The following is a 72,089-nucleotide window of genomic DNA, read 5'->3' as shown; positions in this document are numbered from 1 at the left end:
GCTTGTTGGGTCTTGAACACACAACCTCACAATCCATCTTGCTCTTACAAGGGGGAGGAGGTACCACTTGAGCTAGAGGTCATTAACACTTCATCCTGGTCTTTACAAGGGGAGAAGATGCTGTTTGAGTTAAAGCTTGTTGGCTACTTCTGGAGATAAATATTTCACAAAAGAAAAGAAGCATATATTACCAAGGCGCTCCACAGGATACTCTGAGTGCTCCGCAATCGGTTGAATGATTCTATTAGGTAATATGCCTACCAGGCTAAACAACAATTACATGAAAGTAAGTATTATAGACAGCTTAAAAAATTGAATTATTACTAGTACAAACAGGAGGAGTGAGACATTTCAAAACAACTTCTCACCTTATGAGTCCATTCTCGGATCCAGTAATGATTCTATCTTCGTCAAGCTAACACAATGAGTTTAAAATGTTTTAATGAAGCAAAATCATTGATAATTTGAAAGCAAACTGATGCTACTATAGTTATGATGCCCACTCACCTTCAACAATGCATCAACTGAGTTTGGAGAAAGATCAACAAAGCGATCACTGGAAACCAGAGTCACCCAGCAAAAAAGTTAATAATTAACACACATACATGATAGAGAATTTCCTGTTTCTAATAGACTGTAATCGTTTGATTTGTCAAACATGTTATATACCTGCAATCCTTGAAACACCCCCAAGAGTACAGTAACAAAGTTCCAGTTTGTGATCCGCAAACGACTTTCTGACCATTCTGACCACCATTAAAATGCCAAAGATAAGTATAAAGTCAACCGTATCAAAATATGCACTAAGCATATAAATTAGCTTAGCCAAGCTTTGAATAATTTCTTTCTTTTGAATCATCTCACTAAAATCATCTTAATCATCATATAATTTTCCTTTCTAAGTCATCTAGTTCCTAAACAAACATTACTTTTGTGTTAATGTTATGCCACTTAATAACTTCTTATTGGATTAATATTTTAAAAACTCCATTGTTGAATTACAAGTTCTCGTTCTTCATAACACACCAAATTCCATATGAACCAGATTTCACTTACAAGTTGAGCCATAAACTCATGTTTTGTGTATAATGTTGAAATACAAAGAAGTTGAAATTAAATTGATCTCTGATTAAATTGAAAATTTGCAAGCATAGAGAGTACAAGAAGAAAATGAAAACCACCAGTGGATTTGTCAAATATACATCCAATAAAAAATTATTGAGTGGTGTAACAATTCTAAAAGTTACACCTGGTAACTTGAACCAAACATTACCTGCCTTTCCTTTCTTCCCTTTAGAAATGACTTGTGGAGGGCATTCCAAGGGAAACATATGACAAGCCTTTTTAAATCATTTAGATGACCCTCTTTTCAGTACAAATTTACTACCCACTTTTATTCAATCATTCCCTTCAAGTTATTTGCAGTTATTGATTAAACCTATGTACATTGTCAAAACCTAGGAAACCGAACACAACAAACTAGTAGTCATATAAGTATTGAACAAATATCAGGTACGGATACTATAGGATAGCTATAACTCTTTTTTATTTTTCTTTCCCCCTCCGTCACTTACTTTCTCTCTATGAAACTAATCGATTCTTAATTAGTTTAATTATTGAGAAATATTTTATGATTTCTAGCATTTATTTTAATCTTTTAAACTAAAGATTAGAACAATATGTTTTTAAAAAAAATTTATTTATATACTCTACATTTTCAAGAATTGAAATATTTCCATGTCAACATATATAGTAGACAAGTAAGATAACAAAGACTTAGACTAGTGTTTCAACATTTAACACGTGCACGGTATGATGCAGCAGTAAATCACCATAACTATTGTCTAAAAATAATATCATGTTACCGAAGGATCAAAAATCTTATATGCGAAACATGTTGAGTTGTTGACTATCTCTATATGTTGCCAGCAAGAACTACATCCTTGACAGAGTTGAGGCAAATTGAAGAAGCAGCAGAATCCAGTACTTAAAAGTTAGAATAAATGCTACCTTCATGAGAACAACGGAAAGTAATTCATCTTCAGAAAACTCAGACTGAGCCTGGACCTGTAAAATAAGCATGGGAGAAGCTAATCAAATTGAAAATTATCCAGGTCAGTTTAAGAATAACAAATTAAACAATTTGCAGTAGATATAGCAAGTATTTTATTTATTAAAAAAGGGGGGGGGGGGGGAAAGCTTACTTTATTTCTTCGAAGATTGCAAACAGACAGAGTTCCATCTCCACTTCACATTGCAAAAAAGAGGATACTTTAGATCTTTACATGAAGTACTCAAGAAAAGAGGGAGGAAAGGAGAAACTTATCAATTGAGACAAAAAAAGAACATATTTTTGTGTTCACTTAAGCAACAAACTAAGGAAACATGATACGAGCTTTCTCAAAACTGAGAATAATTCTGTTCGTGCACAAGTGAGGCACAAGCAGAAGCAATGGCATGATTAGTTGACTTTTGTTGTTAGAGAAGAGTACCTAGTTCCCAAGAGTTTCATGGAATCAGATGCATAAAACATATCTGAAACATATTCTTGATGAGCAGCAAAAGTATTGCAGCAAGTACGCTGTCTGGTATCCCAGACCTTGATACAGCCTTCATCATCACCCGTGGCAATGGTTGCCTCACTCAAGTTTATCAATCTGTTGATTGCAGCACTGCTCCACATACATTCAAAGCATGAAATTAACATATTATTAACAGGAAAAAAGAAAAGAAAAAGAACACGCGATGAGAACGAGGCAGGCACACCCACCTGTGAGCGTCTTCAAGACGAGCAATTGCTGATCCAGTCTCCACATCTGTGGAGAGAATTGACTTGTCCGGAGAACAAGTCACAATTGCTAACAATAAATGCAAAACCAACCATTTCATTACCCCATTATTAGGCATATTATATTAAAAGAAAAATCATTATTCATTTCCCCTCCCCCCTCCCCGCCCCCCCAAAACCAACCATTTCATTACCCCATTATTAGGCATATTATATTAAAAGAAAAATCATTATTCATTTCCCCTCCCCCCTCCCCGCCCCCCCAAAAAAAAAAAAAAAAAAAAAAAAAACGAAAAAGAAAAGGCAATACTACCTTGCCCATCATTGATAAATCTAACAGCTCTGCAAGACTCTGTATGTGCACGAACTTTCAATAACCTTTGTGGTTTGACATTAGCGCTGTAACGGTATAGGTGAAGATTGCCATCTATAAGTCCTGCAGTGATGAGGTCCCTCGAAGGATGGAAATCTATGTCAAAAGCATTTTTTCCCAAATCTATCTCCATTTCCTCCCTTTTTTCCACAAACCCTTCCAAATTTGATGACAAATGCAAAGAGTTACGCCGATCTAGCCTCCAGCCTAACCACAAGAAAGTTTAACTTTTAAAACTTACCCCCAAAATAAACCATACCCGATCATCAAACCAGAATAGTAATTAGTAACCCCCCTAGAAGCTTTAAATACCGAGTTGATTCAGCTCATTTCAGCCAATTTCATTCAATATAATGATTTTTGCTGATACAAAACAAAACCCTTTTTTTTCTTTTCTTTTAACAACTTAGTAATTTTGGCTGCCTCAAGTATTGCAAGCTTTGTTAGTGACATTTAGTTTAATTTTTTTACCAAGAAAAAAAAAACTTTAAAGATATCAATAACAAAACTTGCAATACTTAATTGTAATGATAGCTCCATCCATGTCTATACATCAATACAGAAATATTGCATTCCAATAAACAAACTAAAACAACCACTAAAATAAAATTCATAATTTTGATTCAATACCCATTTAGTAAAAGCATATTTTCAATGCAAGTCCAATTACTTTCAATAAGATTCATGTATATACATCAATACAGAAATATTTCATTCCAATAAACAAACTGAAACAACCACTAAAGTAAAAATTCATAATTTTGATTCAATACCCATTTAGTAAATGCATATTTTCATTGCAAATCATCAGCCAAATACAAAGAAAAATCAATATTTTTTTTTCTTCAAGTTGTTAAAAATAGGCAATCAGCACCATAAAATGAATTGAAAAAAAGAAGAGAGAGAGACCGAATATAGAGAGAAGCAATGAGAAGCTAAAAGAGCCATTAAAACAGAGAAAGGGAAACAAGTACTTACAGTGAGAACAGAGAAAAAAGAATGAGAAATTTGGAGCAGAAACGAAGGTGAGAGCCGCTCCGCTTGCATTAAGTGTAAACTGCAAAACAATATATTATATATAAATGGCATTTTCGTAATTGCACATCGTAGGTCAGGTTGGCATGGTCTCATTGGGCCTGCTTCTATGTATTTTTGGATGGACTTTCGGTGCCACTAAAATGTGTTTATTTTAAGGCCCGCCCAATTAGAGAAGAATATAAAAAGGGAAAGTTTGCAGCAAATAGGACAGAGCCAGCCATCGGAAACGATGGCAAAGGTGCAGCAGGACTTGCCTTTCCGTCGATTAAAACACATGATCAACTTTTATCTGTGAATTCCAATGCCTGAAACTCACATAAAATCTGATCCAATTCTCCGAAACCACCATCTATAAAAATAAAAAGCACTATTATCAACCCATCAACCACCCACAACGCAATATTCATTCTACCCATATTCGCAAATCTAGAGAAACCAAACCCACATTTAAAAAAAAAAACCCAGCCTCTGCCGTCGAACCAAACAGTCCAACTTATCTAGTTCTGCTCCACCGCAAGCTCATCAGAGGACCTCCGTTTCGTGCGCCACTGCCGGACCTCGCTAGCCTCGACGGCGTCAACGCTCTAGCCACAACACTCACCGCCACATCAGTCCCAACTGCCACACTTTCTTTGGTGTGGAGAGTGCTGACGGGAGAAAGAGGAAAAGAAGGGAAAAAGAGACAAAAAAAAAATCGAGAGAATGACATGGCATATTTTTAGCCTTTAGATTGTTTATCTGCCACGTGTCCTTCATCTATATTAAAAGGGGAGAGAATGGGAGAATTTTAAATGGGAGGGGAGCCTCTTCCATATAAAATATTAATAATAAAAAACTAGCAGCTTCACACGTGATTTGCACATTAATGAGGTTTTTTTTTTTTTTTTTTTTGATCTAGTGTCATAATTTTTCTTTTGAAAAAAAAAAATTGGATAAATGTGTTATGAAGACATGGATTAGTAGGAAGTAGGCATTTTAAATGGAGTTTAAAATATATTTTTACCGGGTTATCCTTAAGTTTTTTTCCTATTAAACCTAAAGTTTAGGGGTATTTCTGAACCACATAAAAGTTCAATCCAAAAAGAAGAATTTTCTTATAAATAATATAGATATAATTAGTGTGGCAATGTTGTATTACGGGCCTTGTACTAGGAATTTAGGACGAAGGAACAATTATAAAAGGGAGGTGTGTATTTTATATTAAGTGTGTTTGTATTTTTTGAACAAATATTATTGGTTATAAAATCATTAATCATATATTTTATTTATTTTTAAAATTATAAATTATTTATGACATTATCAGTTCGACCTCAATCGGACCATAAAACTGACAATCATTTTTTTTTTTTTCGGTTCTTTGACCGTACTGATTTTTAAAACCATGATACTTCCTCAATAGATTATAAAATATTTTAAACATTTTATCATGTTTGTTTCATTGTAAAATTAGGTCAAACTTAAAAATGTTTTTTGTTGACTGTAAAACTTTTTATAAAATGTTGTAAAACGTTTTACCTTTAAGAAATGCTTGAAAATTCTAAATGTTTTTCATTTTCGTTGATGGTTTGTGCTTAAAAAGTTTTAAATGTTACACCCAAACACCTAAAAAAAATTTATTGAAAATTTTTTATTGTGAAACAAGAGTATGGAAGCTTAAAACAACCCCCACCCCACCCAAAAAAAAAAAAAAAAAAAAAAAAAACCATCGTTCATCCAACCACATGATTGGGTTGTGCACAAAATTCTTCACACCTAATGGGTTGAGCTTACGAACGTTACATTGCTTAATGGTGTTGGCTAATGGATCACATTTTTTCTACTCCATGGATTAGGCTCATGGCCGATATTTTAACTACATTGTGAAATAGGCTCATGACTTTTTTTTTCTCATACACCATGGATAGGGCTCAAAGCCATATTTTCTCCTTAAAATTCAAGGCTCATGGCCTGCAACATTTCTCTCATCTCTCACGAAATGGGCTTCCCCATTAATAGCCCATATTTTCATAATGGGTTTTTGGTGGAAAATTAGTCAATTACAAGGTAATTAAATTATTGGGCATAAATTAAAGTCACAAGGCCCATACATTAGACGAAGCTTCACCTATGCGATCATCAAAATGTGGTCGTTTCTAAACAAAAGTTAGGGTTTTCTCATGTAAATGCTCATGAATTTAGAGAGAAACACAATCATAATGATGCTAACAAGTTATGAACCTTTTTTAGTGTTTAGGATTCTTTCAGGTATGTGTTTTCTTCGACTCTGAGGCAAAGAGTTTTGGTTTAAGATTTAACTACCATTAAATTTTAAGAATCTTGAGAATACTACAATACGGAAGGTTCAAGTTGAAAGATACATTCTTTTATGCATAATAAAGTACCAACCAAATTGAACATGGATATTATAACCTAGTGGAGGGGTTGTTGTATATATAGGTATATAAATGTTTTTTTTTTTTTTTTTTTGAGAGAATAGGTATATAAATGTGTATGTTGTAATTTAATAGTAGAAACTATAGAGTAAATTTTAAGAAATTAAATTAAAAACCTGAGCTTAAAATTCTTGCATGAGTGAGTGATGTATAAATAAGGTACATGTGAACTTTCAGACTTAAATAAAATATCTGATGGTGAGCTGAGAATTGAACCAACTCCAAACTCGTCCATAAGAGTCGTTTAGGTCAAGGAGATAAAAATGAACATCCTTTATAGGACGGTCATCCATGAGGCAAGCCCCTGAATGACCCCCGGCACTTGGAAAATTTCATAGAGATTTGTCTACAAGAGCCAGTAAATTGAACCACATGTTATTATTTCAAGGCTTGAGTAAGATCTTAGTTCATCACTATAACTTCCTACTTAACTTCCAACGACATTTATAGAAAAAGATAAAATATTCTAACTCCTATAGCGGTTGTGGAAGTTAACCCTGAACCCTCTGACCTCCTCAAATATAGGGGGAGTTACAAAACAAATAACCGCTTCAAGAGCACACTATATAAAACATTTATTCACATCAAATGAAGGTAAGTTTTGAGACAACTCCCAAAAAGTTGGAATTCTAGAATTTAAGAGAGAAAACTAACTTAAGCATCAGAGGGTTCTTGACCGGTTAGCCCCGGTCTCCTTTGATCGTTTGTTTTTCTTTTCAAGCCTTTCAATCACTTATTAGATCATTGAAGTTCCGAGCATTCAGTTTACTGATTTTCTGTGCATCATCAATATCAATTATGAAGAGTGTGCTCAAGTGAGATCTTTTTGCTTGAGTGAGAAGGCTAGTTTGCTTAAGCAAGGTCATTCTTGTTTGGGTGGGACAATTGCAGCAAGTGTATTTCCCATAGAATTTTGCAGAAAACAAAGGGAAAAAGTGTTCTTTAAGTCCCAGGCGGCCAGTGACAATCAGGACACTATTTTAGCTTGTACTAATTTATGTGACCTTTCAAAGATGTCTTTCAATGACAACTCTTCATAGTTTATAGATAGATTTTCATTTTTTTTTCTTCATATTTTTGCACACATTTTAGAGAAAATTCACATGATCTTCAAATCTTCTATTGTAAAATCCCGACTTAGTTATTTGAGACAATTTGCCTGCAACCCATTTATAAACTCATAAATATTGTCTTAAAAATAACAATTTATTTGTGCATCTAAACCTCTTTATTCTTGTATTCTTCCATTGATTTTTCCATGTTCCCCAAAACCCACGGGCCACGGCCTAGATCAACCACTCAAGCCAAGATCGGCCATTCAACCTTTTTTTTTTTAAAAAAAAAATTTGGGAAAAAAACTAAAATTTTAGCAAAAATGTAAGACGGCTATCCTTACATAAAGAGTAGTAATAGTTGCATGTAGTATGGGTACATGCACAATGTCTGCAACAGAAATTGTCGTCACATGAATACTCAATAAACTATGAGCCTATCCCTTTTTTTTCTCCTCTCCTCCACTCCAACCCCCGACAACCTCTAATTATGAGAGATTAACTATACTCATAGATACCCTCTTCCTGATATTTCCTTTTGATTAAATCAAACTAACTAATCATTTTCCTGAATGATTTAGCTCATCATTTTTAGTTTGTTATTGGTTTCTTCTCCTGAACTTGTAGTCTTGTACAAGTACATGTATTGACCAAGATCTTTTATAGTAGACTTAGACAGCTTGCAAAAAATACATATATGAATATAAATTGTTTAGATACTGGTACACACCAAAAAAACAAGTTCGGACAGTCATCGTTACTTTCCTAGTTTCCTGTCATCTGTCTTTGCTGCATCTGCATTTAGAAACTGTTCTGTCCAAATCATTCAAGATTTTCAGGATTATGTTGAAAACACTTTTTTTTTTTTTTTTCAATATGTAACTATTATTATATTATGCACACACCTACCAATACCATACTGCATACACAAGTAAATACACACACCCCAAAACAGATTTTGAGCAAATTAAATGAACATTATATTGTAATCATTTATATTTTTTTAATGAACATTGTAGCAGCATCAAAAAAAATTTCTTTATCTCTCTCTCTCTCTTTTTTTGGTTTTTTTTTTTTTTTTTACCCTTTTGCTTAAGAAAATAAAATTTTCATGGACATTTTGTGCATGATTTTGTATAAATAAAAAGGTCGTACTCAGTATACAAAACTTTCACTTCTAAAATATTTGAGAGAGGTTATAATAGGTAAGCTTACTCTTTTTTTTATTTATTTAATAGGCTGATTTCTAGAATTGAACCCATAAACTATTGCTTTTGATATAAGATACTTGCCATCCCCCAAATAACAATGATACTGAATTTTATAGTCATGGCAAAGGATTTTCATTATCTGATTTTTTTTTCTTGGGAATTACAGCAAAAGGTGTGAACAAAATAAATAATAGTGCTTCCAACCCCAGGATTAAAAATTTAAAGACAGATCAGTATCACATAACCCGATTTTATTTTATTTTTAATAAAAATCCCCTCTATTATATTCTAGAAGCCTTATTGATATATTGTTCTTATTTTATTATATTAGTTGTAGATTTGTGGGGCTCAATGTTATTTAATATTTATTAGCCTTTTAATATTAGGCAAACAACGTGAAAATTTGCACTATATATGCTTGAAATAGCCATGGTCTAGTAACAAGAAAATTGAACCAGCTTGATTTGCCTTCAATTTATCTTTCGTGTAAAATAAATGAACATCGATGCCTTCTATTTCAATGATCAGTATATGTTTGATAACCTTAGTATGAAAATGAAATAATTTTTTTTTGTAATTGAAAATGAAATAATTAGACAGATCAAAGACTAAGGCTTGTAAATTTTTTTTCTTGATCCCCCTTGTAAGAGTGGGTTTTTTTTTTTTTTTTTTTTTGGTTGTTGTTGTTGTTGATAAGTTGTAAGAGTGGGTTTCGATTAGCAAGAAAATGCTGTAGTTTTTATGTTACTTGACTGGTTGGGTGCAAATTTAAGCCACAGTTTTTCTTTTTTTTCTTTTTTTTTTTTGAGACTTTTAGAGGCTGCCTATTCTATTCCTATATACCTCCTCACCATGTAACACAAAAAGAAACAACAAGTCCACAACAATAAAAAAATAAAACCCTTTAAATGAGTATAATGAATTGTGTCAATTGTCGGATGACCTGTTCACCTAATGCGTCTCGGACTCTATTCGGAATAAGGCTATTCCAAAGGATTTTTATTTATTTTTTTATTTTTTTTAGAAAAGGATAATTTGAATTCTAATCTCAATTCTCAATATAGAAGATGTAGGAATCTTTAATTCACGAGAAGGGAAAAGTTAGTAAGTATTTTAAAGACATTGATTTAGGAAATATTTAGACACTTTTTATAGGAAAATAAAAAATTAATTAATTATTTTGACAATTTTTATATTTTTTTTATAAAAGTAGTATCAAAATTTTCTTAAATTGATCTATTAAAAAATGCTTTAAGAGCACCCGCGGGACTCATCTACAAATTAGATTGTAAATAATATAACAGTATCCCGATACCTGAAAAGAGAAAAAAAAAAAATGCTTTCAATAATGTTAGCTATAATTAATGCTATTCTTAATGCTCAAAACTATGATAATTGAAAAAAGCATGATTTTGCATCCTTAGACTGTTTGGTTGGGAATATTTAGTCTCCTAACATTTTTCTTTGACTAGGCCTAACAACAATAAAAGCACAGAAACAAAACAAACAATCCATGAGACAATAGAGAATAATTCTCAACCACCACACATTCTTGGTGCAATCATCACCCCACAAGTAATTATACTTGTGGAGTGATCTTTACAAATATAATTACTTGTAGAGTGTGAGAGATAAGGGCCGAGATTTAAGTTTTTAGGAGAGAGTTTCACACACATATATACTTAGATTAAGTTAGAGTAGAATTTCTATAATGTATTAAAAAAAATTATTTAAAAAAAAAAAGAAAGATAAAAGAGTAGTACCCAAACCCAAATTAGTATTTAGTAAGTCTAGCATGTGGACCACAAAGAATGTATTTTGAGAGGACGAGCATATAAACGTGTGAACTATTTACCTCTTAAATCTTAATAATTATCGACCATCATCATTAATATAATTATTGGTTTATTAGTTATTACCCAACTTTATCTATTCTTCTAAAAAAAACTAACTTTATCTATTTATTTTTATAATGGGATTTCTTTTTTCTTTTTTTCTTTTTTAAGAAAGTTATAATGGGATTCCTAAGTCTATTACAATGTTATTTTTAATGGGTCAAGCTATGGTCTTTCATTTTACTCCCCAAAAAAAAAAACATCGGTACTACTATAGGTCCACGTTTTCCAAAACCCTAATGTCTTTAAATTATAAATATTTAAATTTTGTAATTTCCCGTTTATATATAGTTAATTAAGATTTCGCTTTTCTCTTTTTAAAAAATAGTAAAGATTTCTATTGTTAAATAAGAAACTCTGTATTATATTATGTCTAAAAAAATCTCATTGATATATTGGCCTAATAATAAAGAGTAGTTATTAAAAAAATAACATATTCAAATTCTATTGTATTTGCCATGAAGATAAAAATTTCAACTTATTTTTCCTTTACCAAGAGTCTTATAGTTTAATTGACACCCTTTTATGTTTCTCTTTATAAATATTGTATTATCAAACAAATAATTTTTTCCCTTTAAAAATATTTTATTTTTATATATCTGTAATCTATATGATATATAATATCCGAAATATTTGATTATTAGTTGACTTTCTAATATTTTGTCATGTCAGTGTGGACTCTTCTTTTTTAATACAAAATCTAATCAAATCGTAGTCGTTCCTTTTACTACCTAACAACACAGAGGCACACATGATATATGCATACTCGACAAAAATGGCAAAATACCTCTTTCACCCAAAAGTTCCAACAAAATGTCTATGTTCTAAAACTATCTAGGAATATTCCCCTGTTTTGAAACTCAGTTGTCTAAAAATCAAATTTCAATGTAAAACTCGATTTGTAGAAAATCGAGTTATTGGCAATCAAACTTAAAAATAAATAAATAAATTTATGGAACTCGAGTTCCATTCAAGGAACTTCCATTTGAAATTTTTCAAGGAACTCGAGTTCCTTACTGAAATTCGATTTTTAAAAAATCGAGTTTCAAAATAGGGACATTTTACTATATAGTTTCAGAACAGGGGCATTTTGCTGGAACTTTTGGGTGAAAGGAGTATTTTGCCGTTTTGGCTTGCGTACCAACCTACTACTTGATATATATACAGTATTACACCAAAATCCTCTGCCGTATTTTTTATTTTTTTGGTTTTCACACTCTTAGTCAACCAAAACTCTCTTTGGGGATTACATTGTTTCTATAAACTCTTCGTCCTCAAGGTACTTGAATTTCTCTTCTTTTAAAAAAAAAAAAAAAATTCATAATCTCAATGTGTATTTGTTTCCTGTATTCTTTCCTGTAGTCATAATAGTCTATCTTGGTGCATGTTTCTTTAAATTTTAGCCCGAGTGTTTGTGTAAGTTCTTTACTTCTTTTGTTAGTTTCCTCTTAAATTTATATGGATTTACATTAGCTCAACTACTAAAGTTTCTTGTTTTTGGCTTGCATTAGTTTTGCATATGGCTTGCCAAGAACTGTGTTTGGCCTAGAGGCAGGTTTTAGGCATGGAATTGAGACATATAGACTAAATTCAATTCAATTTTCAGGGAACAGTACTGAAAGATTGAAACTTTGAAATTTAGATCATAAATTCAATTCAATTTTCAGGGAACAGTACTGAATTTTCAAGGGGAAAGCGGATGAGAATTTTAGATCAAGAGTCTGAATCTCAAAGATGCAATAGTTTGGGAGGGGAGGTAACTGTAGCTGGATTTGGAATTGAGTTGTAAAAATTTATTATGCCTCAACCTTATTATGCTTTAAGTTCAAATTTATTATTTTTTTAATATAAAACTGTAAACCTTAAAACAGTAAATGTGTATGATGGTTTAGCTTTTCATGTTTTAATTGAACAAAACTAAGAAACAATAAAATTATGTTTTTTAACTAAATTCAAATACATATGTTTGATTTCCTCAAAAAAAAAAAAAAAAAAAAGTGTTTGAATTTAATCGAGGAACCTAATATACTGCATTTAAGGTCTCATTCATACCTAAAGTTTGACTTGATTTAATTTGCATTGTGTTTAATTCCTTTTTTTTTTCAATAAAATTTAAAAAAAAAATGACAAAGAGAGGAAGAAGAAATATATCATTTTATATTAAAGAAGTCTCACTTAGAAGATTAAATCTCATTCAAAATAGTTTTTCAGTGCATAACACAAGTTAGCGACTCCTTAATATAAATCCATAAGTAATTTGACTTTTCATTGACCTTTTATTATTTTACCATATAAGTTTTTAAAACTTCAGTATTTTACATTATAATATGTCATGATTGTTTTATATATGTATTAATTGATTATAAATTATGCATTTAAACATGTCATTATGATCTTACCATGTCATATTTCTTTTAAATGGTAGAATATATAATTCCACATATTAACAAAATTATAATAAATTCTTATTAATACTTACCATAAATAAATAAATAATTATACCTAGTCAAAAGAATAAAAATAAAAAATTATATTTTGTTAAGTCTTCTCATGCATTGTACGTCATATTCAGGCTAGAACTTCTGAAACCAATCACTAGTAGTTTAGAACTTAAACAGAGTTTTATATTATCCCAAGAAGCATAGATCTCTTAAAAATCCAAGAAAGAATAATAGAGTATACTACCATCAAAGCTAGACAAGAATTAGAACAAGTATATGGATTAATAAATGTGAAAGGTCTGTGATACGAGCGTAGATTATGGTATAGTAAAATAGATTTGACCCGAGAGTTTAGGGGTGTAAAATTCCTATAATATCCTATACTATTAGAGCAGAATAATATCTTCTTTAAATAAAACAATTAGCAATAAATTTCAAAGGTGCTTTATAATACAAAGAAATTTAAGAAAAATGGTGAATTTCGGTTAAAATTTTTGGATTTCAAAATTTTGAATGACTGTTTCAAGTGGGCATTTTTCCTTCACAAAACACTAGAAAGAGCGGAAAGAGCGGAACAAAAGTGAGAAATTTGTAACCTTCATTTAATAAACCGTGTTACATTCACATTGTAATAAATATAAACAGTTATTTTAATTAATTTTGGCTTCACCATTCCATTTTAATGGCATAGTAATTTTTTTTTTTTTTTTTTTACTGAATTAGGTTTTCAATTTCCTTATAGTACTTGTAAAGATATATGTAACTCAACTGTTGACAAAAATTTTCTCCCAAAAAAAAAAAAAATTTTGGTATAGTATTTGTCAATATGTCACTCAACAAAAATTGGAGCTAACGATTTGTGTATATTATAGGTGTGTCTATTTTTTTTTTTTCCACCCAATTTGGGTGTTCTCAAGAACTCTTAGAACACTCAATTAATCTCTAAATAAGTGTAAATCTGATTTTACACACACCAAATAATTACAATAAAGGTGTACGTACTACTACGGAGCTAATGGTACCATCTCTTGTTATAATGAGAGTAAGTTCAAAGTTTTTGGCTTTGAACTTTGGCACGGTCTTCTGTTAAAAATGAGAGTAGGTCCAAGTTTTAAATTTGGGAAATATAGTTCGAGTCTTTAGAGTCTATCCAGGGCCCTCCATATGGGACATTTTTTTTTGGAACATATTGGTTGGACAAAATATTTGTAACATAAAAAAATAAATGATCATGCATGCAAGAAGACAACAATGATGAACCCCATAATTAGACAACAAGCAAGAGTCTTGGGGCAAAGGTATGAAAGAATTTGAATTGAGAAGAAAGTGCATGGACTATGGAGCAGATATTTCTGTTTAAGCCTAACAAAGTGAAAAAAGAAAAAGAAAAAATTGAGACTGGTGACCATGTGAGCAGTAATCTAGGCATGAAAAGATCAAAATGGCATTAACTTCTCATTTATTGTGTTCACCTACACATTGCTCATTTTCAGAAGCTGCAGTTTTATGGCATTTAATGCAGCCTCTCTCTTTCACTCTTTCTTTTCTCTTTCTCTCTACACAGTCTTGCCTGCAACAGCGATAGCCTTCCAACCATCCATCTTGATTTCTTTTCATGCAATTCATTCACCTCTTCTCCCATATGTAAAAAGATGTGCTATGCAGTGCAGTGAAATGGAAAGAGATGTAGTACTAGGCTTTTGTCATAAAAAGCTTTTTGTGGATGAACCTGAGAGAATCAAGCTAAGTCCTCCATGATTCCTAATGTGATCTATAGTGTTTTTTGTCCAAAGTTGCTGAAATCCCTCATGCATCTATGTTTACTGGTAAGTGTTTAGCGTTTCTCTCTGCAGAAACAGAAAAAAATTTAAATTTTACTCACATTGGCCTGGGAGAAGAACAGAAAAAGTAGTTGGGTTTCTCTTTATGTTGTTGCTTTCCCGGTTGTTATTGCTAAATTATTGTCTTAGTTGGGAGTTCTGACCTGGGTAGTTGTTAGTTTTTTTCACATTCACTTCAACTCTACTGTTTTATTTGTGGAAGTTCAATATATATAGTTTGTTTCGTCTTTCCTTAGCCATGGGGGCAAGGGAGTATAATGGTTTTCAGTTCCTTATATGGCTTCAGAAGGACAAAATTTTTCTTCTAGATAGTGGTTCTCTGCTGGATTTTGTTTTTGCACAGACACAGGCATGAGACTTTCTATTAAGTGGGTATTTTGTAGTCATTGAAAGTTGGGGAAGGCTTTTTGTAATGGGGTGTTTGGTAGGAGGTTCCCTCAATAGGGTCATGAATATGAACACTTGGAGAGCTGGATTGCTCGTGGAACTTATGGTTTTATCGGATTTATTGTGGTTAGTTTCAGGTTTAGGCTCCATGTCTTCCATTGCCGTTTCTTATGGTGAGAAAGGTCCTGTTTTCTGTGGTCTAAAATCAGATGGATCACATCTTGTAACCTGTTATGGTGCAAACTCTGCTATAATCTATGGAACTCCAGCTCATTTTCCATTTATGGGTCTAACAGCTGGTGATGGCTTTGTCTGTGGGCTCCTAGCCGATTCAAACCAACCTTATTGTTGGGGTAGCAGTGGTTATATCCAAATGGGTGTTCCCCAGCCCATGATTAAAGGATCTGAGTACTTGGAAATCAGTGCTGGCGATTACCATTTATGCGGCTTGAGGAAACCCTTAACCGGAAGGCGCAGAAACACTTCTTTGGTTGATTGCTGGGGCTATAACATGACTGAAAACTATGTGTTTGATGGACAGCTTGAGTCGATTTCAGCTGGTTCTGAATTCAGTTGTGGTTTGTTTTCTCAGAATAGAACTGCTTTCTGTTGGGGCGATGACACTAGTAGCCAGGTGGTGAGCTTAATTCCTAAAAACATGAGGTTTCAGAAGATTGCAGCTGGTGGATATCATGTTTGTGGGATTTTAGAGGGGGTAAATTCTAGAGCTTTTTGTTGGGGAAGGAGCTTGAACATTGAGGAAGAAATCTCTGTGGCCTATGCAGGTCAAGGAAATGTAGACTCGGCTCCAAATGTTCCAATGCTTTCTGTTGTGGGGGGAAAGTTTCATGCTTGTGGAATTAAGAGCTATGATCGTGGAGTTATTTGTTGGGGTTTCATCATCAAACCAAGCACCCCCTCTCCTAGTAGCACTAAGGTTTATGAAATTGCTGCTGGGGATTACTTCACTTGTGGAATTCTTGCTGGGAAATCTCTGGCACCCTTTTGTTGGGGTCTTGGATTTCCTAATTCTCTTCCAATAGCTGTCTCCCCAGGATTCTGCAAGCCTACTCCATGTGCTCCCGGTTTCTACGAAGTTAGCCCTGAGAATGCCCCTTGCAAGTCTCCTAATTCTCGCGTTTGCATGCCATGCAGCAATGGCTGCTCTTCTGAAATGTATCAAAGTTCTGAATGCACTTTGAAATCTGATAGGCAGTGTGCTTATAATTGTTCAAGTTGTTTCTCAGCTGAATGCTTCTCAAATTGTACTTCATATGCCAATGGCATTAATGGAAAGAAGAATGAAAGGTTTTTGTCACTGCAATGGCCAGTCATTGTTGCAGAGATTGCTTTTGCTGTTTTCTTGGTGAGTATTGTGTCTTTAACTGCAGTTTTATATGTACGCTACAAGTTACGGAATTGTCAGTGCTCAGGGAAAGGATCAAAGACCAAGAAGAATAATGGTGGTGGTTCTGCATTCCAAAAAGATACCAGCAAGATAGGTCCTGACTTGGAAGAGCTGAAGATAAGGAGAGCTCAGATGTTCACTTATAAGGAACTTGAGAGAGCCACTGATGGGTTTAAAGAAGAAACCCTTGTGGGGAAGGGAAGTTTTTCCTGTGTTTTCAAAGGGGTTTTGAAAGATGGGACAGTAGTTGCAGTTAAAAGGGCTATTACATCTCCGAACAAGCAAAAGAATTCAAATGAGTTTCATACAGAACTCGATCTACTTTCAAGGTTGAACCATGCCCATTTGCTGAATTTACTTGGATATTGTGAAGAAAGTGGTGAAAGGCTTCTTGTTTATGAGTTCATGGCTCATGGGTCCTTGCATCAACATCTTCATGGGAAAAACAAAGCCCTGAAGGAGCAACTGGATTGGATTCGAAGGGTCACGATTGCTGTCCAAGCAGCACGGGGGATTGAATACTTGCACGGTTATGCTTGCCCACCTGTAATTCACCGAGACATTAAGTCTTCAAACATCCTCATCGATGAAGAACACAATGCCCGAGTAGCTGATTTTGGTTTGTCATTATTGGGACCTGCTGATAGTAGCTCCCCACTGGCTGAGCTACCAGCAGGAACTCTTGGGTATCTTGATCCTGAGTACTACAGGCTTCACTACCTTACAACCAAATCCGATGTCTATAGCTTTGGTGTTCTGCTATTGGAGATTCTTAGTGGCAGGAAAGCCATTGATATGCAATATGAAGAAGGGAATATAGTTGAGTGGGCAGTTCCTTTGATTAAATCCAGTGACTTAAATGCAATTCTGGATCCCGCTTTGAAGCCTCCTTCTGATCTTGATGCCCTGAAAAGAATTGCAAATGTGGCTTGTAAATGTGTGAGAATGAGAGGGAAGGAGAGGCCATCAATGGATAAAGTGACAACAGCTTTGGAGCGAGCGCTTGCACAGCTAATGGGTAGTCCAAGCAATGAGCAACCAATTTTGCCTACTGAGGTAGTATTGGGAAGTAGTAGATTGCACAAGAAGTCCTCTCAAAGATCTTCGAATCGGTCAGTCTCAGAAACTGAGGTGCCGGAAGCTGAGGATCAAAGGTTTGAGTTTAGAGCACCTTCATGGATAACTTTTCCTAGTGTTACTTCTTCCCAGAGGAGGAAGTCATCAGTCTCAGATGCAGACGTTGATGGGAAAAACTCAGAAGCGAAAAATCAGGGAAATGCAGGAAGTGGTGTTGGTGATGGGTTGAGGAGTTTGGAGGAAGAGATTGGTCCTGCTTCTCCTCAAGAGAGCTTGTTCTTGCAGCACAATTTCTAAAATGCCTTAAAAGCTTCTCAAGCAGAAGTCAGGTTTTAAATTTTTTGATTGGTCTTGCTGGGTTTGGATTAGTTTCTTGGAGGCTGAAATGTAAAAAGAAGAATGGGAGGTTGTAATTTTCTTGATTTCTAGTGCTACAGTTACAAACTACTATTGACCACCACCATGTTGTTTTGTGACTTTCATCCTAGTTTCTTATGTATTCAATCTTACAGTTTGGTAGTTTTACAATCTCCAGGACATTAGATTTAGCATCTTAGTAGATTCCATTCTTTTATGGTCATTGTACTGGTTGTAACTCTTCTTATTTCATTTTTAGCTAATTGGTTGTAAAGCTAAATTGCCTGTTTTGTGTGTTCAATTCTAACTAACTGGAGTTTTTCTGAATGTTGGTTAGCTGTCTTTTGTGCAATGAACAAGTTTTATGCATCTCAATTGTGTGGAAAAGGTCTGCACTCTGCAGTATTGGTAGTAATTCCTTACAGAAAATTGGCATAAAATTTTTAAGGTGGAATTGAAAACATTAGAATTACTTTGGCTTTTTTATTATTATACAAAATTTTCAAACAACCCCATTTTCAAAATGTCTTGTGATATAGAGTTTTAACCGAAAAACACTTCAGTATATTTGAAGGTTTGATAAATTATAATAGGTAGTGCTTTAAAATTGTGGATTTAAAGGAGTTTTAAAACTCTTAAACAACTTTGTGGCCAAATTGTTCTTAGTTGCCAATTAAATGATCAGATCCAATATTAAATAGGGCTGTACTTTTGATCAAAGAGAAGCCCAGGGTTGGAAGCAGCAAAGAGAAAAAAATATATAATTCCAAAAATGCCCTCACGCAGGATCGAACTACGGACCTTCAGTTTACAAGACTGACGCTCTACCACTGAGCTATAAGGGCCGTTGGAAGGATATGGACAAATTTAATTTAATAACGAAAAGAGCTCGCACGAGGTCAAATTTTTCCCTAGATGCTATCTTGTTTTAACCAATAACAAAAATTAAAATTAAAAAGGTATATTACTTGGATTCTTATTCCAGAGTAGAGTGGTGGAGGTGGCTATGGTGTTTGCTCTTTATTATTTTACTGTGTTGTTTATATTAATTTATTGTATTGAAAGGTAAAATAAAACTACTGAAGTTAGGCATTTTGTAAAGTGAGATGGTAAAATAGCTTTTGGTGGAGCTAAATTACTAAATTTATGGCTCCTCCAATGTGGATGCGCTGATAAATAAAAGGTACTTGCTAAAAGTTTTGTACTTTAATGGTACTAATATGCAACTCATGCTTACATATAGGAATGATGAATTGTAGTGGTGCTATTGACATTAGCTTGAGTTATAAAACATATAAGATATTAGTTCAATCACAACATTTGGAGGTATTAAATAGTTTTTTTTTTTTTTTTTTTTGCTATTTTCATAATATTGGTTATGCCAACTTTCTCATTACACTGCTATTATGTATATAATTTTAAAAATCATTATTGGATACTAAATAGACAATATCAAGTCACAATCACTATCCATGAAGTTTTACTAAATACAATACAAAATAAATGTATAAATTGGTCCAATAGTATCTCCTAAATTGAATGAGGATAGGTGCATGAGATCGTTCAACTCAATTAGAATTTGTTACATTCAAGATCCTAGCATACAGAATATCTGAATAGAAACTGTATAAAAAATATGTTCATTAGTTCAAAGAAAAAATAATAGCAAAAATCTAAATAATTTAATTTTTATGGAAAGCTAACGAAAGCAAAATTCAATTTTGAATCTAATTAAATTTTCTCTAAGCATTGAGTATATATATATGATTAAGTCTTTAATGGTTTATTTTTATTGAACTCCTCATTTTCTACATTGAATTGACTCACTTGGCACAAAAATTAAAAAACTTACATTAGATGAGACACGTAGCGCAAAATTAAACTCTATAGTATTAATGGTCTATAAACCAAACAAGATATACAAAATTCATCTGTTGCCTCTTTCCCTTCTTCTTTAAATTCAAACACATACAAAAAAATTTCCCCCTTCCATTTACATTTTCAATTCTAATATCTTTACATAAGTATTGTCTATAATATAAATTTCCCTTCTAAGTATTGTCAAATAGAGTGTTAGGGAATTCTACACTTAAGAGTTCTCTTCTTTCTGTCTTTCTTTCTTGTTTTTAAAAATTTATTTATTTTATCATATACATCTTAGAGGTCTCTAGATCCTAACTTAAACTATATTTTAATGATTTGAATCACTTAGATTGTCAGGAATAGTATGTGTATATTTATAAAAGTTTAACAATTACAGAGGTGTCCATCAATTTAGTTTACTAGGGATCAAGTTTGATTAAATAATCTTTGATATGTTCAATTGTGGATGCTTCTTCACTTATAGCTTACATTAAGGTTGACACCCAAAGAGGCCCAATTAGGTGTAAATGACAAAAAAGTGGGCCCAAACCAAGGACCATGGGTCCAAGGGGCAAAGGATTCAACCCAAAAAAGACCTTTTCATAGGAAGACTTCGCCTTGGTATTTCGAGAAGACTAGCCCAAGCAGGGTTTGTACTAAGAACCCAAGCCAAGGAGAAAAGCAAGCTCAGAAACATAGACAGACATGTGTAGGCTAGCAAGTTACTCACAGGTTGCTATCAGACGAAGGAACAATGAAATCCTTGAGTAAAAGTTAGAGGAAGCTTCTTGAAAAAACAACCATCTCCTCCATATTAAATGCACTGCACCAACTAGTCATGCTGCATTAATGGCTAAATGACCCTCTTGAACAGTGTTCCAACAGCTTGTTGTAACATCTAAGCCTCAAAAGGAAAGGAAGGGGAGGATGAGATAAGTATTCCAACAAGGGAATCATCCGCCTTACATGTGGACGGCTAAGATGAATGCTATCAGGGTTTTTGCCCTAAAATCCAATTTATTGGCATGACATAAATAATTACATTGTCTAATTATATGAGACTATTTATTAATGAACTAATGGGACATTATTAGGGCTGTCCACGGGTCAATCCTGGTCGGGTTTATGCCCAACCCGGAACCGACCCAATCACTTCGGGTCTCCTAAACATGGACCCGCCGCCAACCCGCCGACGGCAACGGTTCGGATGGTCGGACGTCAAAGTTTTCCAGTCGGTTTTCGGTCGGGCTCGGATTGTGAGAATCGCGCCTGATTTTTGCCAAAATCTGCATATTTTTGCTGGATCTGACCGGATTTCGAAGAGAGCTTGGCTGATCTCAACGAGCTTAGGCCGAACTCGAAGAGATCTTGGCAGATCTCAACGAGATCAGGCCCGATCTTAAAGAGATCTGGCCCGATCTCGAAGAAATCCGGCGAGATCTCGAAGAGATCAGGCCAGATCTCGATGAGAGCTCGTTGGATCTCGACAGATTGGACAAAATCATACCGGCGAACTACTTCAATCGACGGAGAAAGCTTTTCCGGTGTGTTTTCCGGTCGGGTCGGTTGAAATCGGTTTTCCATGCTTTAACCTGTCAACCGACCCGCCGGACTCGGATTTTAGGATTGGGGATCCGCCGCCGACCGTCACCGAAGTCGGCTCGGCCAGTTCTCGGGCCGGATCGACCGGGTGGGGCGGGTACCGGGTCTGGTTGGACACCCCTAGACATTATCTTAGTCCATGAGATGCATAATATGTGATTTATGTGAAAAGTCACAAAAAATATAAATCACAAGTTCTTTGTAAACTTAGAATTTTAGTTCGTAGTCGATGATGAAGTTGGGCGTTTCATCTATGATGATTATAACATATCAACTACGATGATTTGTCTTAATCATGGAAGTTGAGACTTCTAGTTGATATGTTTATATGTTTTAAGAGTTAAGACATATTGAACTGGACCGCTGTGAGATTTATTATTCTCCTAACGACTATCAAATGAATAATAAATCTCACGACTTCTATTTACATTAACTCTAAATCCTGAGAGAATAATGGACGTGATCATGAGATGTAGATTGCTTTGATATATCAGGAATGAGATCTATAAGTTATGGTCAAAATCTCAGTATGTTGGGCAGTCGCATTTAATGTTGATGGAACATATATTCACAAGATAGAATTCATAGTCTCTTAACGGAAATATAAAATATTCTCTTGAGATAAGTTTAATGGGTTTGGTTATTCAGAGTGTTGGGCCCAACCACTTTAATAAGGAGTTACTAAAGTATATATATTTATGAAATTAGATTTCATAAATATATATTGAATAACATAAAGAATTAAACTAGATACTCAAGAATTAAGATGTAGTAATCTTCAAAGTGACAATCTGTTTCATGACTTTGTATTACTACGAATATTTTAATAAATGGGTTGCATGTATAATAAAGTCTTAGGATATAATTTATCAATAGGCTTAGAATGCAATTATATTCATATAGTGGTATTGAATATAATTAATGGTAACTGTAGACTTGTCAAGAGTTGACAGAAAGGCCTAAGGCCCATTGGAACTAGAGTCTTATTTGTTCATTTTTGGTCTCACTCCAAGCCACATACTAGAGCCCAATTGGAATGGCCCAAAAGGCTGGCCCAATTAGATAATCAGTTATATATAAGGAGAGAAACATACAGAATTTTATTAAGGGGTTTTTCATAAAAGTCTTTTCATAAGAGTTCTCATAAAAAATGAAATAGTGTATGTGAGTGTTGGACACTCTTTATTCTCTCATTGGAAATTGATTGAGAGACAACACATCTTGGGCATTAAGTGAAATTGGAGTGAAGATTAAAAGTATTCCCAAGTACTTCTGATCTTCGGTTTTGAATTTCACCGCACCAAGGTACGCTTTCTTGTTCTTAAATTCCGAAATTTACATAGTACATGTTATCAATATCGAATAAAGTAGATCTATTAATTTTCCGCTGCGTATGTTTTGTATGTGATATAAACATGTATTTTTCCAACAGTTGCAACCATCTTATAAATAAATAAATAAAAGAACTCTTATGTGTGGGGAATCAAAGAAAGAGAGATTAAGTTAAGAAAGAAATTATTGTAAACACCCTTCTAATATCATCATCTGTACTATTACCATCATCGTATATAAGTTTTCATCGGATTGACCGAGGAGAGTTTATAAACGAACAACAATTATTTTTTCATAACTTCTGGCCATTAAGTCTTTTTATTCTGAGTTTCTTTATATCGTCTAAGAATTAGCTTTTAAGCCCATCTATACAAATTAGTTGCTTCAGTTAAGAACCCAACCCGATAGAGGTTTTCGGTGTTTACCCCGTACACTTGCTATTACCATGCTACTTTATCATAATTGAGATTAAATATTATTTTGTCTCCCAAATATATTTATTGTTTTTGATCTTCTTTATCTTTATCCTTACATAACCTAACTGAGTGGTTCCACATCTTAACCATGATCTAATGGATTTTTTTTGCCATTTAACATCATTTTACTAACAATTTCGTTAGTTAACACATTTTACAAACTATTTTGCAAAGTAGCATCTCGAGTTCCTTTAGGAAACTTGAGTTTTTAAAACTCAAGTTCTCAAATGATGCAGATAAATAATCCACATGAAACTCGGGTCTCTTAGACTTGAGTTCCATAGAGCAAAACCAAGAAGACGAAGAAGCAAACCTTTGTTCAAGTTGGAGAAGAAGAAGACAACCTCTGTTCTGGAGAAGTGGAAGACGCTGGAGAAGAAGAAGAACTATTTTCTGGAGAAGTAGAAAATGCTAGAGAAAGAAGAAGATCTTGGGGTTCTCTGAATCCAATTTGGAGAAGAAGAAGACGTTGGAGAAGAAGAAGGCGCTAGAGGAAAAGATCTGATCAGATATGAGAAATGGGATTTTTGGGACGAGTATTTATGAATCCATGGGGTTGTGTTTTGATTTGGGTCTAGAGAAAGAAGAAAGAAGGAAGAACAAGATAGTAGGAACTCAAGTCTTAGACACTTGAGTTCCACGTGGATTTTTATGTCCATCTTAGTTTTGCCACCACTTAGAAATTGAGACTTAAAAACAAGGAACTCAAGTCTCTAAAACTCGAGATGCTACTTTGCAAAATAGTTTGCAAAACATGTTAACTAACGAAATTGTTAGTAAAATGGTTTTATGGCAAAAAATAAAAAAATTAAAAAAAATAAAATCCATGATCTAACATCCTAATATATTGTTGCTTGATATAAAAGCTGTGATTATATTGTATTGGTGTGGACAAGTGTGAGAGCGTTTTATTATTTGATGTTCACTTTTCTTACATGTTTTATAGGGTTTTCTTCTTCTATGAAAGTGTTATGCATTGTATATAAGTCACACTGCAAGATAGCTCAAGCTGAGATATGCAAGCCGTTGTATCAAGAACGTAGAAGTCAAACATGGAGTGGAATATTGTGCATCAAACCAAATCATTGTCACCATCAATTTATAAAATTGGAGGGGGCAGTCTGTGGAAAATGTCATCATATTTCTCGATCATGTTATTGCACCTTCCCCAATAAATTTGATTAGTTGTGACCTATAAATTCATACTAGTTAGTAACTTTTGCAATAGATAAGAAGGTTCAATAATATATGATGTATTATCCATTTGATTATATATATAATTTGATAGTTTTTTATATCAAATTATCAAATTATACATAATAAAGTTTAATAAAATATGAAGTGTTCTCCATATTATTAATAGGTATTTATTATACTTATGTTTGTATATGAATCTATCTATTTTACCGTTTAAAGATAATATGACGAGACAATATTATAATGGATGAGGTAAAATATAAGAGATTTTATTGGGAATCTTTATAGAATTTAGACTCTAATTAAAAAATATATATTAGAATAAGGAAATGTTATGTCCACAACATTTTCACAACAAATTTTAAGTGGTAGGTTATTATTGATTGTTGCAATTGAGCAAAAAAGTAATTTAAGTTATGAATTCAAATTAAAACCAATAATAACTTATCACTTATGATTTATTGTGAAAGCGATGTGAAAAATGAAGTGAATGTAGCACAACTCTTAGAATAATGATGTGAAAAAATGTCAACTTTCAAAAGCTATGACAACCTAAGATAAAGCAAAAAAAAAAAGACCAAAGTTTTGTGTGTGTGTGTGTGTATGTATATATATATATATAAAACTTTGATATTATCGGTGATGCTCAATTAAGGGGGATATACATGTTGTGTATAATGAATAGAATATGTAAATGCTTAATAAGAAATAATTCAATCTCTAAAATAAAAGAGAGAGTATATTAAGTTGATTTCCAAGAAATTCAACACACATATATATATATATATATGAAATTAAATTCTATAAAGATGTGGTATAAAATCAATGTTGATTCATAGTTGGAATCCCATTAAATTATTTTTTTTCCCAAAAAATCCAACATACCATTTGAGGTTTTCATATTTGATTGGAAAAGTAATGTTCCTCCTTTTGGCTAGTGATACAGATTCAACAATTTTTGCTCAAAATACCATACAAATATTGTGTTTTCAAACTATCGAATTCTCCAAATACTCTCAAATCTCAATCTTTGCTAGGGAAGATAATCCAAATATATCTCATAGATTTTTCCAAATTTCAATCGCTAATACTTCAATTGTTGGAACTATCAATATTGCCTGCTATAACATATTCGATCTTCAAATAAAAAAATAAATAAAAGGTAAATTACAAATTACACTCCTAAAGTTTGAAGGTATTTAGATTTTGCATTTTGAAATTTCAAAATTTGGATTTTACCCCATGAAATTTGAGAGTGTTTGAATTTTACACCTTAACGTTTCATAATTTGAATTTTATCCCCCTAAAGTTTGAGAGTGTTTGGATTTAATACCTCAAAATTCTGAAACTTAAGGGTGTAAAATCCAAATACCACTAAACTTTAAGAGGTAAAATCCAAACACCCTTAAAATTTATGAGGTAAAATTCAAATTCTAAAACGTTAAGATGTAAAATCCAAACACTTCAAATTTCAAGAGGTAAAATCCAAATTTTGAAACTTTAAAGTGTAAAATTCAAACACTCCTAAACTTTAGGAGTGTAATTTACAATTTACCCAAAAAAAAAAAAAAGATTATCATCATTGGTGATTTATATTTTCAACAAAAACATCGAATTCAATTTTCCAAATTGGTTTTTGAAATGGCTGGGTTACTTTGGAGCTACCGTTGAAATCCTCCCTCCAAATTTTAAACAAGCCTTCCAAACTTCTGAACAAAATATTATAGGCTAAAAAATATCTCAAATTTTCAAAATTACCTTTTCTTTTTCCAATTTGGTATATCCTGGATTTGTTACTGGGATTGTACTTTTATAAAAAATGTTCCACATCATCCTTCATCCCTTTCAAGGCAATTTTGTATCAAATGACGGGAACAAGCCAAAACAGATAATTGTGTTAGAAAACAATAATTTCATGGTTCCAACAAAATCCCAAATTAATAAAGCAAGAGGATTTTACCTCACAATCAAAATTCCTCGAAAATGTCAATTACATGTAAGAAACAATCAAATTACCACATCACCATTTAAAACAAGGCAAGTTACACAATCCACTCCCACTGGTCATGATATTAAAAATATCACGAAGCAAAGTAATTTCACAAATCAGCACCTAAGAACATGAGGTGATCAAAAGAGAATTGATTTTGATTGTGTGATGATGAACAAGGTTTTTACTGAAACATTGAAATACTAAAAAGACAAACAAAGATGGCGACTGTAAAAATTTAAAATCACAGAATCCTAGAAACAGTTGAAAAACAAAAAATCCACTAGGAAGTAGGAACTATCAGGGAAAAAAAATCCCCAGTTTTATAAGAATTGTAATCGTACATGAGCCTGTATCGTTGCTCTATAACCATGTCAAAATCTTGTATCAGCAAAGTAAGATAAGAAAAAGCTGCAGATGGCGCAAAAGGTTAAACTATGTGGTATCATTCTGAAGATTGCAACCAATATAAGGTACATTACAGAATGAAGATCTGATTTCAGGCAAAATAAGGGAGACATTTCTATTGATTGGTGTGAATATTAGTTATATACATATCTACTTGCACAAAACTGAGAAAGAAGAAATAAAATAAAATAAAAGGGGGGAAAGAAATTGATAGCCCTAACTCATCAGTTGCTAATTCTATTCCACTAGTTCATGTTTCAAATATTTACAGATTTACACCATTAAAATGTGGAATTAACTATGAAGCAAAAGAAATCTCAAGAGTCTTCAGGAAAAAGAAAAGTAAAATGTAAACATGCAAAACTTCTCGAATGCCCTTTCAGGAATATGACTGATGATTCCTGTTGAAAGTCTGGCTCTCGTGAAATGAAAGGGGCTACCAGAGAAAGGACCATAACCTGTGACCATTATTGTAACAATAGGGTAATTGATTATACACCTCAATAAGACAACTGCCAATATCAGTTCAGAAGTATATTATTATAATTATAATGCTTCTCCAAGGTATTAGACAAGAACAAAGCCAAGCATCATGATTTTATGAACCTGAGGGGTTTCTAAATTGTGTTGTCATCGAGGAAGATATGCCTAGTTCCAAATTGAGGGGTTTCTAAATTGTGTTGTCATCGCCTCCAGTAAAAACCTGACTAGGTTTTCTCTCTGAATTTTCTTCTCCTTCTTGAGCTCAAGATGACGGACCTAAAGATGGAAAAATAAGCAGTTAATACATCATCAGAGGATACAATTATGTGTGTATGTTTACTAACAAGAAGCCACTTAATGTGAAAAAAATGCGAAATATATTAATGACCAAGAAAACTAAAAATTAACTCGAATCAAGCACCAAGGTCATGAGCTGAACTCCATTTGCTATATTTTAGCATCAAACCACAAAATACATGCATTAGCCGGGAGGCTAGCTGTAAAAAAATTTACAACTCAACTACAGTAACGTCCTAAATTTAGGACTCACTGTAGCAAGATGGGAAAAATAAAATAACGCTTTTTATAGTCTCTCTCTTCCTTTTTCGTATTTTTCTTCTCTCTCTCTCTCTCAACCAAGCCAACACACACAGATCTCTTCTCTCTCTTTTAGTCTCTCTCTGGTAGCCAGCGGCAACTTTGAGGAGGAGGGCGACGACTTGGTAGCGGCGAAGACAGTGGCCTGGGTTTGCCGTCAGACTCGCCTCTCTCTCCTCTATCACTCAGATAATCACCTCTCTATCTTGTGGGTATTTGCTGTATTTGTTGGGTGTTTGGTGGTGGGTGTTTTGGTTCTGGGTATTGGTGGCGGTGGGTATTTGCAATTTGGTGATGGTGGTGGATAATTGGCAGTGGTGGTGGTGGATGTTTGATGGTGGTGGACTGATGGGTTTATGCAAAATATTTCTTTTGGTTCTTTTGAGTTTTTTATTTCAGATTTTGGTTCTTTTGGTTTTGGGTATGTGGCTGTGTTGTGCTATGTGTTTGTAGTTGTGATGTGCAATGGTTGCTGGGTTTCACGAAGAGAATAGAGAGAGAGAGATAGATGGAGAGGAAGAGAGAAAAAAAGTCATAGAGAAAGAGAGAGAAAAAAGAAAAAATAAATAAATAGTGTTGGTTTTGATATGAAGTATAAGAATTGGAATGTTGGGTTAGTTGTAAAATGGTATTGTAAAATAAATAAAGTAACTTTTTAGAATGTAAAAATGCAAATTTTTTAGAATTCCAGATGCTAATGCTCTAATAGGAAGGTTCAATTACTGGAGTAGGCCTTAAGGAGAACTATGAACATTTGGGGAGAGAAGGGTCTATATAGAAACTCCCAGATTCAATGTCAACGTGTCTTCATTGTTTCCCCTAAAAAATAGTTGATGTTGCCCTGAAGTTTAGGCTCTACTTATCTTACCAACAGAATCAAGTGAAGAACTCTGATAATTATTATTACTGAGTTTCAGATTTCAATGAAAAGGATATAGTAGCGGTTTAAAACTGATTAAATTCTGGAAGTGTACGGTGCTGCTACTAAGTACTAACAGTTGTGCCAAGGACCAAGAGGATCAAATTCATGATGTGGCTGTGTCCTTACAGATGTAGGAGTTGAAGTTGGTGTTAAGGGAGAAAGGTGTCACTCATTCTGGAGACTTTTGGACAAGTTAGCTCCATGCAAGATTTTAATCTTTGTTGGAACAAAGTTCTCTTGTTTCTTATGAAGTTGCAAGGTATAAACACTTCTCATTAAGTATACATAACCCAAATGATATACAATGATAATCACAAAGTAATGAATCCAGAAAAAATGGCCCTAGTGAGAAACAAGTCATTTTTTGGTTGAACCCCACGCAGCCATCCTTAAGAATGGTCCCACCTCTTAGCTATGTTTTTGTTAAGATCTATCACCACCTGACATTTGAACCTGTGCAGATGCAGCAAAGAGGATCAAGCTATGGCTTATAGAACCAGTACACGAAGTGACAAATTTTTTTCAGTCAGACAACAAAAGCTGCTGTTCCTTGTTCAGGCTTTTTTCTTTTAGATTTTTTTTTCTCCTCCTCCTCCTCTCCCCTCTAAATATGCAGTATTCGTCAAAAAATATAATTCTTATGTATATTTTCCTAGCAATTGTGATGTAGAAAAATTTAAGCCCAAAAGGAAAACAAAAATGCCCATTAGTCCATTTGTCTTTTATTTCTATGTCATGTTTTATTTATTATTAAGTCTTGAGTATTTTAAAAGGTCATGTGACTAGAATGTGACTTTTATTGAAGTTGGATGATTAGGATTAATTGTTATATGCAAGATGAAGGGTTAGGAGCTTAGGATTCTAGGGTCACTAAAATCTAAATAAATAGCCTCTTTTGAATTGTTTTAGGCAGTCTTTTCTTATTTATTTCATAAAATTTTAAATTTGAATATTTCTTGAGCTCTTTGAGCCTTGAAATTGATTTAATTGTTCTGATTTAATTCTATTATCTTTTTCTTTGCTTTAATCTTGTTTCTTGCTAGAATTTCTTCTCAATCCTTTCTTCTATACCAGACCTAAATTTTACTCATTACATCAAGTGGCATCACATCAAAAGATCCTAAATATAAGCTGCGAAATTCAGATCTAAGAAAAAGCTTGCATTTTTAAAGTATGGTAGGTTGTGGCAGAAGTTGTCAGGTAGAGGAAATCAAGACCCATAGATAGAGATGGTTGAGTTGAGGCTTATGATTGAAGATTTGTTGTAAGTTGTACAAGCTCTTCAGCAGTAGGAACTAGCGGGAGCCCATACAGAGATTCTGGAAGGCAACCGCAACAAATTGGACATACCAGAAAGTGGTCTCAATGATGAGAACGATGACATAGAAGATCAAAAGTCATTTCATAATACTGGACCAGTAGAACATGCACCACAAGGTGTATTGGAGGGTCGGTTGGGGTGTGCAGTTGAATTGAAGGATGAAACCTTTGAAAGAGTTTGTGTTGAAGACTGGAATTCTCCACCAAATGGTGATGACCATCTTTTTGTACTTTTTGACTAATATCTTTTCATGCATATTATAGTGTCTTGAATATATTTTTTCTTACCTATCAACAAAAAAGAGAGTCATAAGCACGATGAGCCCATAATCCACACCGTTGATGAGGCTTTCTCTGTTCAAACAAAAGTCGTTGATTTTATAAAAGGCAATCATTCAGCGATATAATTAGCTTGTTCAGCAGTAGAAGGTTCTCTTTTGATGAATGCAAATTTCAAGGACCAAAGGACTCTACCAATATAATGAGTTCATATTCAGCCCTATATTTTCCCCAATATATCGAGCTCATATTCATAAATTGTAACACCATTCCAATTGAGCCTGCAGTCACCCCAAATTTACCCCTTAACTTGCAGCCCCTAGAACCCACAGAAAAAGGAGAATAACAGGAGCCATGAGATGTTGACGTTAACACCAAAGGACGCTACCTTTTCGTATGGCCACTTGAATGAGGAGGTTTGCAGTTCATGCCACTCAAGATAGAGAAGGATCAAGCGATCTAGGTATTTCTAGGAAGTTGAAAATTTTGATGTTCACATATGTAATTTAAGTTACAATATTCATTAACTAAATTGACATGCTGCCCTGTTTTATATATATATATATATATATATTCCTTTCAGGAAATAGTATAAGCAAAATAGTAGATTCAGAAATGAAATTTCAGACAGTAGAAATAATACCTTTACAGAACCCGTTTGAGACACATCTGTGTCTGTTAGGATGACTATACATTTTATATCATGCTCATTTGCATATTCATACTGCTCTGTAAGGCTTGGATCAGGTGTGGGGACAAATTCAGCCTAATATACATGATCAACCAGTGAGCAGAAAGCAACTTAGTACAATAGCCTACTTTGCTTAGAAGTTTAATCTCAAACCTTGATGTTCTCTTCCCATAATTCAGCGACAAGTTCCATACGCTCTACCAACAGACCACCTCCTCCCCTTGAACAAACAAGAATACTGGTGCTAGCTTCACTTCTGCTAATGTAAGTATAGACAAGTGTGGAAACAACTTAGATTGAAAAATGATGACCAAAAACTTTAGGGTTAGTGGAAAATTAACAGACTAAAAGAAAGAGATGAAGAGGACATTGTACCTAATTGGTTTAAAATCTACAGAAGAATGCTGAATTATTGTCTCTAATGCGATGCTAGTCCCAACAGCACCTGGCGGACTTGTTTTCTGGGGAAAAAAAAAGAGAAGAAAAGAGAAAAGCAAAGGTAAAAGGCTGATATAGTATTAAGCCTAAAATAATTCAATGATGGATACTATATAATAGGTAGATCTACAATGGGTGTCCAAAAGCACATTACACACACAGTTTTATTTGTTTCTTTGCATTATTTTTTGTGAAGCCATGTGCTTATGCATACATACAAGAGTCATGGAATAAAAAAAATTACAATAAAGGGACCAACAGTAGAACAGAGGAAGTAAATGGAAAAAATATAAAGTAGGCAAAAGAAATTAATGGTAATAACTTACATATTCATGACCCCACATTTGGTGAAGCAGATAGTCATAGCGACCACCGACAGCAAGCAATGCACCTTCTATAAGTGATCCAGGATTGTTCTCCTTTATTAAATATACCTAGGCAAGAAAATTGCAACATGGTTAAATTCCTATTAACAAAAACAGATTCAAATATTTATCAACACTTGGTAGGAAATTTTGAGAGATCAATCCTTGGTGTGATGGCAAATGCCTTCCACCCAAAGCAAATGGTCATGCACTAAGCACCTCTCTCAAACCCTGCAAAAGTGGGAGTCTTGTGCACCAAGTACTACCTCTTTTTAGTAGAATATTTTAGAAGGGTAAGAAAGTGTAAACATTTCATTCATAAACATGGAACCCAACATATTTGAGTAAATGTTTAAATGTGTAGGTTAACTGGTTATGACACAAAACAACAATATCGGAGAATCAACTTGGTTTTTATGCCAGGGTGTTTTACCATGGAAGCTATTTTCTAACTTATATAACTAATGGTAAAATATGGAGGCCTATAAAGATCTTCATATGCCTTTTATTGACCTAGAGAAAGCACATGATAGGATCCATAGAGAGTGGGTTTTGGAAAAGAAAGGAGTTCTTTTGAAGTATATTAAGTTGATTAAGAATATGTATGATTGAGTGGTAACTAGTGTGAGAACAAGTGGAGGCATCACAAGTGGGTTCCTTATCACTATAGGAATGCATCAAGGATCAACATTCCATAACTCTTTGCACTAGTGATGGATGAGCTCACTTAATTGATTTAAGAGGAAGTCCCTAGGTGTATGATTTTTGCAGATCATATAGTTCTTGTGGCCGAATCTAGACATGGAGTTAATGTCAAATCAGAAATTTGGCAAGATGCTTTAGAATCTAAGGGCTTTCAAATTATTATTTTTTTTTTTGAAAACCAAGGCTTTCTATAAAGTAGGACTAAAACAGATTAAATGAAATGTATGTTTAGTAAAAGTAGAAACAAAGATGGCAAGAGCGGAATGCTAGATGTTTAGAGGATTGTGAATGGTCTATTCTTGACATTAAATATTTCTTTTTTTGTACTCTCCATGATTAGAGTGTAGTTTTGCCTTTTTATACTTGTTTTTCTCTCTCCGATCTTATTGATCATTGTAATCTGGGCTTGATTTGTGCCACTCTAGTTCACTTCCAGTGTAATTGGTTGGTTTTTTCTAATTTAAATTTCTTACATTACTCATCAAAAAGTAGAAACAAAGATGAAGGGGAAACAAGACTTGGTGGTCAAGAGATACCAAAGAGCGAGAGCATTTGATATCTTGGATCAATAATTCATAAAGATTTTGTTGTTATTGTGAGCTAAAGGATACAATGCAAAAGATGATAGAGAAAGTTGTATATTTTTATGTTATTTCTATTTTAGTTAGGAAATGTTCAAATGATTTAGCCTTGTAGTAGTTGATTGGGCTTTTTTAAATAAGATTTAATATCTAAGATGCTTATAGAGTAGACAAAAGGAATCTTCTCTTATTGTTAAGTTACACAACATCCAATGGGTTTAAGTTATGGCAGGAGGAAGTGCCATTTAAGTTATTGCTCATTGTAGATAAAAATCCATTTATAAAAAAATAAAGGGAATATCTAAAGTGGTACCAATTATCAAGGTGTAAAACTTATGAGCCATATAGTGAAATTTGGAAAATGGTGGTTAAGATGCGGTCAAGAAAGGAGATGATGGTGCCTGAAATTCAATTGAATTGTAAGGATTAAGTAAAGTTCTTATTTATACTCTTTAGTTATAGATGAGTTCACACAAATGTCTAGGATGATGTCTATTGGTACACGTTATTACTAGATGATATTGTATTGATTGATGCTATTAATTATAACGGGTAATTACACTTTACCACCTAAACTATGACCCAAATTACATTTTGCATCCTAAAATTTCAAAAAGCACGGTTAGCACCCTAAACTATGACCCATGTTACACTTTGCACCTCACCGTTAATTTTGCCATTATCTTGGATGGAAAACCAAAATTTAGGGTGTAAAGTGTAATTGAAAGTATAGTTTAAGGTGGTAACCAATAATTTCTCCTTTGTTTTTAAGGGATTGAGAAGAGGAGCAATTGGGTCTTTTCACGTGATGTTATCCAAGATAACGGTAGAATTGATGGCGGTGTGTGCAAAGTGTAACATGGGTTATAGTTTATAGGGTGCTAATTGTGCATTCTAAAAGTTGAGTACAAAGTGTAATTTCCCCTAATTATATGTTAGAATTGTAATGCACATTACAAGCTAGGAGGTTTATGTTGATGACAACTAAGACCGAGTAATATAGAATGTTCATTTAGTCAAACCAGCAATAGAAATTAAAAGATCACATTAGATGATCAAGAGATACCAAAGAGTGATTATTTTTTGGCTTGATTATAAATAAAGATAAAGAGACTGAGAAGGATGTTTCTTATAGAATTAGGGTAAGGTGGGTGAAGAAGAGAGAATTACTATGTGAATACCAACAAAGCCAAAGGAAAACATTCATAGAACTGCACAAAAGACCAATTATGCTTTATGGTTCAACATGTTGGATAAACAATAATCCATAAATTGAGTGTAAGAGATGAAGATGTAAAAATGTATGTGGCAACGATAGGAAAGACATGATAAGGAGTAAAGCTATTTGTAAGAAGGTGGGACAGACATTAATTGAAGATAAAATGAGAGAGAATTTTTTAAGATAGTCTGGTATGTGTGATACAGTCATGGAATATTGACTTATTACTATTTTACAAATTCATATATTCAAGATTTATTTTGACAATTGAAGTCCAATTGAAGTGAATGTTATGTGTTTTTAAAGGTCTATTACATGTTCCCTAGGGTAAAAATATTTTTTTTTATTTGGGTTTTTATTTATTAGGTATGGCTAATTGGGCAAAATTGTAATTTCTGCAATTCCTGCGAATTACAGGTATTTTGATAGTTTAGTCAATATAATTTTCTAGGAAATCCAAAGTATTATAGGTTTTATTTTTTTGAGTACAAATTAGTCTTTTATTAGGTTTTTAGTTTATTCAAACTAGGAGTCCAAATACTACTAGTACAGGAAAAAGTCCTTACATATTTATTCTTATGATACTCAAGGAGAGATGGAGTAAATTGATATAATATTGACTGTTTTTTAGTATTGAGACATGTTGGTTTTTGTGTGTTCTTTCCTCCCTTTCTCTTCTCTCTTTACTTTGAGTCTTTCTTATGGCTTTGTTCAAGGGTACTATTCATACAACCCAAAACACCATAAAATTATTTCTTTTTCTTCTTCCTATCAAGCCCTTTTTCCTACCAACTCCATATCAAGCCCATATCAAGCCCTTTTCTTTAACCTATCAAAACCCTAAATCCCACATACTTTCTCCTACCAAATAGCCATCAAATAACTCATCAAACCATCTTTTAATTCCTAGCACAACCCCATAACCATTTCTTCAACAATTCTAAACCATAATCCACAAATTCTCTAAACCCTAAACACACCATAAGCACACGCAGACAAATACGCACAATTTTTCCTACGTCAATGTGCAACTAAGGCCTATGTATGTATCAGTGCGGAAGAGTGATCATTTCAATATGAATAAGCACTAAGAGCAAAAAAGAGGACAAAAATAATGTAGGTAGAAGTTACATTGAAATAAATTATTTTAAGAGAGATAATTGGTTACAAGGTTCCGGATAGGGCCAAGTGGTGTAAAAGGATATATAGTCAAGCCCACTAAAGGTTTAGCTGAGTTTAGTTGGGTATAATCAGGTTGACTGGTCTCGAGCTTGGAGACTCACATCTAGTGATTCCCTATCCTTGTTCATTGCTTCTCTCTCTGTTTGAAATTAAGTTCTTTTTTGTTCTTTCTTTTTCCTTGTAATTTTTTGGACTGCTAAGGTAGCTTTTTATATATACATCTTTCTTATAAAAAAAAATTAAAAAAAAAAAAAAAAAAAAAAAAACAGGTTGAGAAATATATTTTGATGTTAAGAAGGATAAATGGAATTTGTCAAGATTAAAGAAAATGGATGAATTAAGAGAAAGAACAAGGATAACTTGGATGGTCGCACATAGGGTTCTGCAAAGCTAAGATTCAGAGACCATAGAACAAAAACCAGCACATGGCTGATCCCAACTAATTTTTACAAGTGATGTAGACTGGGCAATATCATTTGGAATGGTGAAATTTCACATTCTCACTAGGCTAGCAATTACTGAGTTAAGGGTGGCATTTAATTACTGATATGCTTACTCCTAAAGGAAAATAATAAAAATAATAAAAACCAGAGAAATGATACCTGAAAGAACAAATCTCTATGGTAACTCTCAGTTGGTGGCATCAATGCATCAATATAAACATGTTTTGCAACCCTCCAAACTCTCAAGTAGGTAAAGAGATCTGACAACTCATCAAGTGCCTTGCGTGTAAGTTTATCTGCATTAGTATTGTAGCTGATAAGCATATATTCTATCATATGATTTATATGAAAATTAACAATAGCATTCTACCAGCTGGCAAGGCTCCCCTCAATCTAGCAAGTGCCTGATCTGCAGCTCCACAGAACCTTAAATTAACAGTTTGCAACCTGTTTACAACAGCTTCTGCTAGAGTGAGTTCCTGTAAGAGAATGAAATTTAAGAAGAATAAATAAGATGCACCTTAACCATATTATATTGGCTATATAAATGTTCATGACATTCCCTTCACAAGATTATTATTATTATTATTTTTTATAAGTAATGGACATTTTATTCAAATCATGAAAAGGATTCACCCAAGTATACAACTGGGGACCAAAACAATCAAATACACAAATTACAAGCATCCATCAAATCATAAACCGAAGTAATACGACTTCCTAAGATTGACATCCAATCCAATAGTGTTTTAAAGAAGAATAGTTTTAAGTCACCTACTGTCCTTTTAGAGTCTTCAAAATACTAGTTATTTCTCTCTTGCCAAATTAATTAAAATCAGAATATAGTCACGATTCATGAAGATCTTTTAGGGAAAGAAAACAATGCAAAGAAGAATTTTGGTGGTTCGGAAATACTAAGATTATTTGGAAAAGAATTAATAGGCTCTGTGGCATATGTTAGGACAGCAGATAAAAATGAACAAGGAATTTAAAAAAAACTAAACCGTATTTTGGGAAAAAAAAAGAAAAGAATTGACAATTATATGTTGTAGAGAGCAGATACTATTAAGTGTGGAGTAGTTATGTACAGCACATTTGGACTGATGGGTCTACATAAGCAACCTTAGCAAGCCCAATGGTTGATAGCATGAAAGTTCTAGCTACAACATAGAAAGTCTAGCACATATATCCACTTGACTTCAATGTTCATAAATTTAAGGGATAGCCATACTCCAGTGGTCAACTGCATGACATCAAACTCAAGAAAACATAACCATATACCAAACAATTTTAACCTCAGTTAATATTCATATTACTAAATCATTTACTCACGATTCCCTAGTTTCCAAAGCGATAAACAATTTCATCAAAAGAAAAAAGAAGAGCATTATTAAATACAAAGATAAAAGATTACAGAGAACAGATCAGGCAACCTACAAATGCTACATTTTTCTAAAATGCATGACATATAATAAAAATCACTACAAAATAAAATGTGGACTACACATCTTGGTAAATAACTCCAAGAAAATAATTGATGCAGGAAACCATATGTATAGCTTTTTTTTTTTTCCTAAATCATTTTCCAAAAACCTGCAAAAGCTGACGCCTTATGACCACCCATTTTGATTTCCGTTCAGAGGATTGAGGACGCAGAGAACCCATCATAGAAAGAAGCTTCATTCAGAAACAGAATCAATTGTCAGGTCATACTTCTCATACTCAATGAAGCTAAGTTACAAGTATGTTAATGACATACCTCTGCTACTTTCTGTCTATGCTCTGCCTTTACCCCTGTCCAAGACCAAATTGCATCCAGAAGGTCCCCATGATTTAGATGAATATCACATGAATCTGGATTAAAAAAACGAGTTGCAATGTCCATTGTCACCTGCAAAATAAGCCACGATTATAAAGTAATACACACCATATACAGTTTCACTATGGGCACAAAGAAATGTTTTTGATGGTGAATTCTAACCCATAAGGGGAAGGGGAGTTTCAAACTAGTGACCTTTGCTTCTTAGGCGTGATTCCCAGATTCATGTCAACATAAGCCATGTGTCAATCAATGATAGTTGTAGTAAACCATCACTTTCAAATGCTTAAGCTGACAGGAAGTGGGCTTAACTGTCTTTCAACCTCATACTGACACCCTCCCTCCCTTATGTGCAAGCATGCTGAATAACCAAATGTGAGCATTGCACATGAAGAACATAAGAAATAACCAAATGGGGTTTCCTAGGATTCAAACTAAAGATCTATTTTTCAAACCAAGGCTCTAATACCATGTCAGTTTGTTTGCATTTTTGTCTTATATGGACAATATGGTTTGAAAAACATGAGAACTTTTGAGGGATGGATTCTATTTTTTTTATAGTAATTTACACATACAAATACACATACACACATAGTGAGTCTTAAACTCATCACCTCATCCTCTTACTCTAACAAGGATAGGAGGTGCAATTTGAGAGGTCAAGTTTTCTCAAAAGGGCTGAAACTTCAATTTTGAGATTGTAGTCTCATTAGACATCTGTTTCTGGCAACACAAATAGATGTTTTTCTAGATATTTTAGATCCTTTATCTTGCTTTTAATTCTTGGGAGCTCCTTTCCTTTCTACTCCATATTATCTTTTATATATATATATATATATATATATAATGAAAGGGAAAATGTAGGGACTAGTCAACCATGTCCAAAATTGTCAGGTGTTGACAGTGATTTGTTTAGGGAAGCTAACGTATACTGCCAATTGGGGGGAAAAGAAGGTTACATGAAAAATTAAGTATGTCGTATCTTTTTACTTTGGAACAGAAGCTACTTTTTTTAATGGAAAAAAATATTTACAGCCTAGTAGTGCTATTTAAAAGGTTATAAAACTCTTAATAGAAGGTTATGAACAGATAATAATGATATTAAATTTTCAATGAAATTTTTTAGAATGTGGTCTCATATTGATAAGAAAAATACTACATGCATTGTACTTTCGATCAACTTAGTGTTAGTTTTATAGCTACTATACATAGTTTATTTTCCCTATGAATTCTTAGTAAATTTTTAATTAATAAAATTTCTGTTACCCAAAAAAATACAACTGATTTTCCATTCTTTTTTGCAACCCATCATATCAAAATCAACTACAAAGGCTTTAATTATATCAGCAAAGATCTTATTCAAATTAGATTTTTTCAAACTGAAATGGAAACTGTAGTGGTGGATCTTTGGTATTTTTGAGTCTCCCAACCCCTTGCCCGCTGACAATTCTACATTTACTGAGACCACAACAAATATACGAAGTCTTAATTAATATATGTAAACATGCACTTACGTACATGCACAATCTTTATCGTATACTAATTTAATATCCTTTTTGATGACCAAAAATATTTATTGAAAATAAAGGAGTGAGGAAGTAAATGCTAAATTAACTGCAGAAAAAGTTTCACACTAAATTTAGCTTTTAATCTTAAAATTCATCAATTAAACATATATAGTAAATGGTGTATGAATGGAGCTCTCTACACTAGTTTACAATATCAGCTGGATGCTTGCTTTGGGTTGCATCCATCTTTCTTCTTTTCTAGATTCTGTTGAGCAACTGTATTTTGCTTCCAATCTTTAGGAGAAATTTTGTATACATTCATTACACCTTAAGAACTCTCATCATTTTAATAATCATGCCTGCGTTTTTTTTTTTGAAAAGTTGTTATTGAGAGTAGCCCATAAAGAAAGCAATGATGCCCTTATTATGTTTCAAAGTGACTAGCCACTGAAGGCTTCAAGTAATACATGAAAGCAAAACTCAAGGATCACAATGTTTAAGAATTTTTTAAGGAACAAAAGAATATCAATGTGCATTTGGCAAGCCCAAAAAAATCCAGCTTTTAGGGCCTTTTGAGATTATTTTGATGGGCACCATTAAAAAAAAAAAATCTTTCCAACCTCCTTTTCTACAGTACATTCAGAAAATAAGCAATCAGCAAAATGCATCCAAAAGCTCTCTAAAGAAAACAGACAAAAAAACTAAGCTACTTAACTACATCAACAAGAATGACAATAAAACCCTAGTTCAAGAACTTTCAGTGGTTATGGATCATCAACAGACTAATCAAAGTTGGCCACATATATTTTTCTCCACATTCTATCATATCTAAAAACTTACTCTCTTCTCCCCCATTAATTAACTTTTTCTTTTTTACTGCTTCTACCAATGTCATTTAAGATCTCCCTCTACCCTTTTTCATACCTTTGAAAAGAAACTAAACTAATTATTAATAATTGAAATTACAAAATGCTTCCATTACTTTGATTTCCAAAAGAAGGGGATGGGGAGGAGAGGGGGGTGCAGCATGGGGGAGCATGGTATAACGGAAGAGTGAAGCACCTTGATAACCTCAGCCTCTGTCAATGCAGATGCACCTCCAATAATGTCAAAATCACCCTGTTGACAACAAATACAGTATAAAGAGGACTTCAACTTATATATAACACAAAAGAATCATTAAGATCATTCCATATATTCATTTCCAAAAATAAAAAGGAATAAGATACCAAACCCGATAACAATTTCAATGATTGTAATCCACACCTGAAGATAGCGATTCGGTGATGAATGCCCAATTGCTCTTCTATAGACATACGATATTTCATAGCGTTTGAACGAAGATCTCTACAGCATAGACGGTAGAAACACATTTTATTTCTATAGAACTTAATTTTAATGTTTAGCAATGAATAGAGAAGCATGAATGTCAAAGCAATTGACATTGTAAAAAGCAACAATTGAAAACTGAAAGACGTTCATAATTGAGTGAGTGATCTAAACCTTGAGAAAGTGAAAAGCAACATAAAAAACAAGCCATTAAATATAACTTTAAAGTGCAATAATTTCCTGATTAATTGTGAGCTAATATAGGTGGGCTTGGCATATGCTTTTGCTCCTAAAAAAATCTAAGACACCTACATATCCTGCTGATATATATATTATTTTAGTAGTTCCCTAGATTTACATGTTCCAGATTCTAATAACTAATTGTTTCAACAGCTTAGGCATCCATATAATGGTCAACTCTTTTTTTCAACTCTCCCCTCATGTTTAGGCCAGAACACTCCCCATGTTTGAACCTGAAACTTAAGTCTAATACTTCTTAATATTCCCTTTTTTTGGTGTGGAGGGGGCAAGAATTAGAGGCACCCCAAGTGAATATCCAACCACTACGTATTTGCAGCAAGGATTAGCAATAAAGCTTATATGTCTTTGCATCGGTTATCGATGAGCTCACTAGATCAATTCAAGATAAAGTCCCTTGGTGTATGCTTTTTGCAAATAACATAGTTTTATTAAAAGAAACTAAATATAAATTTAATGTCAAGTTCTAAATTTGGAGAGATGCTTTAGAATCTAAAGGCTTTGCGCTAAGTAGGACTAAAACAGAGTACATGAAATGAAAGTTAAATAAAAATAGAAACAAAGATGAAGGAGTTGTAAGACTTGATGGTCAAGAGGTACCAAAGATTGAGTGCTTTAGATATCTTGCATCAATAACTCAAAAGGACGGAGGATGTGAATCATAGGACAAGAACAAGGTGGATCGAGTGATGAATCTCATCAAGAGTATTGTGTGATTGTAGGAAACCAATTAAATTAATAGGAAAATTTTATAAAATTTCTATAAGAATAGTTAAGCTCCATCCAAATGAATATAGCTAAAATGAGCATATTAAGATGGATCAGTACAAATAGAAGGAAAAATAGGATTCAAAATGAAGAAAATCACTTAAAAAAATTGGTTGGACCCTTTTGATAAAAAAGAAGGGAAACTCACTTGAGATGGTTTGGTCATGAGCATAGGAGAATGATAAATAAACAAGAAGAGTGAGTTAATTTAAGTGGAGTGAATAAAAAAAGGTAGACGAAGACTTAAAAATAACAATAGTAGACATCAGTAGAAGTATTGAAAAGGACATGTCAATAAGGAGGTGACAGAGTATGATTTTGGATAGGATAGAATGGCTAAAAAGAATATATGCCAATTAGTCTGTTAAAGACCATAGCCGACCCCAAAATTTTAGGACTAAAGCTTGGTTGTTTGAAGAGGAAGGGGGGGGGGGGTGATAATTAAACTTTAACTACCAGTAATGTAGACTAAGCTTTTGACAATCTAAGATTTAAAAAGTTTCAGTTCACCCACCAAAGGTCAATCTTGTTAACCTCCATTAAATTTTGCCGTTAACAGTTGCATTTGTAAATCATATGCTTAGAGAAATGTTACACTTTATTCACTTATGATTTATAAGATTAGCACTTTGACACTTTCTCTATCAGGTTTTGATAAGATGGGCCCGAAATGGCTAGTTGTATCAAAATAGTGGCTAAAGAAGTACATAGAGAATCAAAAGGATGTGGGTTATTGACGAAGGAGACGTGGTCAAGTAATGTGGAGGTTCAAGTAGCAGTTAGATTAAAGAAAGAGAGCAATAGAAACCTACACAAATATAGAGATGGAGTTGGTTATGAAAATTATAGTGGCAAATAAGGAAGGGATAAAGATAGTCTGAGAGGCTAAATTTAAGGTTCATGAACAAAGGTAGGAGAAAAGAATATTTAAAAAACTAGCTAAGGCAAGTAGAAGCATCACAAGTGAATTTCATATCATAATGGTTCATATCAAGGATTAACTTAATTTCCATATCATTTTACACAGGTTACGTATGAATCTACTAGACCAATTACAGATTAAGTCCTTTGGTGTACGCATTTTGTAGACGATATGATTTTAGTGAGTAAACTAAACGTAGAGTCAACATCAAGGGATTGTAGAACTTGAATGTTAAGAGATGTCAAAGTAGGAGCTTTTGTTATCTTGGATCAATATATCATATGAATAGAGGGATAGAAGAGGATGTGACTTACAAGATAAAAGCAGGGTGGATTAAGTGGAGAAATATATCAGGATCGGTGTATGGTCCTAGAATACCTATTATGTTAAAGGGAAAGTTTTACAAATCTACCATAAGACAAACTTTACAGATATGCTTTAAAAAAGAGAGAGTAAAAACTAGAAAGGAAAAAAATTAAAAATTAAAGAACAAAACTATGCACAGGTGGTGTCATGCCAAACCAGCATATCCTTAGCATAATATAGCAAAATGAGAGAGTTTATCCAGACAATAAAGATTATATATGTAAGACATAATATGAACACTCAAATCATCATAGCATTGCTCAAATAATTTCATGTCAGTTAGTAAAAATGACAGAAAAGAAAACAATCACAACTCCCTGTGAGTAAATACCTGGTGGGAGATTACCCAGCTAACAAAAGGCAAACGCAGCTCATGACAAAGTTCAAGCATATCTCCTCCATGTGTCAACAGTTTGACAGTTTTCCTTCCCGTTAAATATCGAAAATAATTAGCCAACTATAGCATTTACAAACAAATTGTGCTGAGAGATAAATAGATAAATTCTACTGTAAACAAGATTGCATGGAGTTTGATAAGTGAGGAACCTATTGAACTGTGGAGAATCATCCAACAAACGCATGGGTATTATTTCCAGATGCCTTGCACAATGCTGTCTGAAAATTTCCCTTGTTACCTCAACAACACAATCACGAACCTCAGTGTCTAAATCTGTGTACTGAATAGAGGTGTCATCTCCAGCCAACCTCATTTCACCAGCATGATGGTGGTGGTCTTTCACGTTTAGCATCTCTTCATCAAAGATAGCATTGACAACTTTATCATACACACTTCTGTCCTCTGAAGTTTGCATTGTTCGTAGAATATCTGAACATATGGACAGAATGCAGTTAGTTAAGCTAATCAAAGAGCTATCTATCAAAAAGAGAACTCTGAAATAGAGACATGGAACTCTATTTGATTAGAGAAATGCTATGTCCACAAAAAATCCTAAGTGGCAGGTTGTTATTGGCTATTACGGGGGGCAAAAAAGTAATTTAAGCGGTGGATTCAAATTAGAACCAATTACAACTTACCACCTATGATTTGTTGTGTTAAGTATTGTGAAAATGTTATGGATGTAGCACTTCTCATTTGTTTAGGAAGGAAGTAAATATGAAAATAATTACTAATATGTGACAAGATTTGCCAGGGCCAGGTTTAAATCATTCAGAATTATCTATAAAAACATCAGTATCAGATGAACAGAGAAAAAGAATATGATACATGACAAGGAAGAAGAAAAACCACCCTGGATAGGAAAAAGAATTCACAAAATCACAAAGAATTGAGCACTAAAAGAATGGAAACAATAGAGGTATTCTAGACAGTCCTTGAGTACCTATCTAATGGGTGGGGTCAAAGTGTAACCTGTGAGCTAAATGTGAAAATAGGATTTTTTTTTTTTTTTTTTTTTTTAATTAAGAAAGAAATACACACACACATATATTAAAAAAGGGCAAATTACATATTACACACCTAACTTTGATCCATTTTCTATTTGGTCCCTAAAGTTCAATTTTCTTCAATTATGGCCCTAAACTTTTAACTAGGTTTAATGTGGCCCTTAAGCCCATTTCTGTCAACTAAGCTGCCATTAAGCTCCCAAAAAGTCACAGTTTTTTTTCCCAATTTTACAGTTAAATTTTTTTTACATTTTTTCTCTTCTTCTTCTTCTTCTTTTCTCTCTCTCTCTCTCTCTCTCTCTCTCACCCACACACACTCTGATCCCCCTTCCCCATCTTTAGTGTGACAAAAAATCTCTTAGAGCTCTCAGTTCTGTTATTAAATTAAATCTGAGATTGCTTATTGTTCAGTATTCATCAATGCACAAACAGGCACCATTTTCTCTTATCAAACCCAACCCCTTTTAATAGACTCATTCCAAGGGAAGGGGTTAAATTTGATCTACATCCCTATCACAATTACCCTATCCCATCTCCTTTTTATTTTATTTTATTTCTCTCTTGGTTTTGCATTTGTTCATGGTGGTTAGGCTCTCAGTGGGTTTTGATTAAATTTTGAAGAGCATAAAGTCAGGTTTTGGGTGATGTTGCCAACAAAGGTGTGGCTGGATTTAGGCAATAGTGGCAAGGAAAAAGGAAGCAGCAGCCAGCAAAAGCAGAAGGGATAAAGGCAGCGGCAGTGAAAGGCAGTGGAGGGGGTGGTGGAGGAGAAAAGAAAATAATTACGGATAAAATCAAAGAAAAATTCAAAAATGTTGTTTTAGGAGACTTAACGACAACCCAATTGATGGAACTAAACAAAAAGACCCCATTGAACATGGTCTGGAAGTTCAGGGATGGAAAAAAAACTTGAGGAACCAAATTGAAAAAGGGCCAAAGTTATGACGCTTAATATGTGATTAAGCTAGCTTTGGGATCATATTCTTTTATTTCTCTTTTAGACTTGATTGATCATTGTAACTTGAGAGCTTAATTGTGTTGTACCCTTAGCACACTCCTTGTGTATAGGGCTTTTCTTTAATAAAGTTTTGTAATTTGTCAATATAAGAGTGGGTTTGGATGGAGGTGAGGAGAGGGGATGGGGAGGGTTTAATGAATTTGGCAGGGGTATCTTACCCCTCCAAACCCCTAATTTTTTCCCCAAATTGGGGGAATTTGGAGGGGGAGGGATTCCACTTAAATTAAAAAATGATCACTCATCAATTTTGTAATTATGGTGTCAATTTATATGATGATTTTCCTCCTCCCCCCCCCCCTCCTTAATTTTTAAAACATCCAAACAAAGGGGAGGGATATCTGTGGGATTCCCCCTACTATATTTTTAAATCATCCCCTCTCCTCTTCTTTCCTTCCCCTCCCTTACCCTCTACTCTCCCTCACTCCGAACTTCCAAACACACAAGAAAAATGAGTGTGCATCATTTGAGGACTTTCCAATAGAAAAGACTGTCTCTGAACAGTCATGAGATACTGGCCTTCCCACTTGACACATTCAATAAAATTTTTTACTCATTAAAAAAAATATATATATATATATTTACTTATTTGTGTGTGCTTATGCATATATATATCTATATACATACTTTCACTAATGCAACTGGATAACCTATCATAATTTCATTTGATACTTTTCATCTTATGAGTAGATTTCTTTAATCACACTGAAAATTTAAGTTGATGAATAGTTATCAAAATATTCAAAAACAAAAATTCACAAACACAGTTTTTTCTTTTTTTAGTTTTTATGCTAAGTTATAAGAACTGAGAATTTAAAACATTGATGTATTAAATACAATTATCTTAATTACTTACTATCCAACAACTCAGATTCCATCCTTGGAGGAAATGCATGCTGTAGAAGTTCAGTGGCAGAGGGACGATCAGACGGACTAGGAGACATTAAGCGCTGCAACAAGGATGCCTGGTCAGGAAATTCAGTAACCCAAGCTGGAGGAAATTGTCCTTTCTGCTTCAAATCATTGAGAACAACGTTTCTCTCCATTGCTGTCCCAAATGGGTGCCAAAGCTCAAAGAACACAATTCCTAAGCTGTACATATCAGCCTGTAATCCAAGATGACCCAAAAATTTGCATGATAAAAAGTTGAGAAGACAAGTTATAAGACTTCATAGCTGCAGGAGCAGATTTTTTTTTAGGGAAAAAAAAATCACAGTAGCAGCACAACATTCACCTTTTCATCAATCTTAGGCCATCCCTGCTCAATTTCTGGTGCAGTGTAAAAATAGGTACCAACTTGACCAGTACCATCAATTGAAACTCCAGCCGTATCTGAAGGAAAGCCTGGATCTTGATCCAACTGCTCCAACTTCAAAAACTTGGCTGAAGCAAAGATATAAGAACAAATTATAGGACACCATTTTGTAATTGTTTATCAAGAAAATTAACAGAAGCAGCCATTTATCAAATGCCATCATATGATTTCATGCCCTTTACATATATATATTTTTTTTCTAAGTAACTTCAAATACATAAAGATAACAACATAATTTTTAGTTTAGTCTTGTATATTATAACTGCTAGGCCCAGAGGCCAAAATCTGGATGCCTTGACTGTTTTGAAAAGGCTTTGAACATTAGGCTTAAAGTGACTAAGTACCCGTTTGGGTGCTGATTATATTGAATGCGTTTGCGTTTTCCAGCGTTTCATGCTTCTTCTTTTTTTTTTTTTCATTGAGAAGCGCATTTCAGTGCATTCCAGTGAAAATGGGTCTCACAACACTATTCACACATTTAAAAATTATTTTGCTATAGTATTTTCAGCAAAATAAACGGTATCTAAACAGACCCTAAGTGGTTTATAAGATCTCAAAACATGAAAGTTCAAAAATGAACTAAAATTGTAGGGCAAAAGAGCAGCCAAAAAAAGTATACTAAATATTTAGGCAATCACCCAAAGAGAATACGCACTTGAACATTGTATATAGCAGTAATGGCTTTGAAGTATTTGTTTATTCCTCCAAAATCTGCAAGTAATTAAAAAGCCTCACAAACCTGATAGAACTTGGCTCCATCAAATTGAGGTGGGAGAAAATTACAAATATTAGTCAAATTCGAGATAGTCCAACGGTTCTCCTAGAAAAAGAGGAAGAGATAATCAAGCTGAAATTCCTCTTATATCTTTACAATGAAATACTTGCCTAAGTAGCCAGTCAGCACTATCCTATTCTACAATTTACGAGATAAGAACATCGTCACTCCTAACAAACAACTTATCACTCTAATCAACTCCTAAACTATGAGAATTCTTAGTTTGATAATCCTAATCAAATAATTAACCAACTAATCTAAAAAACCACCATGTGAATGTCCATGCAGTCATGCACAATCATGTAAAGTGTCTTCTTGGTCATGCATTCCCCCCCCCCTGGGGGGCGGGGAGGCGAACCTTATCCTCAAGATTCATCCAAGAGAATTGACATTGCAGATCCTCATACAACCCCCAAATTGCATCCTCTTCTAGAAGCTCATGCCACTCTACCAATGCTTCTTGTACAATATTCTGACCAAACTTAACCCAACAAAAGTCTACAATCAATTGGTTTCCAAAGCCATTACATCCTCATCATTGAGCTTGGGCAAGTTCACCACGAGATGAACCACCTGTCCCAGCTTCTTCTTCAGTTGAGACACATGAATGTGTTGGCAAATCCAACCAGTAGGTAACCTTACCTACAAAGTTCCACAATTTGCAAACATCCCATAAAATTGCAGAGCTTCTTGTTCCCTCAAACACATATTAAAAGTTGTTAGAATGGCAGTAGCTTGAGATAAGCCCACTCCCCCAGCTCAAAGTCAAGGCTCACAACAATTCCTCTCCACAAGTTAGGGCTATCCACCTAGACTAACCTGATAAATGTGCTTGACTCAGGGCCATCTGAACTGAAATCTGCCAATCCAAGCAATGTGTCGGTTGATGACAAGGGAGATCGTTGAACCTGATAAACATTGGTTCAAGTGGCAGGCGCCATCCAAAAAACTGGCTCTGACCAACCCGTGTGACCCTCTGCCATTCCTAGCCATTGTTAGTCACTCTCCACCTGGCCACCTTTCTTCACTTTTCAAATTTTTCTAGATCCAATGAAGATCTTGCTGGATGTAACAAAGATCTCACCATATCTGACAATAACTCTATCAAATCTAGTGAGATCTTCGCCGATTTGATGAGATCTCCACCAAATTAGATGGAAATCTCAAGATCTCTGCCATATGCTACCATCAACGAGGACAGCGGTTTCGACTGATCCAACCATCGAAAGTCTGATGGCTTGATGATGAATAACCTGTGTTCCATCAGTTGGTCACAGGTTTGGATTACTAGGACCCAATATAGTTGGGTCGAGGGGCAGGTTGGTGGGTAATCCAACCTAGCCCGACCCATAGACACCCCCTACCTCAAGAACACCCATAAAGGCCATAACTTGAGAGTAATACTCTACCAAACTTTGACAACCTTGCTCAAGACTGAAATACTATTTGCATTTGTCATACAAGAAAGAGACAAATCTAGAGCAAATGCATTGTAAACATGCCCAAATAGACTTTGTAGATGCGCATAAAAAATTCTCTATACTGGCTGAAAAATGGGTGAACCAACTAGAAAATGCTCTGTATTAGCTAAAAAACTACTGAACTTGACATATTTGGTGCATGCCGACCAAAATCAATCAAATCAAGCCGACTTGAGGGTGAATGACTTGGATTAGATTGAACTGAGTTGGTTTTGAGTTGAAATTGGGTTTTGGACCTTGGATCTAGGTTGACACAGTTTAAAATTGGGTTGAAGTTGGGTCTTGGTTTTGGGCCGAGATAGGGTTTGGGTCTTTGATCTAAAACCCTTAGCTCGATCACAAAACAATGAGCCCAAATAAGTTGAGCCCAAGCACAAACAACAGCCAAACACCCAAACAAGTGAGTGCTATCCCGGAACAATGTGCACCAAGAACTAAAGAACTTAAGAAAACCATCACGTTAGCATAGACATAGGTCACTGAAGACCGGAAAAACATGCAAACATTGAAAATGCCCAAAAAAAAAAAATACAAAAAATCAACAACCAACATGACAGTGTTAGAAATATCAAAATGACTGAAAACCACTATGAACCTCCAAAACTCCACCAGAAATCCTCACAAAAAAACTCCAACCAAAGATAAACATCCTGAATATTAGGGAGCAACAAACCATCAAGCTTCAATGGCAACGATGGTGATGAAGACAGCAGTTCTCTTCGACCTCTTCATACACCTTCCAACATCACTCAACAAATCGTTCATCCCAATTCAACCCAAAATAAAGTAGAATGAGAATTAAGGAAATAAAATGAAATATGAAAAAAGAAAGAAGTGATAAGGAAATTCAAATTATTTGCTCAAATACCACTTTAATGAAAATATGGTAATGCAAATAAGAAGAGTAACATGAAAACAAGGAACTAATTTCTACGCTCAACCTTCACCCAATCCATTCCCTATACATATAAGAAGCATTTGCGAAATATGACAAAATATTCTGATAGTGAAAACTAGTAAGGACACTTCACCAATAGTATCTTCTAGAAGAGTCTGAAAAAGAGATACCTCAACAATGGTATCTTTCTAAAAGATTACAACATAGCATACTTTCTCTTTCTAACAGCTGGAATTGTGCAAGATTGAGAGTTGGAATCTTTAATTATTTCGGAAAAAAATAAATTTGGTTTTTTTAGGCCATGCACAAAATAGTTGCCTTCAAATAGTAGCCTTCAACATTAAGTAGCTCTCAAACACATTTTTACGTGTGTTCTCCTTACAATAGCAATATTAGTCAAATAAGGATGAAAGCCAATAAACTACCTTTGGTGCGTTATATTATACTTGAGAATTAACAAGCACCCTTAAATTTTATATTTCGATATATATATGTGTGTGTGTGTGTGTGTGTGTGTATAGAGAGAGAGAGAGAGAACAAAAAAATCAAATTATAAAATCCAAAACTTACCAAGACCAAAATCCCCAATTTTGATATCATTGCGGGCATCAAAGAATATGTTATTCGGGGTTAAGTCCCGATGGATGATTCCTTGCCCATGTATGTGGGCCAAGCCTTCCACAATTTGACGAAACAAATGCCATGCTAATTCTTTGTCAAAATGACTATATGACTCAAAAACTTGGCGAAGCGTCCTTAAACCACAACAAGGAAAGATAACAAAAGAGTAAAACATGGCACCAGAACACAACTAAAAGGAAATATAAAAAAGGATATCTAATTGCAAAGATAAATGGAGTTAAAATTAAAGAACAAAAATAAAAGCATGCATTTGAAGCTCAAACGTAGTAAATACATTCAAGAAAATAATTTCCTTTTGACTAAAGATGCAAAATTGCTATTATTTGAGTGGAGGAATTGGTTTGGAAAGCACTCCTCAGCAGTTTAGAATTTACTGCCATCATGTTCGGCATGGTTGGTGTAGAAGGAGCACAACTCTTGCAAGTTTCAGAATATGGAGAGATCCATTGATCAGTTGAAATCCTCTTTGATGCACACCTTGTTTGAATGGTCTTGAGCTTGGGGTTTTACTTATTGTGCCTCTGTTTTAGAGTTTCACAATTCTCTTAGCTTTGCTTTGTAATTTTTTGGCTCTTAGTGTTCATCATCTTGAACATAATTTTTTTTTCTAATAAAGCAATTCTTCAAAATAAAAATTGGAAAAAAAAAAAAAAAAATTAGGTTAGGTTTGTTTTAGCTTAAAACCCCAGATTATTTTCACAGCCAACTTATGTACAGCTTTTAAAGTATCACTTTTCCTAGTTACACCTATACTTTTACACTACTTATTTTGTAAAACTAAGTTCATACAAACAAACTCAAGATAAACCTTACATAAATTATGCACTTCAACAATGATGATTGACAACTGAAAAATAGTAGAATAATCAAATGACTATATTTCATGAAAGTGTGATTCTATGGAAAGAATTGGGATAGAAAATAAAATTAAATGCTTTACCGAGGGCAATACTCCATTTGAATATATAAAAAGGTTGATTCAATCTTGTTCTCCTGCCCAACAGCATCAACTGAGTTTGTGCCTAAGTAGCTGAAAGTGGAGCTTGCTGCAGTCATTGAATCCCCAGTAGTGTCACCATAAGAACTAGCAACTCCTGTTTCAAACCATGCCTGGAAGTTTTATGATTATTAAAACCATCTTATAAGCACAAAAGCTTGCGAGCAACAGAATCTCTTTAATTTCTATAACAAAAATTTTGAAATCTAAAGGATGTTACTTCTTGAAGCAGTGTATTTTAGTACAGAAAATACAAGCATCCCACCGAATTATACAATTTATTAAATCTGAAAAACGATTTCATGGTAAAGAAAGAACAAAAATAATTTATAGAAAGATCCAAAAGTGAGTGAAAAGAAACCAAGAATGAAGAAAGTTCTTACCTGATAGTACCGGACAACATGTTGATGCTGCAAACGAGAAAGAGTGGCTACTTCCCTAAGTACCTCACCATAGTTAATGTGTCAAAAAATTTAAATAGTGTTGGGGAAAGACGATTTTCAAGTAAAATCATACAAAAAAGTGATAAAAATAAAAAGAACACATAACCAGCCTTTTCACTAATTTTCACAAAAACTATTGTATTACAAAAAAATTAGACAGTAGAACAATTTCAACCATATTCAAAGTTGTACATATAGGAAGGCTAGAAATTATGTGGAATCCAAGAAAAAAACAGGGAAAAAAACATGATTAATCCAACTTGATCCTTCACACAGGATAAAAAAATAAAAATAAAAAAAATAAAAAACTTGGAATGAAACAAATTAAAATGTTGATAAAAGATGTGCATGGCATCTTGGGGAATTGGTAGAATGACACCAATAGGCAAACAAGCAAGATAGGAAAAAGGAAATAGATTATATAACATAAAGACAAATAAATACACAAGATAGTTAACATTTTGGCTACACCAACATAACATGAACACTTTAAAATGAGTCAAATATCCATGCAGAACACAGTATCTCTGAGGCTCCACATATTCATGAACATTCCCAATTCCTAAATTTTCTTTTTTAGCACTATATCTAATTCAGACATAAACCCCCACTTTGAAGAAGAAAATGCAAGCAACCCATGAGTTCATAATAGGATTCTAGTGAGCCAAAGATTAATGGTTATATAGCATACATGCAGCTGACTATGAAAAATGCACTTTTCGCAGGGCCTGTGATGTCCACTTTGCATCCTTAAAAATTTGACTCCCAGACACAAAATTACCCCAGCAATCACAACCAAAGCACCTTATTTACTAGAACCCCAAGCTGTGTCAAGTTTTAAATGACATATACTTAAGGAAGCCAACATTTTTTTTACAATGGATAATAATGCAAACAAAATCAAAAACTCTTCACAGTTAAAATTCTATTAAAAAAAACATAAAAACAAAATGGACAATGTTGAGTCATGGATTGCACTTCAATTATTATAATTCAAAAGCACATCTTAGAGAGGGGTTACCTCAAAATTCGGTCAGGCAGGCTTTTGTCCTTGAGGCGAATTTTTTTCACAGCATATTGTCTTCCATCTAGTTTATTTTTGCACAGCACAACATGGCCAAAACCTCCATGACCTGTTTTTTGCAAAGTGATTATTCTGAGTGTACCCAATACCAATAATAAAAGGGAAAAAAATCTACCCAACTAACAAACAGGAATACTCTTAAGATCTTCAAAAACATATTCCAAAAGGAAAACAATATAATTGAGGTTTGATGGAAAATAATCCTTTAAACAAGGAATTTATCAAAAAGTAATTAGCAGAAGCAACAACAACAAAGTCTCATTCTTAAAACTATGGAGTCAATTATCGATACTCCACAGACTAATTGACATCATTCACATGTATTCTTCTCTATCATTCTTTCTTATCATCATACTTTCACCTCCTTAATTAGCATTTTTTTTTTTACTACTTTTACTGATGTTATTTTAGGTCTTCCTCTCCCTCTTTTCGTTCCCTCAACTTGAATTAAATCACTCTTCCTCATTGGTGCATTAATCGCTCTATTTTGCACATGTCCAAACAATACTAGTGTCTCTCCCCCATTTTTTCATCAATGGAACTACCCTATCTTTAATCAAAATTCTTTATTCATATCCTATCTTTCCCTATATTTCCACTTATTCATCTTAACATTTTCATTTCAACTACAATTATTTTATGAGCATGTTTCTCAGTGGCCCAACATTTTAGTGTCATATAGCATGGTTAGTCTTACAACATTCTTGTGAAACTCTCTCTCTCCCTCCCTCTCTCATCTTGATATCCCATACTTCAGAAATCAACTAGGTATCAGAGCAACCAATCAAATCCTAATGCATTAAAACAATCCAGAGGTCATCATCAGATGACTGGGGTTTCTAACATCAGCATCCATAAGGTCTCATAATAAACTTATTAGAGCCCGGTTCAAATTTCTGCATTCAAAAGGGACCAATTGCACCACCTCAAGATGTTATAAAACTACCAAGATAACTAAAAGCAAAGTTATATGAGCCACAAGTACATGGTTTTTCTTTTACCAAGGGATTTTAGCTCCTCAAAGTCATTGAGAAATCGGGATGTTGGGATAGATGTACTTGGCTCTCCAAAATCAGCAGTGGATTTCCAAAATTGAGACAATCGGGATGAAACCTACAGAAATTCAATAAAGCAAATAACAACATAGATCAGATTTAGAAGCAAAATTTTAGGTGCAAGAAAGAGATTAAAGAAAAGAATGACCAACCATATGATCTTGGAAAACATTAACAAAGGTTTTGTAAAAATTTGAAGATGGTTTAGAAACTAAGTCCCGGGCCCATTCTGAAAAGATCTGCAAACCAAATTAACAGATATCAGGATCTGTAGACATGGCTTATCAAAATTACATAATGAATTCAGTTACACACCCCTAGGTTGTACAGCTCTGTAGTTATTTGTGGCAAAGCATCAGCCAATGGTCCTCTAGAAGCACAAGCGAGGCGAAGTAGATGAACCTAATGTAAAAGTAAGGAACACTGAGCCAAATTAAGATTAAATTCTACATGTGATCAAAGGATAAGAGAAATGAAAACTTACCATTACTAGATCCCGTTCAACCATTTGAGATTCTTGGTCATGACCCACAGGAGCAGAAGGAAGTGACCCTAAAGTGTCACTTCCAAATTTAACATCATCATCATCTTCAGTTGTTTGCCCCTCAAGAATAAACTGATTTGAAAGATTAAACTATTTAAGTTATGAAAAAAAAAATTTCAAACAAGATAGATTTATCTCATGCACCAATAGACCATAAAATTAGAATGACAGTAAATGAAGGAAAAAAATCTAAAATTCCTTAAATTATTTAGTCAATAGTTCTTTTTTTTCTTTGAGAGGGGGCGCGGGTGGTTGAAATAGCCAATCATTCTTTTTCTCTTTTTCTTTTTTTCTATTTTAAGCCCCAAGGAAGAAAGTCGTGTAGGTGTAGTCTTTTGGAATGATTGCACTCTAAGGAGTGACCAATTTTGATTAAAGGAAGACAGTTATTACTTACCAGGTCCATACACATCCAAACAAGAAAATTTTATAAAATCATTCATCCAATCAGCAAACAAAATTAGGTCCAACAATACTTACATTATTCTCATCATCAGTAGTACTTCTGACCAACTCCTCCTCTAGAGACCTACTTGAATCAGTAGAAGATATACTCTTATTGCCATCTTCACTCTCATCTTCAAGAGTGTCTAATTTTGCAGTAGGGGAAGGTAATAAACCTTGCTTTGTATCTTGCATTTTCAATGGCTTTGCATTCTTGTCAGGTTGCTTTTCCGGAACCTCATATACAAGTTTTGAGCCCTCGGGTGTATGGGGTTGCACTGAAAAGTTTATCCCACCTTTTTCGTCAATTCCGAAACCCCAAGTCCATGACTCTCCAGAGCCAGCGAACAGATCTATAAAACCATAAACAAAAGGGCCCCTCTTGTTACTTAAAGCAGTAATTTCCTTCTGAAACAATCCACTACTGCCATCCTTGGTCGAGCACACAACCTTCCATAAGAAAAGAATAAATCAGAAAATATCAGGCAATATACAAGCAGAAGGGTAAACAAAAACATCAATATTAACATAACTAATTAGAAAATAAATCTGAATGCTACAAGCCTCATATAATCTAAGATAAACAAGTAATAAGCATTTGCACAGACACACGTGATTGTGCGTGTATGTCTGCTTTGGTTTCTGAATGATAGGCTTGAGAGGGAAACCACCCCACCTCCCCACTTTAAAAAAAAAGAGAACAAATATGTTGAGAAATTCTGTGGAAAAAAGAATGTGAGAATTTTAACATTCAGACTTTCAAAATGTAGTAACTCACGCATCAAAAAAATTTAAACCTCTTGAAAAAGAAATAAATTAAATTTAAAATATTCCATCAGATGACCGCAAAGAAATTTTCCACCTGGGAAATGAGAGTTGCTGCATCCTTCTATAATAAAAGTAAGAATAAATGACATGAAAATAATACATTTTTTTTAAAGTAATGACATAAAATTATGTGGGTAAATTGGAATGTACTCAGAACCCCTGCTGAAATTGTACCTGTTCTACCAAACAAACATCTAGGTTCCAACCCAAAAGAAAAAGAACTAAAATATTGGATTTAGTAGGTCACAAAGTCCCATGTGTCTTTACTTTTTTTTTGCTAGGCAGACCATATTGTTATACTTTAATTGTCCTTCATGCCAAGCTTCCACACCCCTTCAAGTGGGGCAATCTCAGTAGCCCTCAAGGCAGCTTATAATTTTATCTTCATGGACATCTTGGAACTTATTACCACCACCAATAGAACAATTTATATCAACTACTATAAGCAACACAACTGCAATCCAACACTAGAATAGCCTATTCTAAGAAGCATAGACACAGACATGAACACGACACAGGACACAGTGACGTGCAATACTCAAAAAATGAGGACATTATATGGCAGGAACGCAACAATTATATATTTTTTAACATATTTTAGGTTTTAGAAATATCAAATAAGTAACATACACCAAAATCATTGAAAATATATCTAAATTTTTTTTAAAAAAAAAAAAACAAACTATAAAATACATTTATAAGGATAAAACAATATTACTAAACTATTAAACTAACAACTTTTACATCTATTACTGTTTAAGTAACATTGTTAATCTTCAGACCCTCAGAAAAAGACAATTTGAGAAAAAGCTAAAAGAGATTTTTGACTTATTGTGTAGTCAGGTAATGGCCTTATGGGGTAGCGACTAGTGAGACGCCAAGAGCACAGACATAGATCAAGAGCAAAGTCGTACCTAACAGAGAATCATTGCTGATTCAGGACAAGCATTGATGACACAAGTCTAGAGCCTCTAAGATGCAGATCAACTAGATTGGCAAGACAGATGAGAAAACTTTGGAGTTCTAGAGTGAGAAAGAGAGAAATTGATCTAAAATAACTTGCACTAAAGCTTGATTAACGTTTTAGATTGTGATAGGTTGTAAAAAAGTCTAGCATTTTTCCTTCTTTTTTTTTCAATTTGTTTACCTCCGTGTTGAGACTGTCTTGAGACCATGCCCAAGCCATGCATGAAATTAAATAAATAAAAACGTTCTGACACAAAAGCATTTGCAGGCTAGCATAATTTTGGAAGAGAATATCGTTAGTTAGCAAGGTTTTGAAATCATTTAGGAAACTAATATCTCGAGTCTATGAAATTCGAGTTTGGTGACAAACTCGAGCCTCAAAAACTCGGTTTCTAGTGTTGAGGTGGAGTAATTTATCCACGTGGAACTCGAGTTTCTCAGACTCCAGTTCTATAGAAGTATTTGAAGAATGAAGATGAAGATGAAACAATCTAAAGAACCGAAGAACTAGATCCAAATAAAGAAGAAGAACAATCTGGAAAACGCAGATCCAAAGACACAATTTGGAAAACACAATCTCGAAAACGCGTGAAGATGAAGACAATCTGAAGAACCGAAGAACCGGATCTGAAGGAAGAAGAAGAATGATCTGGAAAACGCAGATCCGAAGAAGAAAAAAAGAGATTTGGAGAACGCAGAACGATCTGAAAAACAGAGGGCAGATCTGAAGGAACTGAATGACGATCTGAAAAACAGAGGAGGAAGAATCTGCTGAAGCAAATGAGAAAGAAGAAGTGCAGAGGAGGAACTCAAGTATTATAAACTCGAGTTTTACGTGGATTCCACGTGGATAATTTTTGTTTGCCAGCTCAGGAACTCAAGCATTTAAAACTCGAGTTCTATCATGATACTCGAGTCTTAAAAACTCAAGATGCTATTTTTTCGCATTGTTTTGCAAACATCACCACTAACGAAATTGTTAAAAATTTAAGGCCAAATGGAAAAAAAATTCACCATCACTGTCTAGCCAATTGTAGCATGAATTTTTTTTTTTTTTTTTGATAATTCAATAATTATAATGGGGAAGGGGGGATTTGGTCCCTGAACATCTCCATTGGAAACAACAGGAGGTGCTAGTGAGATACAATGCTCTTGGCCAATTTTAGCTTGAAACTGAGGACCATGTGGCTGAAGGTGCTACCCTATTATATGGGGCACAACTCAACAGTTTTAATGTTGAGTGTGACACAATGTAGCATCAAAAGTTCTTTTTTTTTGGGGGATTAAAGATAGTCATCAAACATCCCAGCATACAAGTTGTCTACAAAGAAGGCCAAGCTCAAGCAAAAAAGTAGAACCGTGGCCTGGTGACACTGCCATCCAATCAAAAAAGTTGTGTAAAAGGATCAGCTTCAAATCCACAGAACATCAGCTGCATCTCCCATAATACCCCAAAGGAAATCTCTCTACAATTTCTAATTGTGCCTAGCAATGCCAGAAGAAATAGGGAATAGGGGCAAGAAAAAAGCACGCAACTAGAAAGAGTGTTCTTAAATAGAGTAAGCCTATCCCCCTTAGACAAGTAAATCTCGTTAGCAATGCAGAGACTCCACATCAGAGGATGTTAGCCAAATCTCTAACCTCTGAAACTGATTCCACAGGAACTAATTCTTACCATATTTATCTTTAACCCCGAAACGGCCTCAAAACACAGCAGAACACATTTCAAGTGAAGGAGCTGAGTAGCATCATTACCACAAAAGATCAAGGTGTCATTTTCAAAGAAAAGGCAAGATCATCAGTGGGCCACTGCCCACTAGTATTGCTTGCCACATTAAAACCCTCAAGGTACTGTCCCTCCACTGCCCTGTCCAAAAGCTTACTAAAAGCCTCCATTACCACAAAAAATAATAATGATAATGGCAATAAATGATTACCTCGAGCTACTAAAAAAACCACTTGGACTCTCATTAACCGAGATCAAAACTGCACTGTGGAAATGCAAAAATAGATCCAATCATTTTGTGTATTTGATCTGGTAGTTGATCGTGGTATCAAATCATGTAGTCCTAAGTTCAAACTTGTATCCACTTTACCTCCCACTTACTAAGGGGAAGTCTAGCCCACACATGAGAGAAAAATGTTAGAATAATGGTTAATGATTTCATTCACTATTTCAGTGTTTCCTAATAGCTTAAATCTTTGGAACAAGTTGTAGCTTATCAAATAACATCAACGATGTGTTAAAAAAATTACAATAACCAACAATACTAATGTTTTATAAAAAAATGAATGTGCAATGACATAAGCACTAACTATGATTTTTTTTTTATAAGTAATGAAATATTATTAAACTATTAAAGTACTAACTATGATAGAATTGCAAAGCTTACAGATTCATGTGATTGAGCCACTGGCACAATTTCAGATAGGAACTCTTGAGCAGCCTCCACCAAATTGAAAACCATTACACGTCCATCTCGGGCATTAGAATTTGCCTAAGAGAAAACAATATTCGCAATAAAAGAAACCTTGTTTTATAAATGACCACAATTCAAGCACTCATACAAGATTTCTGCTGAGCCCAACCTCCAAATCTTTGTTTGTGGAGAAGGAAATGCTATTTGGTCCAAACATAGAGAACCACAATAAAAGACAACATGTCACTCCATACAAAATAAGATATCAAAAACAGGACCAGTTCTATTATTAATGACGACAACAACAACAATACCTACCTGCCATACTTATCAAAAAATTTATAATAAAAAAATAACTTCCTGCCATACATGTGCATAACATAAAATAGTGATCTCAGTGAATTTCTGGTTTCATTTTATGATTCAGGAGCAATCATATGGCCGCTAATGCAGTGCAGCAGGTCATAAAACACAGCCTAAAAAGTATATGCACATAGACCTCCATAAATCAGGATCATGTGTCCAGTAGTTGAATTATGAAACTGAGAAGAACTTGGCTTAAAAAAGAAACATAAATATTGGATTGCTAATTATTTCCACTACAACAGAACTCTTGATAGAGCATAAGAAAGCAGGAATAAAGTGAACAAATACCTGATCACGAAGGAGAGATAAAAGCTTATCGGCATCAGTCTTCGACATACCATTCTCTGGAGTTATCTGCAACTTAGGACACTTGTAAGGATAACCTGGTAAGCACCTATAAACAAGTGACAAGAAAAGATACATGACAAGGAATATAGTTAGATAAAGAATTCAAAACAAAACTGTGTATGACCTTACTAACCTAACTAAAAGAAGAGCAGAAACATTTAGATCCTCATAACCCATATCCTTTGAGTAAGGCCTGTTCAAGTTTCAAGAAAAAAAACTCATCCAAAGAAACATTATAACTCATTATCAAGTTTGATGTAACAACAGAGAGGTGCAAACCTCAGCTTAATAATTATTTGAGGAGGTGACCCAGAAGTAACTTTGCAGTCGTCTTGAAATATTGCACACCTAAAAAGCATAGTAAGATAGCAAAAAGTGTGATGAGATATAGAAGTAAACATGATGAACAGTTCCATTGGATCTCATGAATATTTCCCACAGACCACACTGGTGTTCGGAAAAATCTTTGGGTTTCTGTTTGTTTCAGCTCCGAAAATATTTTTCATACTTTTTTCCTATGTTTGGTAAGACCAAAAATTTCTAGTCAACAAAGACTTTTTCATGGTTAACAAAAAAGTACACCAAAATAACAGAAAATGGTTTGAACTGTTTAAAAGTGCGCCATTTTCTGGACCAAACTTATGCTCCCGTTCCCCCCCCCCCCCCCTCCAACCCTCCCCAAAACCACCGCCTCCCTTTCCCCTCCCAACTCCTGCCACCATCAACACAACTATCAATACTTACTACTTTTTTGTGGGTTTCTAGTTAGTTTTAACATAGAGATTTTTAAAAAAACCAAATACTAGAAAATTATTTTCAGGGTCTTGAAAAGACGATAAAAAACAATTAATTTCCCTGAAATATTTTATTCAGAAAATATTTTCACAAAAAAGAATGATTTTTTTCAAAACAATAGATCCTCAATCAATTTCATACTTCTAAATGCAAATATGGTACCTTTAAACTAATTCTAAAATCTCTAGAATAAGAAAATTCAAGCAGCAACTAAAAGTATACAGTATACTCCCCCCCTTTAGAAAATCCAAATTGTTAGAGGAACATCATTTAATGCACTATTTTCAAATAAAAATGTATGACATTCCAAAACTATCCTCTTTAATTTGAAATCTAGTGAAAGAGGGATATTGACTTTTTAAATAAAGCACAAAGTAAGTAATGAAAATCATCAATATTGTATTCATTGACTTTTCAAAGTGGACTATATTTTGGGACATCCCAACAATATGGAACGAAGGGAGTATTACATTATATTGGGAAAAACCATTAATAAAATGGCTTGCATGTGTTTGTAAAGGTGTCACCAAAATGGGATCAATACTCTTTAAAATGCAATTTTAAGATCTTTTTCTTTTTCTTTTTTATAAGAAAAAAACTTTATTGAAAAAAGACAAGGTCATGCCAAAAGGGCACGAAGCAGCCAAGAAAGTACAAAGAAAACTCAAAGCTATGTACAAGAAAGAAGGGATTCGATAAACATTGGCAGGGAGTTACTAGATGTGCATCCCCAAGCCTAAGATCAATCAAATAAAGTGACTACGAACAAGGCTATCTGAAGAGTGCTCCCCAACCAATTCCTCAACCCAATCAGAAGATCAAGCTCTCTTCGTGGTAAAACCCAGGCAACCCCAAATGATCTAAAAACAAAAGTCCACAACTGATAAGCCCCCCCAAAATGAATCAAAAGATGATCCACTGATTCCCCATTACACCAACACATAACATTATGATCCTTTTAACATGATCAATGCAAAATGCAATACTAGTGATAGCTTTTGGGCATGCATCTATTAAGAAAACAACAATACAAGTCCTGTATGATCTGATTTGAAGTCATATTAGTCTTAAATAACACAATCCAAGTGTTAGCAGCCACTAGTAAAGAATTCTCCTTCACATCCCACTTAAAAGCAAGAAATTACAGAGAGAAAAAATTCCTAGAACCAGCATGCCTGGAAAACAGATAGAAGGGACCTTAAATGACAGCAGCTCTAGCCCAAATTACATCAATGAGCAAACCCCCCCCCCCCCCTTCTCTTCCCCAGGAAAAAATAAAAAAGGAAAATTACAGGTATGCAGAACCCATTATAATGCATGAAATCTCCATCAAGAACGTGCTAAAACTACACTAAGAAATACCAAAAATTTTCCTATTCTGCTTCAAAGCTGGCTCAATTGGCAGAAAATATAGCATTCTTCCAGTGCACTTAACTTTAATTCCTTAGGGTAAGGACAAGAAGAAAAAAAACATTACTTCAGGGCCAGTTAATATTGAAAGATGAGAAAATTTTAGTTCATTGACTCTAAATCAAAAGACCATGCACCCATTCCCCAAACAGAAGAAAAGGATGGAACTCCGGAGACACTAAATGGAGGGGCAAGTCATTGTTATAGTTATGTAAATTTTGTCAGAACATTCACTACAGGAATACTAAACAAAAGAAAGAGAAGTTGAGGCAGCATTGAAAGAAGAAATATGTTTTGTTAATCTGTCCTACGTCAAAGTAAAACACCCATGTCAACATCCCATATTGCATAGACACTACATCTTTACCCTAAAGTGTAATATAAGTAAAGGCAACACTTCAAGCTTATCTACATCTTTATGTCCAAAGATTAGCCAAGACAAGTCTTACATACTCATGGCACTCATAAATACCTCAGTCCATGCAATACCAACTGAACCAAACCATTCTCATCAAAATCATATTGCTAGTTTTTTTTTTTTTTTTTTTTTTTTTTTTTCCTTCTAGAAATAGATACATGCTAGCACTTTAGACATCCTTGGCAGATGGTACGTCTGTATAATGAAATATGCACTTCTGATTACTTCAAAGATGTCTTGACTAGAATGAAATCATCACATTTTTTTACATGAAGTTGCTTTCATAAAAAGAGAATCCCATGATGTTCATCCAAAGCATTTCCCTAAGTCTAGGGAAAACACATCATAATCAATAGAACAGTTAGACACTTATACGACAGGCCAATTGTTTCACCTGCCAAACTGACCTCACTTGATATGGCAACTATTCACAGAGGGTTGACACTAAGTTGAGAGAAAATCACCATAATCTGAAACATTTGTACCTCATTCAACAAACCAATCCAAAATGGTTTGGAAAGGATCACTTAATTTGCTCCTGGTTCTAATTTCAGTTAAAGCATTTTGATACATGAAGCCATCACAAATCGTTGGGATAGGGCTCATTGGATTTGCTTCTCATTCTAATTTCAGCTGTCCCATGATGGTATCATGTAAGCGACTATGGCATGGTTTTAAGGATGATAAATTACGAATTGTCCCAGAAGCACAAATGGGTTTGAACTAAGAACCACCAGCTTTGATATCATGATTAGTGGAGGGGAGTAGAGTAGAGTTAGTTGATAATTGGCTAAGTTTGGCTTTTGGGCCAACTCTACTCCCCCTCCCTCCCCCTCAATTCAAACGAACCATAAGTTATTAGGAAATTGTGGATTTAATTATTTAATCATTATTCTAAAAATGGGTAATATAAAACGGGGCAACTCAAGACCACTAAAGCCATGTTAAGACTAAAATACAAACAGAAACTCTCAAAAAGCAAACAAGTTATAAATAATCTAGTTCATAATCAAGCCATAACATTTCATTGATTAAAGTAGTATAATTCAAACGAATGCATATTATACTAGAATTTGAATTCAATTTGCAACACTTCAACAAAGTTGTGACAACCCAAGGGTAAAACAAAGTATTGATTTTTGGTTTCTATTCTCAATATACTTTGACCAAGGTTCCTAATCTACAAATTCACTTCACAGCCAAGTCTGCAGAACTATTGAAACAATCCGAATTTATTATATTTTCCATTCTTTCATCCAAATCTCAACCAATTTCCAAAACATATCAAATTTATTCAACCAAATAACATAACTGACATTCCCGCTTAAATTCAAACACCCAACGAGGCATCCTCATCCAAAATTATCATACTGCTATTAATATGAACCATGAGTAACAAAAACACCAATCAAGAAAAATCACTTGGAGACCAAGAAATTGAATAACTTACAAAGCAGTGATCTCCTCATTGAGAAGTTCATTATCATCACCACCAACATGAGACGCCTGGTCTTTCAATGTAGTCCTTCCTTTGCTCCTCCTCCCACTCCCTCCTCCTCCACCCTTCTTCTTCTTCTTTGAACTATGCCCCATTCTCACAAACCCACCACTCCAAAAAAAAAAAAAAAAAAAAAAACCGAATCCTTTAGTTCTTTCTTCAAAAACCCACCAACCCAATTCAAGATTTCACCTAAAACCCAGAACCCACATCTGATTTTAGTCACAGAGTTCAATGGCTTAATGTGAATTCAAGGGCAATGACAAGAGCAAAAAATGGTTACCAGGGACATTTATAGAAAAAGATGGGTCTTGAAATTTGATAAAAACCCACATATAGATATAGTATTAAATAAAAAGATTGCGTGAAAGATTTTATTTTTTTGATGGAATTTTTTTTTTTTTTTTTTTTTTTTTGGAACAAATTTATTAGAGGACGAAGTGAAAGTCAGCAGATTGGAGGCGCTGAGCGTGGATTTTGAACAGAATGATTCTTTATTATATATAGTGATCCACTACACTACAAAGTACCAGCATACTGGTTTAAAGGTTTCTTGTACAAGGTGGCCCATTGATTTTTTGCAGCCCGTTTGACTGCGGTCACTTTTTGTTTTTTCTTGTGTTTTTGTTTCTGTTTTTTGTTTTTTGTTTTTTTTGTTTTTGTTTTTGGGTTCTTTAAATAATATCGTCACAATTTACTCACTTTCTTCATATTCGGTATAAAAAAAGAAAGAATAAAAAGTTAAATGAAAAATGAATAATTTCAGTTTAAATTTACACCGTTAGAGCACTCACATAGGTGGGTGTATAATTATATAAATTTGACTAAAAATAATCCACATTAATAAATGTATAATTGTGTAAATTTATAAGTTTGCTGAAGTAACTGTGTTAATTTACACAGGCTGTGTTTGGTTCTATGTAAAATATTTTCCAAGTGTAAAATATTTTCAAGTGTTTGATGGTATTTAAAAAAAATACTTTGAAAAATATTTTTTAGTGTTTGGTTGTATTCTTGAAAATACTATAGAAAACACATTTTCTCCTTGATGCTCACATTTTCTCAACTTCTAAACAAATATATAATATCATTTCTCAATAGATAAACACAAAGAAACAAACCAAACAAAAAAAAACTCATCAAATCCGGTCAAATTGAGAGAAGAAGGAAGAGAGAAAGAGGCGACTGGGTTCGATCTAGAGGCGGTGGAGGCAAGATCACGCGGCAGAGCAGACTGGGTCACAGTGGGTCACACACCTTACGGTGGTTTGCTCAACATGGATAGAGAGAAAAAGGGTAGATCAATGACATGGGTGGTAGAGGGAGGAAGAGGGAGGAAGAGAGAAACAGGGTAGATCGACGGTGGAGTTGAGCTTTGCTTGATCGACAGTGAGAGGCACGGCCCAGACGGCGGTGGAGTCGATCTCAAGTTCAGGTGACCGACCTCTCTCTCTAACGGTGGGCGGCTCTCTCTCTCTCTCTCTCTCTCTCACTCTCTTGGTTCAGTTCCTTTTTTTTTTTTTTTTTTTTTTGTGGAAATGGTTTGAAGGTAAAATAGATGTGTAATCTATTTTACACTTTAGGCCTTCATATTTTACAGTCAACGGAAATGATTTTCCGTTTGACTTAGTTTTCCGGCCAAGCCAAACACCCCTGGTGGTGGAAAATATTTTCCGAATTCTTTTTACACCCAAAACAAACGCAGCCTAAGACTATTCATTTTATATTTACTTTTTAAATCTTTTTTTGTATTCCAAGGAAGAAGAAATAGAGTAAATGAAAGTTATTGTGTGTGAAGAAAAAGAAAAATAAACTATTAAAATAATCAAGAAAATTTGATATTTTAATGAAATGTAGTGTAAATAAGATAATCTGATGTTGAGTTTTTTGAAAAGTAAAGATCTGTTTGGATACAACTTATTTTGTTGAAAACTGAAAACACTGTAGCAAAATAATTTTTAAATATGTAAATAGTGTCATGGGACCAGTGAACAGTGCACTTTGTCTCCTGCACAGTGAATCCATGTGATGTTACTGTTCATACGCGCTTGGGAAAAAAAATTCACAGAAAATGCAAACATGAACCCAAAACGTGGATCCAAACAAATACTAAGTATTAGGTGTGGTTTGGATCCGCATTTGCGTTTGTGCGTTTGCACGTTTTGCGTTTTCTCTTCTTTTTTTTTTTTTTCTTTTTTTTAGCGCTTATGAACAGTAATCGGTACTGTTCATGCATGTGATTACACTGTGCGGGAGACAAAGTTACTGTTCACACACTGTTCATGGGACCCAAAACCACTTTATTCCGAAAAAAATATTAAAAATGAATCTCACAGCACTATTCACACATTTAAAAATTATTTTATTATAGTATTTTCAGTTTTCAGTAAAATAAGTTGTATCCAAACAGCCCCTTAAAATAGACAAAAGGTTTTGTACGAGTTAATGCGAATGCTCTTAGAGCAACCACATCAGTGGTTGCATAATCTTGCAAAATAGAAAAAGTAAGGTATTTTACACATTTTGATAAATAAATAAAACCCACATCAGTGGGTGTAAAATTGTGCATAAATGCACAAGTGCTACAATAACCGTGCATATATGCACAGTTACCGTAACTGTTGCATTTGATATTTTATTATTTTTTTCACTCTCCACCTCACTCTCTCTTCTTCTCTCTAGGCTGACTCTCACCTCACGCTCTCTTTCTCCACTGATCTTCACTGCTCTTGTCGTTGCTGATCGACGATGGTTTTGATTATTTGATTAGTGCTTTCACCGTTGCCAATAGTTTTGATTAGTGAGTTTGATGATTTTGATGAGTGGGTTTTGATGATTTTGATCCGTGGGTATTGATTGGGTTGATGGTCGCTGGGATTTTGATGGGTGGGTTGATGATGAGGCTAGCTTGATGATGGTGGTTGTGTGGGTTGATGATGGAGGCTGGGTATTGATCGTTGATGGTGGCTGGGTATTGATCGAGTTGATGGTGGTTGGGTTTAAATATTTTATTGAATAAATGTGTAGAATAGACAAACTAATGTAGGTATTTTGTAAAAATGAGTGTGTAAAATAGAAAAAAAAAACATGTTTTTTCTTGCAAAATGGATAGAAATTATGCATTAACTGATGTAGATGCTCTTACTATAATAAACTTGTAAATTTACACAATTATACACTTATTGATGTAAGTCATTTTTAGGCAAAAAAGTGTATATTTTACACATTTTTTTATTATACACAAAATGATATAAGTGCTCTAATGGGTTAAACAAATTAAATCAAAAATTAAACTATATTGTTTTAAAAAGTAACAAATTGAACTCTATATATAGTTTCTTCTTTCTAAAGCAACAAGTTAAACCCTAAGGTTTTAAAAAGTAACAAATTAAAATTCATCAATGGGATGCCATTGCTTTTAGAATTTAGACGAAACTACAGCATTAGTCCCTTCAAGTTTATCTTGTGTGCATAATTGGCCCCTCAAGTTTGAAGCATGCGCAATTAGTTCCTCAAGTTTTCAAAATGAGTAATATAAATCTTTTTACTAACTGTTATTAACGGTGTTACTTATGTGGCTGACGGAACAATGACTTGACATTTTATTTTAATGATGTGGCATATTTTTAATTAAAAAATTACAAACTAAAATTACACGCAAGCTTTTCATGCACTCCTCCATGGCTCCACTCACCAATTGTAATCGTCATAGAAAAAGGTGATGCTTATATGCCGCCGGCCACGGCCCCAACACTCTCTTCTCCAAGGCAGCCCCAGCACCAACCACATTTACCATTATGCCCCTAACCCTCTCTTCGCTCACCAAGCCCTTGAAATACAGCCTAAAACACTCTGAGTCCGAGATTTTGTGGATATCAACAGCGAGTTTTTGATCGTGGATCTGACAGTCGAGATCCTCCTTCAATTTCCTTATCTCTGCTTCAAATTAAGTAATTTGAAGAAAGGTCAAGCCTTGTGAGTTTAGCAAGAGACTCAAAACCAGAAGGCAATGACCCAATAAGTGAATTCCGTGAAAGATCAAGAATTAACAGCTCAGATAAATTTCTTAATGAAGAAGATATACTACCAATAAGGTTATTACTTGACAGATACAAATACCTTAGTGTACTCAATCCACCGAGCAACGGAGGGATCGACCCAATAACTGAGCTAGACCTTAGATCAAGCACTTGGAGTGCATTAAGTCTTTGGCCGAACCAGTTAGGAATAGGCCTCGAAAGCGAAAACCCAGAAGCGTTGAAAGACACCAAGCTTGCCCATTTGGCCAAAGAGTCCACAGGGAACTATTGATTTAGAATCCCAAAACAGCTTCATCTCAACCCGGACACGTTGATTTCAGTGACCCGACTGTTATTGCACTGAACCCCGGTCTAGTATCTACACGAGTCGAGCTTGATGGGCGGCTAAGGCTTGTTCCCTCTCTCCCCTTCTCTGTCTTGAGGCTAGGTTTTTTTTTTTTTTTTTTTTTTTTTTTTTTAAATGTCGTGGCTGGGTGTTTACAATTGGTAGAAAATAGTTTTTTAATTTGGTAAATAATGTTTCTCACGTGTAATTTTAGTTTGTAATTTTTTAATTAAAAATATGCCACATCATTAAAATAAAATGACAAGTCATTATTCTGTTAGCCACATAAGTAGCACTGTTAATGGCAGTTAGTAAAAGGACTTATATTGCTCATTTTAAAAACTTAAGGGACCAATTGTGCACACAAAGTAAGTTTGAGGGACCAATACTGTAGTTTCGCCTAGAATTTATTAGGATTAAAGATTTAAAGATTTAATTTCTTACTTTTTGAAAGTTCATGGTTAAATTTTTTTTTACTTTTGAAACTTTTAATTTATTACTTTTTTAAAACTTATTATTTAAATTTGTTACTTTTGAAAATATAAGGTTTACTTCTTTTTTTTGAGAGAGAGTTTTCAATTTATGGCGTTTGCTCCTAATGATAGCTATTTATCATCAGATCAAGACACCAATCAGTTTTTAGTGTAGGCGGGGATTGAACCCCATATTTCATATACAACCATCAGAGACTTTACCAATTGAGTTAACTGGAACCCACATAAGGTATACTTTGTTACACCTTTGAGTTATAGCCTTATAGGGGTTTAAAATGTATTTATTTTTTCCTTTTTTATGAGAGTAATTTTATAAATCCAATTACTACTATATATTGTTATGATTGTAGTAACATCATTTTTACTTAGGTTTATCATATATCATTTTTATTATGTACTAATCATAGTAGGATATCATAATAATTATGAAAAAATGTTATTTTCCTAAGCTTAATTTTTTTACTTAAGTATGATCGGAACTGACCAAGGATAGTAGAACGTAAATATTTTTTTTTTGAGTGATAATTACAATATGTTGTTAACCTCGCAACTTGAATCCTTTCTCCCTAGACCCCAAACACTTCATGTATGGGCAATTGCCAATTTAACTACAAGACCCTTGGCAGAATGTAAATAAAATTAAGAATCTTTGAAACAAAGAAAAAAAAATGATGAAACAATGTTATTTATGTTCACAATAAGATATATAAAAAATATATAATGATAATGACATATTTAATATAGTATTAATTAATTTTTTTTGTTCATGTCTAAAAAAATTACTTTTTTGTTGCTTCTAGACCTTTCTTGAATTATAAATAAATAAATTGATTGAGGGTAAATCTGTTTGCCACGATCTCTCGCAAAACCCGCAGAGTGAGAGTTTCATGCATGTAAGACATATAGATAATTGGATCTTAAATTTAGGATTTATCACTCACATTAAAATCCTTGTTAAACATTAAAAAAGAATTGTGTGCTGAAAGTTTTTTCCATATGAGCTCTTTAGTGCGCTCCGCGGAGGAAGAAGCTGAACTTTGCTGTAGCACCAAAAAAGTTAAAGAATCCCACCATCGAGATTCTCAAACCAACCCTCTCCATGCTACTAACCTGCCTAGGAAGGGTACTACAGGTCCTTCAGACCACTCTCATGAGAACATTTCGTTCAAGGATAAGCTTCTAGGGGAAATCCCAGGGGCTTACGCCCAGGCTTTTGATTTCACAGAATTCATCGATAATGGTATGGATTCAAATTATGAGGTGGAAGCTCTTAAAGAAGGCATTGCTGCAGTCAAGCTGTCCAAAGAGACTATCCATCGCATCCGTGCGCCATGGTCCAAGGCTCTCATTATTAAGGTCTTTGGCAGATCAATAGGATTCAACTATCTACATTCAAAAATTCTTTCTCTTTGGAAGCTGAAAGGTAAAATTGACTGCATCGATCTAGAGAGTGATTACTTTCTCATCAGGTTCTCCCTAAAGGAGGACTATGACTTGGTTCTCAGCAAAGGTCCATGGTTCATTGGCGAACACTTTCTATGGCCCTTGGCTTGTAGTAACACACAAAAAGCAAGGGAAAAGAAATGCTAAAAAAATTGGTGGAGCCACTTCACCTATTTCTCCTCACCTTATTCGCAATCCTCCCACAAGGGCAGTGGGCTGCCTACTGATGTGGGCCAGACTAAAAAGGGGAAAAGAAAGGCTGTTGGGCTGAGTATTTCCACAAATTCAGGACTTCAAAATGCTGGGCCTTCAAAGAAGCCTGATCCGAATTTGTCTACCTTAAAGCCTACTAAATATTTTAAGGGTAAAATAGGTAATTTGCAAGGTAGGGCTCTATCCTTAACTAAAGCTTCAGCCCCCAAAGATCAGATATTCCTTCCAAAGCGTGTCTCAGAGCTATCCTGTTTCACTCACCTTTCTACACAGGCCGATGGAGACTTTCAAGTTCACCAGTGAATCTTCAAGGGAGATGGACAATCGTGGTGGAGGGAAATCCATGATGGATGCTCAAGTTAGACTTTCTAGTAACAAGAGAGAGCAAGGCGTAGCGTGGAAGAATGTGCTACAGCAGTCACCAAGACCGCTCTTGTGCGAATTCGTCCTAAGCCCAGCACTCTCGGTGAGGAGGATTTTGGAGTTCCAACCGATATTAGCATTAGTGATGGGGAACAGGAATACCACAAAACTATTCTAGGTCCTTTAACCGATCATGATGGGGGTACTTCAGCACAATGTGATCCTCATACCAAGGAGGGGGCTATCCAAAGAGCTGATTCGTCGAACCGGATGGAATTTGAGGGAGGAGGAGAGACTCTTCCTGTACTCTGAAGAGTGTCCACCCTATCACCAATCTGTCATCATGAACATCATCATTTGGAACTGTAGGGGAGCGCTGAAGTCTTCCTTTCAAAGTCATGTTCGTGATTTGGTAGATATGCATGATCCGGCTATTTTTGTGGTCATGGAAACCCATATTGGAGGCGATAAAGCCAAAGAGATTTCTGACCGTCTCCCCTTCCAAAGAGCGATCCACACAGACACCACAGGCTTTGCTAGAGGTCTTTGGCTTCTCTGGGATCCGGATAGGGTGGAAATTTCCAATTTGGCCAGCACTAAGCAAGAGATTCATGTCTTGGTTAAGGTGAGGTCCTCTAACTGTAGTTGGATGTTTTCTGCGATATATGCTAGTCCTAGATTTAGAGAAAGATGTTTTCTTTG

General features: G+C 34.3%; 4 protein-coding genes and 1 non-coding gene across 9 annotated transcripts in view; 2 read left to right on the top strand and 3 right to left on the bottom strand.

Moving 5' to 3' along the window:
• The window catches only part of LOC115963957 (WD repeat-containing protein 55), a 7,625-nt gene extending 3,407 nt beyond the window's left edge, over positions 1-4,218 (bottom strand). Inside the window, exons 1-10 of the mRNA XM_031083218.1 lie at positions 4,140-4,218; positions 3,102-3,368; positions 2,771-2,858; positions 2,493-2,672; positions 2,205-2,247; positions 2,011-2,067; positions 670-746; positions 508-556; positions 369-415; positions 192-265 (exon numbers count right to left, since the gene is read on the bottom strand). Of these exons, the coding sequence (XP_030939078.1) occupies positions 192-265; positions 369-415; positions 508-556; positions 670-746; positions 2,011-2,067; positions 2,205-2,247; positions 2,493-2,672; positions 2,771-2,858; positions 3,102-3,294 (808 nt within the window). The 5' untranslated portion in view covers positions 3,295-3,368; positions 4,140-4,218. The remainder of the gene's footprint in view (positions 1-191; positions 266-368; positions 416-507; positions 557-669; positions 747-2,010; positions 2,068-2,204; positions 2,248-2,492; positions 2,673-2,770; positions 2,859-3,101; positions 3,369-4,139) is intronic.
• A 10,500-nt stretch (positions 4,219-14,718) lies between these two features.
• On the top strand, positions 14,719-18,587 carry LOC115963886 (serine/threonine-protein kinase-like protein ACR4). Of its 2 annotated transcripts, XM_031083111.1 has the most exons (2): positions 14,719-15,056; positions 15,590-18,587. In XM_031083111.1, exons 1-2 carry the CDS (start codon positions 15,047-15,049, stop codon positions 18,238-18,240), a joined length of 2,661 nt encoding a protein of 886 aa, XP_030938971.1. In that variant the 5' UTR covers positions 14,719-15,046; the 3' UTR covers positions 18,241-18,587. The 2 variants fall into 2 exon arrangements, with proteins under 2 accessions (XP_030938971.1, XP_030938969.1); XM_031083109.1 differs by having other exon boundaries at positions 14,719-18,587.
• Positions 18,588-19,073: 486 nt separating this feature from the next.
• On the bottom strand, positions 19,074-19,145 carry TRNAT-UGU. Its single transcript has one exon. It is a non-coding gene; the product is annotated as a tRNA-Thr (tRNA).
• Positions 19,146-27,266: 8,121 nt separating this feature from the next.
• LOC115963825 (eIF-2-alpha kinase GCN2) lies at positions 27,267-64,954 on the bottom strand. Of its 4 annotated transcripts, XM_031083001.1 has the most exons (30): positions 64,462-64,953; positions 60,668-60,736; positions 60,522-60,581; positions 60,329-60,434; positions 59,648-59,752; positions 55,497-55,910; positions 54,957-55,088; positions 54,788-54,874; positions 54,625-54,711; positions 54,419-54,530; positions 53,355-53,466; positions 52,274-52,328; positions 51,834-52,003; positions 50,822-51,006; positions 47,017-47,165; positions 46,639-46,888; positions 43,910-44,189; positions 43,695-43,788; positions 40,987-41,067; positions 40,783-40,839; positions 38,153-38,284; positions 37,987-38,070; positions 36,764-36,872; positions 36,553-36,689; positions 32,225-32,332; positions 31,836-31,921; positions 31,614-31,716; positions 31,413-31,535; positions 27,775-27,927; positions 27,267-27,626 (listed from the first exon to the last, which is right to left on the bottom strand). In XM_031083001.1, the coding sequence occupies exons 1-29, from the start codon at positions 64,602-64,604 to the stop codon at positions 27,817-27,819; spliced, it is 3,741 nt and encodes a 1,246-aa protein (XP_030938861.1). In that variant the 5' UTR covers positions 64,605-64,953; the 3' UTR covers positions 27,267-27,626; positions 27,775-27,816. The 4 variants fall into 4 exon arrangements, with proteins under 4 accessions (XP_030938861.1, XP_030938863.1, XP_030938864.1 ...); XM_031083003.1 differs by lacking the exon at positions 64,462-64,953 and having other exon boundaries at positions 60,668-60,747; XM_031083002.1 differs by lacking the exon at positions 27,267-27,626 and having other exon boundaries at positions 27,678-27,927; positions 64,462-64,954.
• A 6,297-nt stretch (positions 64,955-71,251) lies between these two features.
• Positions 71,252-72,089, top strand: part of LOC115965492 — a 992-nt gene continuing 154 nt past the window's right edge. Inside the window, exon 1 of the mRNA XM_031084730.1 lies at positions 71,252-72,012. Coding sequence (XP_030940590.1) covers positions 71,581-72,012 — 432 coding nt within the window. The 5' untranslated portion in view covers positions 71,252-71,580. The remainder of the gene's footprint in view (positions 72,013-72,089) is intronic.

The sequence above is a fragment of the Quercus lobata genome, chromosome 10 (assembly GCF_001633185.2).
Source record: "Quercus lobata isolate SW786 chromosome 10, ValleyOak3.0 Primary Assembly, whole genome shotgun sequence".
NCBI lineage: Eukaryota > Viridiplantae > Streptophyta > Magnoliopsida > Fagales > Fagaceae > Quercus > Quercus lobata.
This window is presented reverse-complemented; position numbering and strand designations above follow the sequence as displayed.

What these genes read in the sequence shown, in the direction of transcription:
- LOC115963886 (XM_031083109.1), top strand. Translation starts at nt 15,484, where the DNA reads ATGGGGTGTTTGGTAGGAGGTTCCCTCAATAGGGTCATGAATATGAAC.
- LOC115963825 (XM_031083002.1), bottom strand. Translation starts at nt 64,604, where the DNA reads ATGGGGCATAGTTCAAAGAAGAAGAAGAAGGGTGGAGGAGGAGGGAGT. An exon ending in CAAATGGAGTATTGCCCTCG is followed by an intron (nt 51,007 to 51,833) that starts GTAAAGCATTTA and finishes TTGTGGTTTAAG; the next exon opens with GACGCTTCGCCAAGTTTTTG. An exon ending in AATTGGGGATTTTGGTCTTG is followed by an intron (nt 47,166 to 50,821) that starts GTAAGTTTTGGA and finishes TCTTTGCTTCAG; the next exon opens with CCAAGTTTTTGAAGTTGGAG.